Here is a 72,089-nt window from a genome sequence, read left to right on the forward strand (position 1 = left end):
CACAGCACAAACTCGTATCACATGATTATACGCATTTTGATTATTTACAACAATTCAAATAATGTCTTCTAATACAGTCAACAAAATACTGACTTTGACAAGTGATAATGTCATTCATATGAAGACTAAAACAATAAAACTAAATATTTCACTTTCATTGAATTGTAACATCTACAAAACTTCTCAAAAAGTAGAATTAACTAATGATAATAGAGTATGATTAATAACTTGTGCAGGCATGACATAAGGAAATACCATTCAGAACGCAAGTGGCAGACTAGTTTGAACCTGTGAAAAGAGATACAAAGCTGGGTTCATCTACAAACGTAACACATCTTAAAGTTACAATAGAGTGAAACAAGAGTCTACGACACATGACATGGAGAAAATAGCTGCTAAAAGTAGACTAGAACTTATTTCCACAAGTGTTATTTCTCCCAGAGGTACATATATCAGGACAGAAATAGAAGTCATCTCAGTGTTTTGTGCGCAATATTCTGAATAGTATCATAATTCAGGTAACAAGTCTTATGTGTACATGTATGTCTTTTCCTGGTGTACAAAACATAGGTATCCTTGTATATTAAAGGAAAAACAAAATAACACTTGCTGATGAACAGAGTAGGCCCTGTGAAAACAACTTTCTTCTTTGAATCCAAAAACATGAATGACAATTATTTTAAGTCTAAAATTTCCTGGACACTGTTCTATCTTTGTTTTGTTTTTGTTGAATTTGAAGATCACAGATTTTTTAGAGTTACAGTATCTGATGACCACAACAATAAAACTTGGAACTGAAAAAAATGGAGTGTTATGAAGATTAGAGAACCAGTGATAAATCAAAGTGCTGAGTTTTTAAAAAATGAACATAAACCAGAATGGGACAGCCATATGAAAATAAAAGGTGAAATAATGTTTAAAAAGGTGAAAACCGTATACCACAGCTCAGTAAGATCATTTTAAAATATTACAGATCTAATTCAGTGTATGGGTACTTTGTGAAATTATTTTATACAAAACAATTTAGAAAAATCATGACATCATTCATGTGCCTGTAAAACAGGCAATAAAATCAAAAGAAAAATTCATAAAATTAATTCTGAGAAATTTACAAGGTGGAAATAAAAGAAATTACAAGAATACAAGACAAATGATCCATTACGAATACATGTAGTATTGAAATTCAAATACATGTAGTATTGAAATTCAAACCGTCTTAAGAAATATATTGCATCTCAATGTTTGGCTTAAAAACAATAAACATCAAAATAAGACAATTTGTTAAAACTGTTCAACCATTTGAAAAAAAAAAGTTCTTTGATCCACAATATATTAGTAGATATTTTCATTTTCTTGGAAACAGATTAGTTATCATAAAATGTTTTTAAATCTTAATTTAGTACCATAACTAGTAGAATTTATTTCTCAATTTTTTTATTTTACTACCATTTTTTCTTCTTATATTGGTGCATGGAGGTTGGAGGTTGGGGGTGGTGGTGGTGGGGGGGGGGGGGGGTGCTGATTTTAAGGGTAAAACTTATTAAATGCCTAACCACCACATTTTAAGGACTGCAAATATTTTACAAATATCTACCAGATAAAGAATGGTTTCAAGAATGTAATAAAAAGGCTATTTTTGTGTAGAATAATAATGTTGGTTAAAACCCTGCAAAGGAAGAGAGACCACAAAAGTGTTGTACTGTATATGATGAATATCTAATAATTAATTATGGCTTTAAAATCATAAATTAAAGTTTTTAAAAATAAAATTAAAAAAGATGTCAAATATTTACAACGTTAGCCACTTTGGTAGTTGTGCTTCAATTGAATTCTGTTAATCACCATTTCTGAACAAGTCGAAGAACTTGCTGTAAGCATATTTACAGCAATAAAAGCACTGAAATATATAATTTCTTTTTCTATAAAATCTTATAGTCAACTAACAAACTTCATGTTATAAAAAGTTTAAAGTCTGAACTCAAACATCCAAGAGCCTATACTGCAACTTACAATACAAACGAAGACTCATTTTAAGTATCGGCCAAAGATAAAACACTGTTTAAACACTGGGGGAAACAGCAATAATACTGACAATACTTCATCACATAACAATGTTTGTTCAAACCTCAAAGCAACACTGGTCAAATTATTGAAAGACATTTTCTTCAAATAACATTGCAAAGCAACTCGTCTAAAATCACGTAATTCACACATCAAGTTATAAGATTTTACAATTTAATATTGAATATGTTTTGTGAAACATTTCATAAAAAAAAAATAATAATAATTACAATAATTCCATCTATTTTGGGGTAGCACCCCAAACAAAAAAAACAAAAAACAAAATCAAATTTGCAAAATTACAGTAGAACATGTCAATGCAACACCATCATCAAACACTTTATCTCTGACCAACAAACTGGATGCAATATGGAACATTCATTTTGAAAACTTCACAAATTTAAGTTTCCTGTGCCAGCTAAAAAATAAATGCTCACTAACATTGCATTTTATTCATATTTATTTTTATTGCTATATCGACAATTCATGTCATTGGAATCACATTTAAAACTTGAAAATCAAATTATTCAAAAGACATTGTGACATTTTCAGTAAAAATCAAGAACGAAGAGAGGTTTTTTTATATTAACAGGCAATGCAAATATCTTTGCGAAAGTCAATGTTAATTCATACTGAAATTTTTTTCATACAATTTCACAACGAAATGTGTAAAACTATGACCATCTGTCAACAAGCACTAGAGACAAATAAAATGTAGGTGAACCTGCTTACAAAAGGCCATAAGGGGATTGACAAATCACGGCCTTTATAAGCCTGATGCACATTAAACAATCCGACATCTGGCAGGTGCGTACAACTTAAGCATCCCAAAAACTGTCCTAAAGTTTCTGGAAGATAAATCTACCTAACTGACGTGGGTGTTGTTCAACAAAGGGAGCTTTCTAGCCGATTTAGGGCGCCACTTACACACACGCATACCCCCGTAAAACACTCACATCATGGACATATAATATAAAAACACAACACGATAACAAGACAAGGGCCATGGAATTCTCACATCACAAAGATAACTGTAAAATTAATAATCTCATATCTGTGGGGGGTTTTCTCACGCAATAACATTGAAATCATACCAGTAGCACAAAACAAGTTTGTCATTATAACATACATTCTAGAGCAGTCGACGGATAGAAATAATACTTACACTCAAATTGCCAGACTAACTGCACTAAAAACATATGGTTTTTTCGGACATTTGTTTCAATCCAATCAATCCACGTAGCTCGCTAAAGCTCACTCCAGGCACTGATCTTTTGATTTTCTCATGACAGAAAAAAACATCTACAAAACGACTAGTCCAAAAAACTATTATTCCCAACTCCCTATAAATTCATGTAGCATTTCCTAACCAAGTATTTTCCAATACTTTTATTGGTGATGAGTCAGTGTTCTCAATTATCTAATGTCATTCTGTGGGATATATTGCTGAAAAATACTGACAAAAATCACCAAAATATTGCTCAGTGTCAAATAGTTATAACAAGGTAGGACTTGAGCTTCTGTAGACATCAACACAACCCAGAACACAATATCAATGTTGTAAGGAAAAAAACCTAACTTTCAAGCAGAAGTATCCTGCACTGTTGCAAGAAGACCAGGCACCCTTAATGAAATTTAACATGTGCAGTTTCCGACAGATTAACAAATACCACAGACATAAAACACTGGCAATGTTCCAAATCACATATCCAAGTACTAAACAAAGCCAACATTATTTCACTTTAGCACATTGTGACCCTTTCTTTCAACATAAAACAGCAGGAGCTAACAAAAACCACTAAACGTCTTCAACTAGTATTTCAATTTACTATTTCAGGGGTGCAGAAAGTGCTTACCTGCCTACCAAATACGAGTAAACATTACAACGGACAAGTTTAAAATGAAACTACCTGTCTGACCAGCAATCAAGACTTTTTCTGACAGACTGTAATTTCTTGGAATTTTTCTTTCAGACAGTTCAGAATAACGACAAAATATACAATACTTGTACCGAATTGACAATAGATAACTTACAATTCCAAACTGCACAAGGGCACCATTCTGGAAACGGTGTGTCTTGAACAGATTGTTCTGTTAAATACTTGGAGGTCGTCACTTGAATTATGTAAATCTTATTTCAATATTTGAAAGAAATGTGAAAACTGTCTACCAATATTTATTGATTTGTCAATCAAGGTTTGGGGCTTGATTTTTTTTTCATTTGCCATGTGATGTTGATATATATACACTCAGCGTCACTCATATTGTTAGTACTACACATCTTAATGATACCCACCCAACACACTAATTATGAAAGAAGCAATGTATGGCCTTCGTGGATTAGGCCCAGAGTGAGGTTTCCTAAGCAGCATTTGGATTTCAATATGAGTAATGGTACTTCCGGTTAGAGGCCACAACAAAATGGTAAAAGTTATGCAAACACATATACCTACTATCACCCCAACAAATGGGTTGTCTCAACGCACCCATGTCTAAAATTCTGTATGTTGTGCCCGTGCAATGTGTTTTCACCATGGGTATAAACATTTGCACGATAGCCATCCACATGTTCACACATACTTCAGTTGAAAATGTGTCATGTTTTCGCTTTGCTTAATGCTAGCAATGGTCTTTGTGCATAGGAAACGGATCCAGTCATTTCAAGTAGTTGCCTCACCCACCCAATCACACTCTGACTGACATTAAAGTGCCTCGCAGCTTCTCGTTGACTATGTTCAACCTGTATCCGACCTACTCCATTGCCCTTCTCAACATTAGACAAAACATAACTTGAATAACTTTTACCATTTTGTTGTGGCCTATAACTGGAAATACAGGCATCGTTAACATGTGTAGTACTAACAATACGAGTGTCCTTCAATAATGGTGCTGAGTATATATCATTTGAAGTGAAGACAACATATATTATAATATTGTTAAACAATAATATACTGACGGGCTAATAAATATTAGTTGGTTCTGGTCCAGTGAATTATTTCATTTCTGCACCCCTATATTTGTTTTTACTCCATATAGTAATGAGCTAATGTAGTTCATCTACAGACTGGTGATGACATCGAATAAGATGAATGATGAATGTACACCAACTGAGTTATTTTTTGGCTGACCAGAACATTAAACATATTTACACCTTTTTAAATACATTTTAGACACATTGCTCTTTGACTAGTAACAAAATGTCAAATATTAACACAATTGGCAAATATGTCATAAAGTGTAATAAAACTTAGGCCAAAAAAAAAAAAATAGGTGTGTTTATGGTCGACTGACCGTCCCTAGTTTTACCCCCCCCCCCCGACCCTATTTTTCTTCCTCTTAAAATGAAAAAAAAAGAAAAAAAAGAAGTAAAAATAAGAGGACATCATCACCAAACAAGAGTATTTCCTTCCTTGCACATTGTTTACGTACTATTATACGATACATTTTGCACATGTAATTCCCTTCTGAAAAACATCGAGAAATTATGGAAAAGCTTTTGTAATAGAGTTCCTTCCCCTGATTAGCTACCACCGAACAGCTTGGTCGGTCACGGAAGTAACCGAATGTACGAACATAGCCTTGGTACAGGTTATTTCGATTAAATATAATTGTATCAATTCAGCTTAATTCTCATCTTCACTTAAATCAACAGTTCTTATTATTAATGTATCTCAAGTGTTTGCATACAGTATTTAAATTAAGAACAACGAAATTAATACAAATGTCCCATTAATTTAAGGAAATACACAAACAGTGCATACCAATACTACTACTACTACTACTACTACAATAATAATAATGATGATAAATAATAATAATAATAATAATAATAGTTATTATTATGATGATGATGATGATGATAGTATTCAATTTATAAAAAAAAAAAAAAAAAAAAAACCCTACCTACCTACCCTAATTTTTGGGGGGATGCAATCGGAAACACACCTATTTTTTTTTCCGTCCTTACAGTAGATCAGTATAAAGACAACTCTCCATACTCACAGAAAGTCTAAATACAAGGTCTAGGCTCCATATCATAAAGTGTAATAAAACTTACAGTAGATCAGTATAAAGACAACTCTCGGTCCACACAGAAAGTGTTCTCTATGAAATACAAGGTCTAGGCTTCATGACATTGCCAGACTTTTACCAACGAGTACAACAGACAACAACCGATCAATCTGAACAGAATTTAGGATATTAAACAAAGTGCCAGTTCGTCTCAAATTTGTCTTCAATAATGTTCATTTATCAAGAGCTTGATTTATTATACAAGAAAGGCATTTGTACACAGTGAACCCTGGTGAAAGGATCTGGAGGAACAAACACAAACAGCTTACAATGAAATCCAATGACTTCATGGCTCTTTCTGACATCATGAAAACGTTTTAAAAACTTGCATCCCAGTGGTATGTATCACTTTGATATGCACCTAGATATTTTCATTATACACACACGTGTATTACATTACATTCGTACAAAGTTTCATCAACATCAATAAAAATTCAAAGGAGCCTAAAATGAATGAAAACTGCATGGAACATTATTCCAATGGACAAAATGTAACAAGATTGTACCAACAAATCCCCCCCAATGGTAGTTCATCATCCAAGTTAAATCGGCTTATCATTGTTATAACACTGCATTGAATATTTTAGATCACATATGAAAAAACTAAAACATTTTGCAGTTATTATGACTAGGCCCATTGCATGAAGCAATCTTAGTGCTAAGATCACCGTAAGTGCATAAGGTAGAAATGCACTTAATGAGATCTTAGTGGTAAGATCGCTTCGTGGAACTGGTCCCTGGATGGTAAATATTTCATCCAATCAAATGTAAAGAGAGCCTTTTTATTTTGAATTGTCCAAGAACAATCGTTGATCAGTGGGATATTAAGGAGGCCGAACATCCATGGACCATTTGACTGGTATCGTCGTCTTCTATCACATCACATTCATCCAACATTAATTGCAAAATCCAGTGTTGCGAGCGACCATGATCGCTCTCTCTCCTAAAAGGCACCAATAATAATGTTCCTAGCAAACGGTTTCTTTATCAATTTGGGGCTAGCTCTGCCACTCACCAAATTTGCCAAACTGCAACATTTAAGAATTGGCAAATTTTATTTCAATTTGGCAGAATTGTTTTTGTAATAATTGCCATTTTTGTTGGAAAATAATTGTAGGTTGCATTTTTGAGATAATTTGGCGAAAATGTCTGATAACCCAGAACTAGCCCTGAATTTTATACACCAATATTATTTTCAGGGAATACCAACTCTTCTTTGTTTACATTTTTGTGCTATATAGCTTTATATATAAAAAAAAGTTCTTGATTTTCCTGGGAGTGTGTAGATATAGATCTGTAAACAGAAGACCTGTCAATAAAAATTTTATTTTAAAAATAAAATAATAATGTTCCTAGCAGTTCTACTCACTGGAGTTAGTTCCCTTACTTAACTGAACAATCAAATCTTGTGTCATGTCTGTTGGAAGAGTATATGGCATATACTACTTAACTTTCGACAGCAATATTTTTAAAAACATGTCAAATAAAGTACATTTATTGTATTCGATGGATGACACATCTAACTGTAGTCATGAATTACTATAGTGATGGAAGGATGGAACATCCAAACCGCAGTCTCATTCATCACATTATACATATTTAAGATGTGTGCATATTGTTTCATCATGACATATATTTAGTATAGTCGAAGTTAAAGTTGAGTAGTTCATTGCAACAATATTCATACATCTCAATAGTAAATATTTTATGACAAATTATTTCAAGAATCATGATAGAAATACTAATTATTAAATTGTACAACTTGTCACTAATGTTTTTGCAGTCACTGCACCTACAGACCTGTACAACTTGTCACTATTAGTGTTTTCGCTGTCACTGCGCCTACAAACCTGTACAACTTGTCACTATTAGTATTTTTGCAGTCACTGCACCTACAGACCTGTACAACTTGTCACTATTAGTGTTTTCGCCGTCAATGCACCTACAGACCTGTACAACTTGTCACTATTAGTGTTTTCGCCGTCACTGCACCTACAGACCTGTACAACTTGTCACTATTAGTGTTTTTGCAGTCACTGCACCTACAGACCTGTACAACTTGTCACTATTAGTGTTTTCGCCGTCATTGCACCTACAAATCTTTACACCTTGTCACTATTGTTTTTGCAGTCACTGCACCTACAGACCTGTACAACTTGTCACTATTAGTGTTTTCACCATCACTGCACCTACAAATCTAACTTTCTTTTTTTAAATGCTGCATCAGAGTTGTCAGACTTGGAGCGCGTCCACGTACCAGCTGGGACGTGAAGTCGCGCACTGCTCTTCACAGCTTGTGATTCCACGTGTACGGAGACCGGCTTCTGCTTGCATAGAGGCGACACACACTGAACATTTTTTAAAAGAATATCTGCATCCACTCGTGTGTACTGGTCCCCTTTAACAAACACATCATCCACACTGTCCACACTTTCCTTCTCATCCTGGTCTTCTGCCGGCGAGGCAAACTTCAAACTTCTCACCACAGGATATAATGATTTGTCCGAGACTTGTGATTTTGTTTTCTGACAATCGGATTCTAGCACCTCCTTGCCACTGTTTGACCGTGTAGTCATATGCATGCTGGGATCTTTAAATCGGGATGGCTTCAAGGTGGCTGATGTCGAAGACAAGTCTGAAGATGTCGACTGATGTACTGTGTTTGTTGGACTCTTTCTAGTTGATGGCCGTGCCAATATTTTAGAAGGCGAGTCTGATGTAGGCAAATGTCTTGGTGAAGTCAAACTCACTGATGATGAATTTGATCGAAGAGTCTTATTTTTAACACCAATGTCATCGATAAGATCGGGCAACTCTGCAGGTAGAGAAGGCTGCAACACCTCTTCACATGATTCAACAAGACGAGGAGATGAAAGTGTTACCGAAGGTAGTTGATGTTTAGAGCTCTTAAATCTTTTCACACCGTCTTGCTCATTACTCCAGTCCACCAACACTTTACTGGTCAGATTGGAACGCAAGGAATAAATATTGGATGCAGCTGGTGCACTTGTCTGTCTTTTCATAGCTACCGATGAGGAGATCAAACTACTGCTTCTTGTTTGAACCTTGTTTCCAACAGACAAGTGAACACCATTAGGCACAGAGGACTTAGTCTGTTCAGTTTTCTTGGGCAATTCAAGAACGTTTTCACACGGTAAAGTCTTCATACTCTGTAAGTTATTTTTACACGGAGTACCATTTCCAGATTCATTTCCTTTGTCGTCTTTATCACTAACTTGGTTGGTGGTACACCTGCACTGTTTTTTCAACTGACAACCCATGCAGCACTGTTCGTGCAAGGAGCAGTCATCCGAGGACACGGTCATTATAGAAATTCGGTCAGGAGATAAATGTTCTCTCAACTGCTTGTCGTGATCACAGCTTAGCAGGAAGTGTGTTAGCGACGACTCTGGAGATGGAATATCTATGTTTAAAGGGCGATCGAGACACTTTGCGGACTCGGGACTAGAATTGATAGACGATGGACTCAAAGCACAGGAGGATATGGGTTTCTTTTCTAGTAGTTCCGTCAGATGTGGAAAGTTAGATTTCACAGAAACAGTGCCACAGTTCTTCTTTTCTGCAGAGTGTAGACTTTTCTTTGCTTGTAAATACTTATAAGCAATAAGTTGGGAGGCACTATCCCGTTCAACTGTTACAGACTTCTGCTTCATCCGACGTTCAGATTTCTTGGAAAATTGTAACCTTTGTTTAGCTGTGCTCAGAGAAAGATCTGTAAGAAGACTTCTGTAGACCACAACCTTCTGCTTGAGAAGATCAACATTTGTGTTTTCGGAAACCACATTCATCGGTGATAATTTTGCAGCCTCGTTTTTTCTTTTCTTTCTCAAGCCAAGCATTCTATCAATGTTTTCAGAGAGGAGAATTGGTTTCCTTGGGAAAAAGTAACTCTCATTCAGTCTTCTAATCGAAACAATAGGATTCAGAGAATCTACAGATTTGTCAGATTTTTTCTTCGACTTACGTATGTATTTTCTAATTTGCCTTCGTGTGAGCGGAACAAGACGAACGCTGCACTTTGGCAATGAGCTCATCAGTTTTCTACTATTTCTGTCAAGTCCTGTGTTGACAGTTTTCAAAAACTCATCTCTCTGTGCTTTGGAAAACTTGTAAGAATGATGAAACTTGTACCTTTTCCTTGGCTTGTAATTGATTGGAAATGCATTTTCACGCACTCGCAAACGATCTGCAAACTTGCTCTTCTTGGGAGTTTTACAGAATTCCTCGGCATTAGTCAACACTTGCGGCATGGAAGTTTCAGAGACCATGTGCTTCAAGACACGACCTCCCAGCTCGGACGTGACGGGGATAGAGAACAGCGACGTTGACTTTCTGATCCGCCGTTTTCCTTCGTGCTCTTCATTCTCACTCGACGCGGTACTCTCGGTGTCGCTGATGTTCTCTTTGTGCGACTGAAACGACAGCGAGAGACGTCTCTTGCTGAAACTACTGTCTTGAGATATCAACAGTTTGGGCGTCTTTGGCGTGCTGGGAGAGACTGGAATCTGTGGATCACTGAAGTCGATCGTGTTCACCTCAGTACTTTTGCGGCAACTTTCACGCAGCTTCTTAGCTTTCGCCAGTGGCACCAGGTACAATTTCTGCATGAACTGGTGGACCGACACGGTCATCTGTGGTATGAAGATGTGCAGACCGGGAGACTTGACGGGACTTTGTCTAGGTGTTTTTTCCGGACTCTCCACGGACTGGAGATTCTCCGGCTTCAGGGCACACGTCAACTGATGTTTTCTCATGTCGTCCTTATTGACAAACTCTTCAGAGCAGAAAAAACATATGTATATTCCTACAAATGGAATGTGACCGGCGTTATTTTTTCCTGAAAAACAAAAGAACCCAGTGACACATAACAATTCAATTCAATTATATAAATCTACAGTGTACTTTGACCAGTCAACATGTACTACTCAGGGTTCATACACTTAAAGGAAGTCAAAATTCAAGGGTTTTTCAAGCACTTTCCAGGTCAACTTTATCAAAATTCCAGGACCTTACCGAGTTTCCACAGGTCGTTAAACACGCAAGTGCCAACCATCTTTGTGGGTTTACAATAGATTCATTAACTTGACACGCTCACGGGATCAAATTTTCGCGATTTAATGAAAATGTGTCAATTCGCGAACATTTATTTTCGCAAATCTCCCAACCCCCATCAATAAAAAACCCCGAAGTACAGATGTCAATAATTTTGTTTTAAAAACGGAACTTAGTTTTGCCGGTTGTTACGCTAATCTGTAGAACTAATCCTACATGTACACACGAGTGCTATACACATAAAACAATAGTTTTCCTGCTTTAACCAATCAAAACTTTACTGTTTACAAGTTAATAAACTTACAGAAGGTGCTTACCGCGTACAGTTTTTCTTAATCCTTATAATTGTTATAAAAACAAAAACCGAAAACAAACGAAACGAAATTTGAAGGCACAAGCTACTAGTACTCAGTAACTTAAGTTTGACTGAAACAATATTTATTGCCGTCAAAATACTAGTTCAAAACAGTTTGTGATTGGCTAACAGGCCAAAAAAAATTAAAAAATTGTGAAACATCTGAACATAGCCCAGTCCGGATTTTTTCACTTCCACATTTTTAATATACTGTGATAATGTATGTTTACTTCCGTCGTTGAACACGTGTAGACTCTGTCCGATGAACTGATTGCTAGCACATGCGAAGGAAAACAGCATAAAGCTTTTTAGTGTTAGTATTGTTTTATTATCATGTACCGTATTTTCCCCGTGTATTATGCGCACTTTTTTCTCAGAAAATACAGGTTAAAAATGGGGGTGCGCACTATACATAGCAATAGAAAAAATATCTTTTAAAAATGTCCAGCGATCACCCATGAAAAATCGCCGATCGGTAGTTTACGGTACTTTACAGGTTATTGACAGTGTTCATTACAACGAAACGCCAAAACCCTCTTAAAAATCGCTTTTCACTTGTGATGGTTGCAATAAATGCAAAATAAATCTACAAAAGTATCCCATACCTCGCCAAAAAGTACACAAAAATTACAAAACTGGACCGTAAATATTTTTAATTTCCATGAGATTTAATTCGGCCATTTCCGGCAAACCAGAAATATACCACACTATTATAAATTTAGAAATCTAGCGCATTCACGTTAACCACGAGAACGAAATGTAATATGCTACATTTTTGTTTTCATATATTTATTAGTAATTTACAGTGTATGGGGTATATAACTGTTTTGATTTATGCATGTGTGAGTCTGTGACATGTAAGTACGCAAGTACTAGCCTTTGTTTAATGTGACATGTAGGTCTATGTACTCAAATACCTAACTTAAGTTTTGTTTCTTGAATATACCACTTCTTTCGCTTTTTTGTTAATTTTGGTGACAGGGAAAACGGTACATCTTGCATTCACAGTCGATTTTGTGGTTTAAAAAAACGGTGCGCATTATATTGTGGTTTTTGTTTTTTTTCTTGGAATAAACGTTCAAAGTGGGGGGTGCGCATTATACACTGGTGCGCATAATACATGGGAAAATACGGTATGTACTTACAATAGTGTTCTTGATTTAAAGTTTTAAACAGCTTTTGTGTTTTGTGGTTTGTTCCGTGACAGGAGGGAGCACCGCTTTGTTACTACTAGCCTCGTACATCGGAAACTAATGTGGTATAGTTGAACGAGACTACATATTTATTTATTTGTCAGCCTTTATAAAGTTTATTTTCGCGTGGAATATATTTTCACGAATTTCATTCACACGCGAAAATAAAGTATTATACAGTATTATGATTCCAGCAGAAATGTTACAGCAATCAAAATGAGTGGAACATGTATATAATGGTACGGCAGTTATGTAATACTGAACACCAAACGAAACTATACACTAAGCAGTTTCACAGTGATAAAAATAATCATATCAAAGCTGATTTCACAAACAAACAAGGCAGATCACGGAATTTTATTACATAAAACAAGCTACTCATCCTGGGAGCGTGGGGTGGTGGGGGGAGTGGTGGTGGGGGTTGTGGTGGTGGTGCGTGTTTGTGTGTACAATTTGTTTTTTTAATTTAACACGTGACAAATGGAAATCCTCAGTCAGAAACTGGAGGTAAACTTGCAAATGGAGACTCGTAGCTCAGACAGATGCTTCAGTGTGTTAATGTGTTTGTCAGACTTTACCTTAAAAGAAGAGACATTTCAAATGATATCCATAAAATACTGCCCACTGTTGGTTTGAATTTAACTTAAGAAAATTGCATTAAGCAAAATATTATACTTTTATGACTGCACTCCACAACTTGGACCCTCCCATTATTTCTGCCCCCCCCCCCCCCTCCATTAGAATGAAGCTATTTTACATACCACTGTTTCCTGTCCTCGCACCATGTAACTGCTCCACTTGTCTCGACTGCAGTGCCTGAAAACAGGAAGAGATACTTGATGCAAAATAATCAAACCTTAATTGGCAATAAGTGTACTTAAAACACAATGATGGTGTGGTGTGAAGAAAAAATCACTTCACTATTTTAGTATCATGTACATGTATTGTATATATTTAGGGGAAAAATCACTCCACTGCTTTAGTATCATGTACATGTATTGTATATATTTAGGGGACAAATCACTCCAGTTTTAGTATCATGTACATGTATTGTATATATTTAGGGGACAAATCGTATGTCACTTGCTGACAGTTCCTGCATCTAAAAGGAACAACTAAAAGTGGCCGTTATAACAAAATACAGGTTAACCTATGCTGTTGTGTGCAGAAAAACTAAATTACCATTTTTATATATGTGGTTATTATTTAAAGCCCTTACACTTGGAACAGAATAAAACATTTTTAGAAGGATTAAAAGTGTGTTCTTCAATTTTGTGTTATAAACCCTTTAACACCTTATAAACACCTAAGTATATGTTCGCTATTAACAAATCTTATCATAACACTATTTCTTTTAGTAATTTGTACAAATAAGTAGTTTGGAAGTGGGATGCTCTTAATGCTTCTATCTGGCCAATAGTATATAGATCTGGCTTAAACATATACTTAGATGACAATACCCTTTTTTAAAGCAAAAAATAAATTAGTAGCTAACACAAAATGGAAGTGATAAAATTGTCTTTATTTTTGTTTTAGTGACCCTTGAAAAGCACAGTAAACAAATACTTTAAAAAAAAGTTCTTTCTTTCTTTTTTCACATTTTATGACTTCCATTTTGTGTTAGTTACTAATTTATTTTTCGCTTTAAAAAAGGTTAGTGTCATTTAAGTATATTTTTAATATTTAAGCCAAATCTATTAATTTAAAAATTTAAACTAACTTTTATTACCACCAACTTAAAAAAATGTATTTTAGCTGATAAATTTTTAACAAATAAATTTTTTAAAGTTTTAGAACAGTTTTTTTTAGATATCTTTATCAGTCAAGATTTTCAAAGCAAAGAGAAGGAACACACAGAATCATATATTATTATAAGAACCTACTTAGACTGGTTGTAATTCTAATGTTTAAAACATCTAACACATAGCTAACGTAATGGAGTTACACTTGTTATATTAAGCAGTCACGTGGGTCTGGTGGTCACATTCATATTTTTGATAAGAATTCACACCATAAACTGATAACAACAAGCATTCTGAAAAGTAATGCTAAAGCAATACATGTCTCCTACGGACCCAACACATTTTCATATCTCCTAAATTCAAGGGACATAACTCTGTGAAAATAGGTAAATCGCCATGAAAGTTAAACTCGATCTGTAACAGTACATGATAAAGTTATATACAAAATTGAATCTCAATATCGTCAGGCATTGCAAAACAAAAAAACAACAAAAGTCCGGACAAAAAATTTTCATGTCTCCTAAGTCCAAAGGCTTCAACTCTGTCAAAAACAGGATGGAGATAAAATTTATAGTCCCCTCCAGTTGGACTGGTAGGGGGCTAGTAATGTATTAAAGAGCCAAATATCTAAAATAGACTTCTTTTTTATATTTTTAAATCCATTGTGTCTGTTAACCTTCTGATTATTGTAGGCGAGATATCTCATACTGTACATTGTATACAGTGCATTCCCCAATTCGTATTTCCCGCTGTTTTGCACACGACACTCACTGGAAACAAGAAACTGAAGACATCTCTTTAGATTCTTAATTTTCAGTGAAAAATACTTTCACCTGACAACAATGGCAGCAAGTCGCGGTCATTTTCAGGGATCGATAGCGGATTGTGACAGCTATTTTGATAATAAATTTGATTGTTTTATCAACAACGAAAATCACCAAATATTGGGATATGAATTGTAGTTCTTTTTTCTTCTTTTTAAATATTCTGGCCAAAATATCATTAAAATTTGAAAAATACACGAAAATAATACTTACCGATTCAAATATGAACTTTATTTTATGTATTTATAAAACATTCAAGTGAATATATTTGAGTAAAATTACAAAATTGTACCCACTCAACATGGTTTTTGTCAAAAATTAATCCAGTAGTCTAAAGGTTAAACAGGTTTTACAGTGTTGTACATACTTGTAATTTTGCCAGTGACAACCTCCAGTTTGTCACTTTGCCACAAGACAACATGTTTTCCTGGCCGAGATGACGGTAGTAGCTTCTCACAACTGCCTTCATGTTGTCAGTAATGGAGAACTTAAACATTCAACAAAATCATGGCTTAAATATCATCAAAACCAATCATATGATTATTTACAGTGATACCTGCTTTTTTAAATTAAAAAATAAATTTAACAAACAAATACATAATCACAAATGAACACCTCAACACAAACGAAAAACAGACCATTGGGCATCAAATAGCAAAACAACCTATGGAAGGAAATGTTTTATTTAACGACGCACTCAACACATTTTTATTTACGGTTATATGGTGTCAGATATATGGTTAAGGACCACACAGATACTGAGAGAGGAAACCCGCTGTCGCCATTTCATGGACTACTCTTTTCAATTAGCAGCAAGGGATCTTTTATATGCACCATCACACAGACAGTATAGTACATGCCATGGCCTTTGTTACACCAGTTGTGGAGCACTGGCTGGAACGAGAAATAGCCCAATGGGGCTACCGACGGGGATCGACCTTAAACTGACCGCACATCAAGCAAGCGCTTTACCACTGAGATACATCTCACCCCAACAACCTATGGAAAGAAAGAAAGTAATGTCTTATTTGACGACGCACTCAACACATTTTATTGACAGTTATATGGCGTCAGACATATGGTTAAGGACCACACAGATATTGAGGGAGAAAACCCACTGCCGCCACTTCATGGGCTACTCTTTTCGATTAGCAGCAAGGGATCTTTTATATGCACCATCCCAGACAGGGTAGTACATACCACGGCCTTTGATATACCAGTCGTGGTGCACTGGCTGGAATGAGAAATAGCCCAATGGGCCCACCAATGGGGATCGATCCCAGACCGACCGCGCATCAAGCGGGCAACAATCTATGGATATAAAATTAAATAAGTCAGGCTCTATAACAGGGTTCGACAAATCCACTAGTCCTCGGTACTAGCTAGTAAATTTTTGGTCTGGCCTAAAAAAAAAATTATAAAGAAAGAAAGAAGTGTTTTATTTAACGACACACTCAACACATTTTATTTACGGTTATATGGCGTCAGACATATGGTTAAGGACCACACAGATTTTGAGAGGAAACCCGCTGTCGCCACTACATGGACTACTCTTCCGATTGGCAGCAAGGGATCTTTTATTTGCGCTTCCCACAGGCAGGATAGCACAAACCATGGCCTTTGTTGAACCAGTTATGGATCACTGGTCGGTGCAAGTGGTTTACACTTACCCATTGAGCCTTGTGGAGCACTCACTCAGGGTTTGGAGTCGGTATCTGGATTAAAAATCCCATGCCTCGACTGGGATCCGAACCCAGTACCTACCAGCCTGTAGACCGATGGCCTGCCACGACGCCAAATTATAAAGTGAATAGTGAATGACTATAATACACAGGGCACTAGCCAAGGCTTCTGTAAGGGCTGCAGACTTGCTCAAACATTTATCAAACACTGTCTATAGCTTAACAGTTCAAGTGAAATAATGTATAGTTGTGGTAAATTAAAATATCAAATAAACGAATCTTTAAAATTTATCATTAAAACTGAGTAATGTTACATTTTTAAAAACTGAATTACCCCTTTGGCAGTCTGCGATAAAGTTGGCACCCACGGAATGTCGGGTGGCCACCAGCATGGATGTGACGTGGTTGTCCCAATTTCTTTATCCGACACAGCCTTCATAAGCACTAGAATCAACTGTTTCAGCTGAACCTGTTAACAATCAACAGTCTATTATACTATTAATAACTCAATCAGTAACTATATGGCTATTAATTTATTATAGTTAAAAAAAAATTGGGGGTGGATTCTATGCCAATAGCATTACTTTGCAGATGGTACAAGCCAACCATAAATTGGTAAAGATCCAAACTAAATAATCACAGAGGTAAAGGAAATAGAAATGATTACCAAGAGGATATATCAGGATGCCAGGGCTCTCACTGGAACATATTTTGCTTTTGCCCATTTTGAGATATATGAATATAGATTATTTCCTTAACATTAAAGCCGCACACCCTAGTTCCATCCAGCGAAAATAAATTATAATTTGGTTAATCTACAAACCTGTAACACACTTAGATCATGTTTTTATCAAATGGAGTGAAAAAGCAGGTTTTATATCGATAAATACCATGAGAATCCCCATGTCCCAATTGCTTGAAATAATTTTGAAAGTTAGTATTCTGATGTCACCGATAGATGTCGCTCGAAGCACAACAATGCCTACGTCACGACAAATTTCACAGACTTGGGGTGCGTTCTTTTCACCTCTCCTGGACATGTTCCAACTGTTCTGTCCTGGTTGTATCCCCTCTCCAGATATCGTAGGACTTAGCAAAATTATTGGTTTTAAGGATTTGTAACGTTTTGTATTGAGATACTTACTTGTCTTAACTTTATTGTTACTGAAAATGTTCACGAACTGTGAAGAAAAATCTCACAAATGAACAACAACAAATCAGATGTTAATTGCGCGAACCGTGCACAAGAAAACAAACCGAACCAAAATGATAACGGTCACGTGGTATACCAACGTCTGTGACAAATATCCCGTCTAAAAATAGATTAGACCTTGTCTGCTCAACGTTTTTTTCTCAAACGTGCGTCCGTTTTTCAGAAATACGAAAAATGCATTTTGTGTTATTACAAACACCAGGATTACCAAAAAACACTTCAGTTGAATGGAAATGTATATTCTAAATAATAAACGGTAAGTAAAGTGCAATTTTATTTGTGAAAAAATAGGTTTAATAGCAAAAAACAAGGCCGTAATGGTTAACAACTAGCCGTAACTAGGGTGTGTCCCTTTAATATTACAATGTGGTTAATTTAACCTTCTGACTTCTGCAGACGAGATATCTCGCCCGAAGTTTCGCCAGTCGACATACTGTATACAGTGCATTCCTCAATTCATATTTCCCAGTTTTGCACACGACACTCATTGGGAACAATTTATTAAAAGGAAACAGAGACAACTCAGCTTTCTGTCTCTTTAGATTTTGACTTTTCAATGGAAAATACCTTGGAATTTTTAGTTGAAAAAAGTAGTTTTCGGCAAGCATTTTCGCTGGACAACAATGGCAACACATCGTGGTCATTTTCAGGAATCGATAACTGATTGTTACAGCTAATTTGGTAATAAATTAGATAGTTTTACTAACAACAAAAAATCCCCAAATATTGGGATATGAATCGTAGTTCGGGTTTTTGGGGGGGGATGTTTTAAATTCTGGTCAGAAAGCCACTGTTATTGGGAATAATGGACATAAATACTGGACAGCTGGCCACAAATGCCCATAAGTAAACGTAACTTTTTCTCCTTTTTTTGGGGCCTAATTTTAATCAACATTAACCAATCTAAAATATCATAAAAATTATAAAGTTGTAGGTTTTCCCATGTAACAGCTCATATATCAAGGTATAATAGACAAACTTAAACTACGTCACCGAGAACTAGTGAAGAAGGAAAGTGGTACATGAGCGAAGCTGTTGATAAATATATATCATGGTATAATAGACAAACTTAAACTACGTCACCGAGAACTAGCGAAGGAAAATGGTACCTGAGTGAGGCCGTTGATGGATATATATCAAGGTATAATAGACAAACTTAAACTACGTCACCGAGAACTAGTGAAAAAGGAAAGTGGTACCTGAGTGAGGCCGTTGATGGACATATATCAAGGTATAATAGACAAACTTAAACAACTAGTGAAGAAGGAAAGTGGTACCTGAGTGAGGCTGTTGATGGACATATATCAAGGTATAATAGACAAACTTAAACAACTAGTGAAGAAGGAAAGTGGTACCTGAGTGAGGCCGTTGATGGACATATATCAAGGTATAATAGACAAACTTAAACAACTAGTGAAGAAGGAAAGTGGTACCTGAGTGAGGCCGTTGATGGACATATATCAAGGTATAATAGACAAACTTAAACTACGTCACCGAGAACTAGTGAAGAAGGAAAGTGGTACCTGAGTGAGGCCGTTGATGGACATATATCAAGGTATAATAGACAAACTTAAACAACTAGTGAAGAAGGAAAGTGGTACCTGAGTGAGACTGTTGATGGACATATATCAAGGTATAATAGACAAACTTAAACAACTAGTGAAGAAGGAAAGTGGTACCTGAGTGAGGCCGTTGATGGACATATATCAAGGTATAATAGACAAACTTAAACTACGTCACAGAGAACTAGTGAAGAAGGAAAGTGGTACCTGAGTGAGGCTGTTGATGGACATATATCAAGGTATAATAGACAAACTTAAACAACTAGTGAAGAAGGAAAGTGGTACCTGAGTGAGGCTGTTGATGGACATATATCAAGGTATAATAGACAAACTTAAACTACGTCACCAAGAACTAGTGAAGAAGGAAAGTGGTACCTGAGTGAGGCCGTTGATGGACATATATCAAGGTATAATAGACAAACTTAAACTACGTCACCGAGAACTAGTGAAGAAGGAAAGTGGTACCTGAGTGAGGCTGTTGATGGACATATATCAAGGTATAATAGACAAACTTAAACTACGTCACCGAGAACTAGTGAAAAGTGGTACCTGAGTGAGACTGTTGATGGACATATATCAAGGTATAATAGACAAACTGAAACTACGTCACCAAGAACTAGTGAAGAAGGAAAGTGGTACCTGAGTGAGGCCGTTGATGGACATATATCAAGGTATAATAGACAAACTTAAACTACGTCACCAAGAACTAGTGAAGAAGGAAAGTGGTACCTGAGTGAGGCCGTTGATGGACATATATCAAGGTATAATAGACAAACTTAAACTACGTCACCGAGAACTAGTGAAGAAGGAAAGTGGTACCTGAGTGAGGCTGTTGATGGACATATATCAAGGTATAATAGAGAAACTTAAACTACGTCACCGAGAACTAGTGAAAAGTGGTACCTGAGTGAGACTGTTGATGGACATATATCAAGGTATAATAGACAAACTTAAACTACGTCACCAAGAACTAGTGAAGAAGGAAAGTGGTACCTGAGTGAGGCCGTTGATGGACATATATCAAGGTATAATAGACAAACTTAAACTACGTCACCGAGAACTAGTGAAGAAGGAAAGTGGTACCTGAGTGAGGCCGTTTATGGACATATATCAAGGTATAATAGACAAACTTAAACTACGTCACCGAGAACTAGTGAAGAAGGAAAGTGGTACCTGAGTGAGGCCGTTGATGGACATATATCAAGGTATAATAGACAAACTTAAACAACTAGTGAAGAAGGAAAGTGGTACCTGAGTGAGGCCGTTGATGGACATATATCAAGGTATAATAGACAAACTTAAACTACGTCACAGAGAACTAGTGAAGGAAAGTGGTACCTGAGTGAGGCCGTTGATGGACATATATCAAGGTATAATAGACAAACTTAAACTACGTCACAGAGAACTAGTGAAGAAGGAAAGTGGTACCTGAGTGAGGCTGTTGATGGACATATATCAAGGTATAATAGACAAACTTAAACAACTAGTGAAGAAGGAAAGTGGTACCTGAGTGAGGCTGTTGATGGACATATATCAAGGTATAATAGACAAACTTAAACTACGTCACAGAGAACTAGTGAAGAAGGAAAGTGGTACCTGAGTGAGGCCGTTGATGGACATATATCAAGGTATAATAGACAAACTTAAACTACGTCACAGAGAACTAGTGAAGAAGGAAAGTGGTACCTGAGTGAGGCTGTTGATGGACATATATCAAGGTATAGTAGACAAACTTAAACAACTAGTGAAGAAGGAAAGTGGTACCTGAGTGAGGCTGTTGATGGACATATATCAAGGTATAATAGACAAACTTAAACTACGTCACCAAGAACTAGTGAAGAAGGAAAGTGGTACCTGAGTGAGGCCGTTGATGGACATATATCAAGGTATAATAGACAAACTTAAACAACTAGTGAAGAAGGAAAGTGGTACCTGAGTGAGGCTGTTGATGGACATATATCAAGGTATAATAGACAAACTTAAACTACGTCACCGAGAACTAGTGAAAAGTGGTATCTGAGTGAGACTGTTGATGGACATATATCAAGGTATAATAGACAAACTTAAACTACGTCACCGAGAACTAGTGAAGAAGGAAAGTGGTACCTGAGTGAGGCCGTTGATGGACATATATCAAGGTATAATAGACAAACTTAAACTACGTCACCGAGAACTAGTGAAGAAGGAAAGTGGTACCTGAGTGAGGCCGTTGATGGACATATATCAAGGTATAATAGACAAACTTAAACAACTAGTGAAGAAGGAAAGTGGTACCTGAGTGAGGCCGTTGATGGACATATATCAAGGTATAATAGACAAACTTAAACTACGTCACAGAGAACTAGTGAAGGAAAGTGGTACCTGAGTGAGGCCGTTGATGGACATATATCAAGGTATAATAGACAAACTTAAACTACGTCACAGAGAACTAGTGAAGAAGGAAAGTGGTACCTGAGTGAGGCTGTTGATGGACATATATCAAGGTATAATAGACAAACTTAAACAACTAGTGAAGAAGGAAAGTGGTACCTGAGTGAGGCTGTTGATGGACATATATCAAGGTATAATAGACAAACTTAAACTACGTCACAGAGAACTAGTGAAGAAGGAAAGTGGTACCTGAGTGAGGCCGTTGATGGACATATATCAAGGTATAATAGACAAACTTAAACAACTAGTGAAGAAGGAAAGTGGTACCTGAGTGAGGCTGTTGATGGACATATATCAAGGTATAATAGACAAACTTAAACTACGTCACAGAGAACTAGTGAAGAAGGAAAGTGGTACCTGAGTGAGGCCGTTGATGGACATATATCAAGGTATAATAGACAAACTTAAACTATGTCACAGAGAACTAGTGAAGAAGGAAGTGGTACCTGAGTGAGGCTGTTGATGGACATATATCAAGGTATAATAGACAAACTTAAACAACTAGTGAAGAAGGAAAGTGGTACCTGAGTGAGGCCGTTGATGGACATATATCAAGGTATAATAGACAAACTTAAACAACTAGTGAAGAAGGAAAGTGGTACCTGAGTGAGGCCATTGATGGACATATATCAAGGTATAATAGACAAACTTAAACTACGTCACCGAGAACTAGTGAAGAAGGAAAGTGGTACCTGAGTGAGGCCGTTGATGGACATATATCAAGGTATAATAGACAAACTTAAACAACTAGTGAAGAAGGAAAGTGGTACCTGAGTGAGGCCGTTGATGGACATATATCAAGATATAATAGACAAACTTAAACTACGTCACAGAGAACTAGTGAAGAAGGAAAGTGGTACCTGAGTGAGGCTGTTGATGGACATATATCAAGGTATAATAGACAAACTTAAACAACTAGTGAAGAAGGAAAGTGGTACCTGAGTGAGGCTGTTGATGGACATATATCACGGTATAATAGACAAACTTAAACTACGTCACCAAGAACTAGTGAAGAAGGAAAGTGGTACCTGAGTGAGGCCGTTGATGGACATATATCAAGGTGTAATAGACAAACTTAAACTACGTCACCGAAAACTAGTGAAAAGTGGTACCTGAGTGAGACTGTTGATGGACAGAGGTGGAAGTTGAGGGACAGAGGCCTCGGGAAGACCACGTCTACTGGACAGACTTGCAGCTTCTGGCATGTTTGTGATGGATGTGTTCTGAAAAACACACAAACACACATTTTAAAACACTACAAATCAAACCATGTGTATAGCATTACAATTATTGTTTTGAGCACAGCTCCGGTTTCACATCAACACCAGTAACAGCTAGTGAACCTACATGTAGCAGGATGAGGAACACACAGCACAAGGACAGAACAGTCGGATCATCACACAACTTGAAAATGATACGGCAGCTTCATTTATTCACCGGCAACAGAACCAACCATCCTATGGATTAAAACATGTGTCTTGTACAAATGGTTATTACACATATGCATACATAGTTCATTCCTAAATAAAATTTTTATCAAAAGAAATATTGGTGTGGAGGGTGTTGTTTTATTGTTGGTTTTCAGTTTATACAATATATTAACAGTCATAATATGCAGCATTGGGATTGGGTTTGTTTGTGTGTGTTGTGTGTAACCGTGCATGTGTGCATCTGTGTATACACACACACATGCATTAGATTTTAGAGGGGTTGGGGGGCAGTGTTATTATTATTCATGAACCTTTAACAAATGGCTATTTGTAGATTTTAGCAAAGGACACGAGTGGATTTTCTTCTGGAATTTCCATGTACCTGTAAGGTAAGCTACTCAGGTTAACCATATGGATATCACATCCATTTCAATCCTTTAAAAAATAAATAGCTAGGATGATAATCTGGGTTTCTTGGCGTTTCTTCTCAACAAATAATGATGTTAATAAAATCTTGAAAGGAAATCTGCATTGTAAAACTCAAAGTGAACAATGAACTGGGATTCAGAAACCAAGATCTATTGGCAGTTGTGCGTGTATTGGTTTGGAGCTGACCCCAATGTTTACTTTTCTCCAGCTTTCTTCCAGGGTCAGCCATGGTGGATCTGGAAAGGAATTTTCTTGTTTGTCTGGTAAACAGGGAACATGTCAATAATTCAATTTGAGAAAACCGTTGCAGACACTGAATTTCAGTTTTACTCATTGTTTAGTCTAGCAGGTCTAACATAACATCATTGATGGCATAATTAATTAGTTTGCTAGGCAAGAGTTTAGCTGAACAGACCATACAAAGCAGTAAAGTGGCTTTAACTCAGTACATAAATATTTATCTTTGCTCATAATTAAAAGCTACTTCAAATGCTTCACACCTGAAAACAAACAGCATGGTCTCTGGCTGCCCCAAAGCAGTGTGAGACAGTTTGGAAGTATATAAATAAATGAAGCATGACCAGACAATTTCCTGGTGAAGAACCGTTAAAGTATTATATATTTACATACCTTGCATCACCTGCACTTATCTTACCTATGGTACACAGCTTAAATGGATATTCAAATGCCATACACGAACATGTACATGTATCTATATCTTGGTATATACTTCAAGGTATACAATAACACTTGTCTGCCTTATCTATTGAGCCCCTTTTCATAAAAATGTAGTAGGGGAAGTCACAGGAAAAAATAAATTCCATTAGCAGTCAATGACATATGAGGAAGTAGTTTGAAATATAAAACAGAGATAGCCTTGACAATGTAGATATGAGGAAAAGCAAAGCCAGCAGTCTGTGGTGGGCTTTACAAAATCAGTATCAGTTCAACTATTTTAAATATCAATTGATATATGTTTAAACTACATTATTTGTTACACAAAATGTATATACAGTAAACTTTATGTCAAACTGTTTTTTCAAATGTCATGCCATTTCATGAAAATAAGTGGGTCTTAACATTTCATATGTAAAAACTTAAAATGGTTAAGCATTTGTATGTGTATCTTAAACTTTGACATAAAAATATGTTATTTCATATATATAAAGTTATTTCTAGAAAAAATAGAAAAGGCATATTATACTTTAATTATTTTCATCTTTGATCATGATAAACCAATTATCTATAATAAAATAATAATAATAATAATAAAAAGAATTTTTTTTTTTTTTAAAGGATGCAATATTATATCAAGTCCCGCCAGAACGTACACTAGGGTTCAAAAGTGTGAATGGTGACAGTAGTAAAATGTGGAGAATAATTATTAAGCTGTTTCCGTTTACTGTACCAGACTGGAACACATAATTTGGCTTGCTAATTATCAGTCAGCCAACCCATGGTGACCAGACTGCCTGGATGACGTCTGCCATGTTCACTGATTAGTGTTTTTCCCCATGACAACACAAGAACCAACAATAGCCCGAATTGTTGACAACTGTCCTGCCCACACACACATTAAAATTCTGCAATAATATATATTAAACTGATTTTCTTGACACAAAGCACAACTTGATGCAACCAATTGATCTAAAGAATTTGAAATCCCATTAAGTCAAAACACAGTGGGGTTTTTTTTTGGGGGGGGGGGGGGGGGGGGGGTCCCTTCTTCACAAAATATGTATGTTTACTGGTAATTACCTCGACTAACAATATATCAAAATTACTGGCTGGTACCAGCAACTTTACTTAACTGCTATTTTAACTCTCAGATTGATTGTTTTCAAGAATCTCAATGAATACTACTACTTCTAGTGTTAGTAGTAAAAAATTAAGACACACACAAAATGTGTATCTTTAATAAGAGGTCCTGTGGCATTAAAAAAAAAAATTAACCTCCTGTATATGTTAAATCACCAGGTCTACTTACACATCCCCAATGAGCTGTTAAAACTAACATTGGGTGAAAGATGATACCAGGATTTAAACCCAGTACCTACCAGTATTAGTGCCAATGGTTTAACCACTGCACTGCCAAGGCCAGTTGCACAACAATCAGAAATATTTCAGTGTTAAAAACCTGTAGGTTACATTAGACTCAAGCAAAATATCTCAAGCAAAACTACTACGCAGTATAAACTCAATAATTAGACACACCCGGACAAGTTTGACATCAGACATTTTTATCAATCACCAGATGCATGCAGTTGATATTCTAAATCAGGTTCATTTACATGTAATAGAACGTTTCAAAAAAATGCAAAATAAAAAAGTGTTTCCCAGATGAAAGAGATGAGTTGGGATGGGACTAAGAAGTAACAAGCATTAAGTGTTTTTGTTGTTTTCCCCCTCCCCACAAACAATGTATCCATAAAGCCTTTTTTAAATGGCTTTATACCTAAAAATCTAATAATTACATAAATGTCAGATATACGTAAATAATAAATAAACAAAATTATATAATAAATGTGATCTAATAAAATATAACTTCATTTATTATTAAAAGCTTCTTTATTGCAATAAACAAGAAATGATTGCAAGCATTCACATAAATTATACAGGCAAAAAAAGATAATTAAAAAAAAGAAAGAAAAAAGAAAAACGTTCTTAAAATAGATATTTAATAAAACAAAAGTAAATAAATTATATCATTAAAAAACAATAGTAAATTAAATGGGTTTAACTCCCAGCCAAAACCAGATGGAAACTGGAGGGGGGGGGGGGGGGGGGGGGGAGAGAGAAGTGATTATGTCCAGTTGAATTACACAATGTCAATTTCCATGTATTAAAAAAATAATAATAAAATATATATAAATAAATAAACAAACAAAACTTTTAAAAGTGGATGAAAGTCTCAATCTAAAAGATATGAAACAGAAATTAAACTAAACAGTTATTTTTAACACTTCATTATGTACAATTCTTCAAAGACTTTTTTTGTTGGACAACAAAGGAAACAAAGAAGTTGTGCTTCACCTCAGTCAAGCTGGTGAAAAGACGAATGTGAACTGTGCAACACACCAACACACTCCAACAGCACCTGCTGTGTGTTTTTCACCTGCACTAATCTGCACCTCCCCATCGAACTGCGCTAGATCTCTTACACAATAAACGGCCGATTGCACCCCTGCTTCAGCAACATATGACTGCGCACTTTACACAGTTGACACTTGAATTGTAACTGGGTCACCCGTTACAGATCAGTGAGAATTCTCGGTCTATTTTTAGTCTGACCTCACGTCACACTGCTTAGCCCAAGCACCTATTCCCTATTCCTGAGATTAATGTTTGAAAGGTACAATTGGACAGTGGCTTGATGCCATAAAGGCAGCTGGATGAGGGCTTTGTAGTTCAGCTCTACAGCCAAACTAGATTTTAAAGGGAAGGTCGTCATTAGTTGCCATTGTTATACTTTAAAGGAGAGAAGATGATGGTCGGACACAAGGCTGGTTCACAGCCCAGTACCGGCTCCCACCCAGAGTATGTTTTTTAATGACTTAATGGGTAGGTGTAAGACCACAACATCGACTTCTCTCTCACTAACCACTAACCCACTGTCCTAGACAGACAGCACAGATAGCTGAGGTATGCCCAGGACAGCATGCCTGAACCTTAATTGGCTATAAGCATGGAAATAAGTTTAAATGAAAATGAAATGGTCTTATCATTTGCTGTCTGCTAGACAGCAGAAGGGTAATAAATGCAGCTAAGTGACTCCCACTACATAAAAAAATCCCCAAGGCAATTTGTTGTATTCACCAATACCACAAAGCCAAAGGTGTTACCTCTATCTAACCAAATACATGCAATATACAAAATAATGCAAAGACACCTATTAATTTTTATTTATTTTAACAGTTACAATTCAGATTCTACTGTCTTTAGATATTAATCAAGACATCAAATGAAAATAAATTTTTTTTGTCTTAATCATCTCTCTCAGACAAATGCCTCAAACTGCATCTTTCAAACCACAATCAGATGGTGGATCCAAAAACTGGATCCGAGATCTTCATGTGGTGTCAGCCTCGTCATCGTGTCATCATCAAGACGTATCGGTCGACTCCACCACTCAACTGACTCAACTGGTTTACTTTATATTACAACAGTGCTGCATTATAAACTACAAACAAAAACTACAAAAATACAGTCCACACACTGTTATTAACCAAATTCATTAAAGTTTAAAGACGGGTGGAATGCAACTCGGTGTTAAAAGTGCTTGGCTGAATGTGTAGTCGGTCTACGATCAGATCTGTCAGTGGGCCTATTGGGCTATTTCTCATTCTAGCCAGTACACCACAACTGATATATCAACGGTCATGATATGTGCTATTGTTTATTGCCACTAATGGAAAAATGCAGGTTTCCTCTTCGAGACTTATGCCAAAAATCACAAAATGTTTGAAATCAAATAACGATGATTAACAAGCATTCTGAGAGTACTGCTATAGCAATACAAAAGCAATACATGTCCTCTAATGGACATAACAAATATTTGTACATCCTACGTTCAAGGGCCATAACTTTGTAAAAACATGTGTAAGCCATGAAAGTCAAACTTGATATGTAACAGTATTCGATAAAGCTATATATACAAAATTTCTGCTAATATCTCAAGGCATTGTACAAAAAAACATCTGATAAATTAATAAGTGGGATAGACAGACATATGACACACGAAACTTATAATCCTCTAGTGGTGGCATTAAACAAAACAAACTAACTTCAAAGACACTTTTTGAAGGGGTTTTTTCCTGTGATTATCAACATAATATTAGAATCCTTTGATGGTTATTTCTGTGATTATCAACATATTAGAATCCTTTGATGGTTCTTTCTGTGATTATCAACATATTAGAATACTTTGATGGTTTTTTCCTGTGATTATCAACATAATATTAGAATCCTTTTGATGGTTATTTCTGTGATTATCAACATATTAGAATACTTTGATGGTTATTTCTGTGATTATCAACATTAGAATACGTTGATGGTTATTTCTGGGATAATCAACATATTCGAATCCTTTGATGGTTATTTCTGTGATTATCAACATAATATTAGAATCCTTTGATGGTTATTTCTGTGATTATCAACATAATATTATAATACTTTGATGGTTATTTCTGTGATTATCAACATATTAGAATCCTTTGATGGTTATTTCTGTGATTATCAACATAATATAAGAATACTTTGATGGTTATTTCTGTGATTATCAACATATTAGAATCCTTTGATGGTTATTTCTGTGATTATCAACATATTAGAATACTTTGATGGTTATTTCTGTGATAATCAACATATTAGAATCCTTTGATGGTTATTTCTGTGATTATCAACATAATATTAGAATCCTTTGATGGTTATTTCTGTGATTATCAACATAATATTATAATACTTTGATGGTTATTTCTGTGATTATCAACATAATATAAGAATACTTTGATGGTTATTTCTGTGATTATCAACATATTAGAATCCTTTGATGGTTATTTCTGTGATTATCAACATAATATTAGAATACTTTGATGGTTATTTCTGTGATTATCAACATATTAGAATACTTTGATGGTTATTTCTGTGATTATCAACATATTAGAATCCTTTGATTATCAACATAATATTAGAATCCTTTGATGGTTATTTCTGTGATTATCAACATAATATCAGGCTTCGAAATTTGGTGTTAAAAGGGCAGGCTATAATAGCCTTTAAAAATCTAGGAAATGAAGGGCACCAAGGCTAACCTAAAAGGCACAAAGGCTACGTTCATACATTTTCAAAGGGCACCAAGGCAGTCTTTTTAGGAAGTCAATTTAACCAGAAAAAAACTTTTATCTGTAATTCTGTTAAATTGGTCATTCATCAATAAATCAAAGTATTGTTGTGGTGTCATTAAACAAAACAGTATTTTAATTTTTTTTGTGGTGTCCTTAAAGACAACTTTGGTGGAGAGAGATTATGACGTATCTGGTCTCCTTGAACAAACACTGCTGCTGTTCCATCTCATTACAGCAGGTAATGGATCAAAGTCCACTGGTTTCGGACTAGCCCGAGTACTCTGACTCTAAGATAGCTAGACGGACATTTGGACATAAATACGCTGTAATGAGAGCGTATTTATGTCCAAATGTCCGTCTAGATCTCTTACAGTCAGAGTACTCAGGCTAGTTTCGGACCATCTGAGCAGATAGAGTATGACTGAAAGAAAATTATATTTGAATGGCTGGACAGTTATGTTAAAGTCTTAACATTAAAGAAATAAAATAAAATAATGTATAATAAAAGTAGATATGTTAATTTTATCTATTAGTTTGTGTAGGTATCTCCAGAAAATCACTGTAGAATACAGGTACTAACTTTTAGAAATTCGAATCAGAATTAACCAATCAAGATTTCTATTTCAATTTTACAATCTCATTAATTAAAAAAAAAAAAAAAACCCAACGTTTTTACAAGTTTTGACATCTTTATTATTTTGTGGAGACTACTAAGAGAATATGTGTATTACGTTTCAGAACAATACAATCAAAGCTTTAGGAAAAGGGATGAAATGTTCAGTGTTAAATTATTTGAAATACAAATAATTAAATAAATAAATGTTCAAACCAAATCATTTAGGTTTTTAAAAATTTAATCTTTATATTATTTTTGTTGTAAATTCTATATTTAACAATAATAAAAAAAATCCACCCTAATTTAAACTTTTTCTCCAACAAACATAATTGTAATAACAAGATTAACCAAATGACCCATTTAATTATAGAATAAAAAATGTGGAGGGAAATCCCATTCTGTCATGTGACCCTATCCACAAAAACGTAAACATTGTCGAGAAACACCATGACCTATTTTCTTAAGTATGTTTTCAGCATTTATGGATTATTTTTAATGTGTGTGTGTGTGTTAAATGGAGGTTGAGGCGTGGGGAGGGGGACAAGACAAGACAAAGAGATTTACGTGCACATTCAGAGCAAGCTGTTGTAGCACACGCCTCTCCTGGCCACAGGGACTGGCCTTGGCCGGTTCCCTGTCCAGAACAGGAAAGGGTTGGGGGAGGGTTGTAGAGAGGGAACGCCTGCACTGGCAAGTGCAAGGGAGTACCAGCATCCCAATGTTGGTGACAGGCGGGGGGTATTTGGTGCTATGGAATTTTGAAAGTCCCGTAGGATTATGTCAAAGATGAAGAGGTGCGCATTTTACATGAAGGAAATTTGGCGCAATTTTGATGGTCGTTCTAATTGAAATAGTGTGTGTGTGTGTGTGTGGTTGGGGGGGGGGGGGGGGGGGGGGGCGGGCAGCAGCGATGGTTTTATACACCCCCACCACACTTTTTGGCACCTTCTTACGCCGTGCCCTGGACCCAATCACTGGCGTTGTTAGAGACTGGACCCAGACTAGATATGCCTGGACGTTGAATGGATATGAGCATAACTAATTTGTTTGAAATTGGAATCATGAACACGTGCTCTTATTAGGTACCACGGTAATTGGTGACACACGAGATCGCATGACAGTACGGTAACGTGTGTGGCGATTAAACGGCTTTTATTACAAACGGCTAAATACTGTAGGCCTATAGAGGAAAATATATCATATTATCTAACTCCAGTCATCTCATACATTGTAGGTTTATTTTCCAAAAACAACGTGCGATCTCAACAAAACAATCAAGGATTTCTCGATACCACATGCACAGACTATAAGTCATCGCGTTTTTTCCCGCATGCAAAGGTGAAGGTCATTTGAAGAAGACGTGGTACAATTTTCGTTGTTGGCTACTGCTTAGGCCTAGTACCCAGAATTTGTTAATATACACGGGTGTAGCCTGTAGGAAGATACCAAAAAGTGGGGTGGGTGGTCACACAGACACACGTATAAAATTAATATATAAACCATCGATGCTGCTACAAAGTACCCCCTTCCCCGCTTCCTACGCCAGTGATGTATAGGCCTATCATAGTATCAACTGCTGAGCATGGGTAATAATTAAATAAACGGAATATTCAAGAATAACCACAAACATTAAACAGTTTACATTTATTTCAGTGTTTCAGTTAATTAAAACTATAAGTTCGTCCCACAGGGAACGCCTTTTTAATTACTATGAAATTTACTACAAGTTATTCATTTCTAAGCCGATTGATTTGTAAATTGCACACAAAATTAGTATTGTTTTGTTATTTCCAATACACTTTTACTTTTCTTGTTACGTCAAACAAAATTGAAATTAATAGCAAAAAATATTTTTTATAGAATGATGGGACAGACTTTTTTAATATAATTTTAAAATTTGTCATGAAGAATATTGATAACAACAGCCCCAAGTTCAGCCAGCAAACGTTTGTCTAACGTTCGTGAACTATTTGATTGGTTCTCAAAGTGACCATTTGGTTTATTGTGAAGCGCATAAACCAGTCTAGCAGACGTTTTTCTGCTCGGTCTGGTTGAACGCAGCTGACATTTAAATAGCTAATAATAATAATAATTTTTTTTACCTGAAATAATGAAAAAGTTTTGACAATTTTTGTCTTCTTTAGTCTTCTTTTTCTTCAAGGCATGGTTTAGCCTATTTTGAAAAAAAAAATTGCCCCGGGATTCTTTTTCGGCTATTTACGTTTTTTTCGTAAATGTACGACGTTAAAACTTTCGGCAATTTACGGTGGGTTTTTTCCCGTAACGCTGTACGTTTCAACCGTAATTTATCATTTGTTACGTTCGATGTGCAATTATAATACATGACCAAGAAACTGTACACAAACACTACCGAAGAACATCGAATTCGTGCATGTTTAATGTTTTAAAATGAAAGTTAGGGTTATACAAGTTTAAAAAAAAAAAAAAATATACACAAAAGGGGCACCACGGCAGGTAATTAAAAGGGCACAGTTATTCATAGCCGTAAAGTAACTGGTATTTTTGAGGCATCACGGCAAAGGCACAAGGCAGTACGGCAAATGCTGTGGAGCCGTCGTGAATTTCGAAGCCTGTAATATTAGAATACTTTGATGGTTATTTCTGTGATTATCAACATATTAGAATACTTTGATGGTTATTTCTGTGATTATCAACATATTAGAATACTTTTATGGTTATTTCTGTGATAATCAACATATTAGAATCCTTTGATGGTTATTTCTGTGATTATCAACATATTAGAATACTTTGATGGTTATTTCTGTGATTATCAACATAATATTAGAATCCTTTGATGGTTATTTCTGTGATTATCAACATAATATTAGAATACTTTGATGGTTACTTCTGTGATTATCAACATATTAGAATACGTTGATAGAGGTTTTCTTTGATTATCAACATATTAGAAAACTTTTATGTGAATTGCTTCTATTCTTCTGTTATGTTAAACAAAGAACAAGAGTACCAGTGAGGTACATGATACGCCCATCACGAGTTTGATTGAAAACCACAGATATTAAAGAATATGTTACGGGTATGATTCAATTCTAATTATGTGAAATGTTTGCAATGGGATGGATGAACAGTATGTTTTGGACCAACTACTGATGATACTTTCTCCCATCCCTAGCCATGCAAGACAGACCCATTCCATGACATCAGCCCATGCGGAATAAATCGGTCTTGCATGAGCTATGACATCACTATTTAACATGGGGAGTATTACGGCATTGGTAATATATGACGTCATATCAATGAAAGTTTATTAGTTTGAGATCAATATTTTGTTATTAAAACCTTCATTATAAAAGCTATCTTGTTAATTTGTAGCGTTAAATTATATTTAACACAAGAAACACTTAGCAAATATGATAATGTAGTTTATTTATGATAAAACATTCAAATAAAAAAAGTTACTTTTTCAGCCATCTTTATTTATAGAATGGATGGGAGAAAAAGACTTAATAAATTTTTTCAGTGTTTGAGATTAAAAAATTTGAGCAGTATCCCAGTTGGATACTAACATTTTCAAAATCTGCTAATATTTAGCAGTAATCTGTAAATATTTCTGAAATTACTAATGATAAACATACCTGTATAAATTTTCTGCACATTTTGAAGGGAGGAAACATCCAACAAAAATAATAGCAACCTAGCAGTTCCCAGTCTATTGCTATGCCACTATTGCTCCAGGGTAGCATTAGACTGGTACGAGTTGGGGGAGATATTGTTACAGCATAGCATTAGAATGGGTACGAGCTTGAAAATACTGTTACTTAACTTCACCAGTAAATGACTTTCATTGTTTCAGCAAAAAATAAAAACGCAGGATTAAAAAAGCCAACATCATTATACATGGTATCCGGGTGGCATATTGAGTTCTTGAAGTCTGGTATCCAAAATTAAATTCTAGTATCCCCGGGATATCGGAATACCGTTAATCTCAAACACTGTTCATATGTGGTCATGTGGGATAGAAAAAAACACACCCTCACTGGTGGAAATTTCGACCTTGGGACTCGGCAAGCCTCATCCTGGGTCGAAATTTCAACCACCTCAGGTTTACTTTTTCTATCCCACATGTCCACATATGATGGGAGTTTATTAGTATCCATTGAAGAAGGTGCTGTCTGATTAATGAAGTTATTGTTCTTAATTAGAAAGGGAAATTTTGTTTAGCCTTTTCTTCAAAGGCGAAACAAGATTTTCCTATGACATTCAGAATATAGACAAATTATTTGATTTATTTGTATCACAGTGACCTAATAATTGTATGTGACACATCACCATCCCAAGTTGTTCCTACATGTGAGGTTTTATGGTCCTGTATGCATCTGTATGCAAGATATGATCCGGAAAAGGATTGACTGTTATGGGCTGTGACCATGAAAAATAGATCACAGTGACCTAGTAATAATATGTGACACACAGCCATCCCAAGTTATTCCTACATGTGAGGTTTGATGGTCCTGTTTGCACACAGACGGACAACGCCATACCATAATACGACCCATCATAGATGGGCATATAAAAATTATCAATTTTCATATTGAACCAATTTGAAACAACTGATCAAAACTGCCTGTTTTTGTTTTGTTTAAAACCTTTTCCAGACACAGATCCTAATCTAGAATTAAAAAAGTAGTTGAAGTGACTTCTCCCTTCCCAGAAAAAAGAGGCGAAGTTTGATTAAAAAAATAGGCGAAGTGAACATTTATCGGTACATTTCTGGCGAAATGTTACGAAATGTACTGATAAACTTGGATTAGGTCCCATTTTTAAATGAATAACTCCCAAAATAAAACCCTATGACTCCTGATGAATCCCATTTTCCAGATGCTAGGTTAAACCCTGTTAAATATCTCTCAGACAAATGCCTCAAACTGCATCTTTCAAACCACAATCAGATGGTGGATCCAAAAACTGGATCCGAGATCTTCATGTGGTGTCAGCCTCGTCATCGTGTCATCATCAAGATGTATTGGTCGACTCCACCACTCAACTGGTTTACTTTATATTACAACAATGTTAAGAATTAAAGGAGAACTCAAGTCAAACATAAGCCTTATGTGTTGGAAAGATGCATACCCGTACCACCAACACATACTGACATTTTGAGAAATGAAAAACATGTAATTTTAGAGTTAATAAAAAAAAAAACGTGATTATTTCTGCTAACTGCCATTTCGTTTCCTTTTTGTCACGTCCTGTATTATAGTTTGGAAGGAAGTGAAGTCAGCTCCTACCATCTCCTGTATATACAGTGTAAACAAATGCAGTACTTTACAAGGCGAATCCCTTTGATCAAATGGACTTGTAAAATAACATAAATGACTTGATAATATAAAACACTATTTAACTAAATATATTTCAATGAACATTAACAGAACGAAATGGGTTTATATTGTTCTCTCTTAAAAAATCCAAAGAAAAAATGCATACTAATAGGCTGATGCCCAAGTGATAATTTTCTTTTCTTTGCAATTGGTCAGTGCTGTGATTTTAGATGGGAAAAGTCTACTGAAAGGGAGAGTAAACTCAAACATGATGCATACCCGGACACCAACACATACTTACACTTTAACAAATGAAAAATGTGTAATTGTTGTGTGATTTTAGATAGGAACGTCTACTTAATCGAGGGTTTTACAGAATGATTTACAGTAATAAAGCAGGACGGCTGATAATATCCATTACCATTTTAGGGTTGGTAGGTTATCCTACAATACTCTGTGAACTTAAAACTTTGTCAGTAAATGACGATTTTATTGTTTCAACGAAAAATAAAAATTATAAAACAGCATTATATGGTATCCCGAAATGTCTGAGAAGTTCAGAGTAGAAACAATTTGTTTTCTCAGAGTTTTACAATGCCACTGCAAATCAATTTTACAATATAGCATTGGGGGTGATATTGATGACTGCGGCTATTTCTCATTCCAGCCAGTGCACCACGACTGGTATATCAAAGGCAGTGGTATGTACTACCCTGTCTGTGGGATGGTGCATATAAAAGATCCCTTGCTGCTAATTGAAAAGAGTAGCCCGTGAAGTGGGGACAGCACATTTCCTCTCTCAATATCTGTGTGGTCTGTTATCATATATCTGACACCACATAACCATAAATAAAATGTGTTGTGTGTCGTTAAATAAAACATTTCTAATTGACGACTGCCGCAATTCTCAATCAACTTAAAAGTTTATATAAAGCTTATAACTTTTAATTACACACATCGATACTTGTAACCTTTGCAAATATTAAATTCCCACTTGTAACTTGAACCTATCAAGAGTAATGTCAGTACAACATAAACAGAATCAACATCATCGCCAATACATTGTGCAATCTTTGTCACTAATTTGGGCACAGCTTGTGGGTGGTATTGTGGTCTCTTTTTTTTAGTACTCACTAGTAGTGTTCTTATTAGATGGTAAAAACTTTAGATATTCAAAAATGCATTTCAGCTAAAGTCTTTTGAATCTAATTGCATTTTAATCATTTCAGTGGTTTTGAGGTGAAATGTTTTGAGGTCAGCATTCTTAAAAGTACTTAAATTTGATGTTCCTTATTTTGGCCATACTTATTTTGTGGACAACATTTATCACCTTGACTTTGGTGCAATCTAAAGACCTGAATCTGTAAATGAAAATAAATGACAAGTTTTCATACAGATTAATTTTTGCTTCTCAGTTCTGACCATTCAGTCTTCGTCAGGAAAGGCGAGTGATCACTCATGCTCCCTTCCACACTCATCGGAAAAGTTTGTGGAGAGTGGCAGATTGATCGCCTTGCAATACAAAATTTAATAAATTTCATTTAAAACTTCATGATTGCTTGCCTAGAACCATTTCAGAAGTTTTCTTAGCTGACGTTGATCTTTCTCATGGCGAAGACTGATAATCTGACACTATTCAATAGCCAGTCCTTACAATTGGCAAACCATCACTTACAAATCCTATTGCACTACCGAATGTATGGAAGGTCAAGGTCACAGAATGAATTTTGTTTACAAATACACACAAGTTGAAAAGAAAGAAAAACAAAATAAAAGAAAAACATGTATTCTGCATTCCAATGATTTCAAACAAAAAATAATAACTAATTATAAAACTATTAAAAGCAAATAAATACTGTCAATTTTATTTCATTTTCAAGAACAATGTCAGATCTAACTAATAATACTTCATTTAATATTTTTATTTTCCAAGTTGGCAAAATATGCTTTCATGAATATTTGCTAGAGGCCAACAGAGCTCATGCATATAATTTGGTACAAATATTGACTTACATTTTAATATATCAGATGATTCCAAATTTTAACAGCACACAATTGTATCAAAAAGTAGGTCAAAGGTAAAACTTTTTGACAAGTTTTATTAACAACAATCTTGTAAAAAAAATAGGCGTTTTTTAAAATCTAAATTAATCTTAATTCTATTTCTAAGTCATAAATGAGTTTTTGAAAAATCTATTTAATTTATAACATTATTTTCAAAACGGGCCATGATGATGATGATCGTGGCCAGAAGAAAACGTTTTCAGTTCTAAATATAACAAAAACCAACAAACAGCAATAATTCTTGAAACAATTTTTGAATAAATCAATGTAAGATGTATAAACACTATAAATCTCCAAAGGACAACTTACAATCAGCGAGTTTGGGGTCCATCAACCGTGATCGCAATTTCTGGCCAGCATGGTACGCAACTCGGGCTGTCAAAACACCGTTTAAGATACATCGCGAGCGTTATGTAGGTCATTTGGAGTATATCGAATGAAACCGGCTTACCGAATCACACATGGTGCCTCAGAATACTGCAATCATTTCTGACGCATGTCCACAGTTTGGTCATTGAAGTCGTAGGTCATCACAGCCAAAGACTCTTCTAAGTTGTTCAACATGGCGGACACACCATACAAAGCTGAACGACACATCCGGGCAACTGTTGATTTGGCGCACCTTGCTTGGATGTGATGAGCCGCCAGAGTTGGTGGGCCAATGGCCATGGGGACGAACTCGGCAATGCTTTGCAGCTAAAGTATACCACTTAGAAATGTTCGTCAGACGGGTTAGCAGTTAATAATCCCACATATTTTTAACATGAGTAAATTAATCACTGTTATAAAAGAAAATAATTATTAAAAACTTGTGAAATAATCCATAAATACAAGCAAATCGATGTTTTAATAATAGTCGTAGGCCTACACTACTTTCATTTCCGTTTAGATAAGATATGAAAAGTTATTTTGAATTGTTTGCATGCGCAGATTTGAGAGTAAAAGATTATCTGATTTATTCTCCTCTGTAATACATTTAGAACTGATATTTTTTAATGCTTTGGCTGTTGTTTTCAGCAATAAAACTAAGTAATTCCTGTACAGTGTGAAACCAAACAAAACACCAAATATATGTAGCGTACCGTAGCTGTAAGTTAATATTTATGTAATAAACCGTGAACGTTGAAGAATATGCACCTTTCCCAAGGGCGAACCCTGGAAATATTTTAGGGAGGGGACTTAGAACAAAAGTGGACATGGATTAACTTTTGAAAAGGGCATCCTAATTAAGGTTTGGCATCCGTGAAACGAACAATGTAAAAATAAAAAATAAAAATAATAATAATATATATATATATATATATATATATATATATATATATATACACACGCGCGTGTGTTAGTTAATGTCATTTGCGCGCCTCTCACGTGTCAGTTACATTGTTTATTTGTAATAATTATCCATGGTACAATATTTATTTGTGTCTCCATAGTTCTATAGCTACATATATTGTTTATTTGTAATAATTATCCATATTACAATGTTTATTTGTTTGTGTCTCCATAGTTCTATATAGCTACATATACGTACATGAATGTATAAATACTGTAATAAAACTAAACTATGTATGCCTTCTGATGACACAAACTACTGTAGAAATGGTATACCATCATGGCGAATAAATTAAAGGAGCATTGCAAAAAAGTGATATAATTATTACAAATAACTGATAAGTGAGAGGCGCGCAAATGACATTAACCTATCGATACATATATATATATATATATATATATGTGTGTGTGTGTGTGTGGTTGGAACGGTACAGCAATGTGTTTGTCGATAGGTCGCTATGTCGCTGCATGTGCTTAACGCGTAGCTAATAGGTATTGTCTGTGGCTATTGTCATTATACAATAAATTAAAGTAATCACATTAATTAATTTAATCTACCTCAATACGGGAGTGTGCAGCAACAAGTTCCCGCCATCAACAACGTCGACCGGCGCCGTCAGTTACAATGGATCGATAACCATAAGCACTCTACCCTTTGTGCGCTGCATGGAATACCCAGCAGTTTGTTGATTGCAAATAACTTAATTAACCTCCACGCATTCAAACAGCCGGTAGAATGTCTTTGTGGGAACGCTTTCGAGTGTCTTAGATGATCAAGTTCAAGTTCTTTATTGCTTTAAGTTATAATACTTATAAGCTTTATAATAACAACAGCAAATTATAATAAATGCATATTTACAATATTTGATAATGGCGGGTAGCGCTTTAGCATTATCCAAAAACACATTCATGGCTAAAATAAACGAAATAATCCATCCATACATACATACATACATACATACATGCATGACAAATAATTACGTGGGTAGTAATAAAAAAGATAAACACATCACGTGCATAAGGAAACTAAAGACACATACATACAACTAAACACAAATAAATAGGTAAAATAAAATTTTAAAAACTAACAATAACAAAATAATAATAAATAAATAAATGCATGCATATAACATAGATGATAGTTCTTTCGCTACGGTAATGCAAAATAAAATTTGTAAAAATTAATCAAAATCAGTAATAAATTAAAATCAGATGAAATCATTATAGTTGTTCAGTATTAAATATAACTAAAAAAACGTGTATATGAATCAAACATTATGATCTGTATAAATATGGCGATATTATATAATATTTATACCTACATGTAAAAAATTCTGCTTGTTAACGTTTTTCAATTATATTATAAGATTGGGTTTTTAACTATTAATATTATATTAATTATGAAAAAAAAAATCTGGTGTTTATATAAGAGTAATATCACACTGAAAAGAAAACATGTTTTGTGTCTTATTTTAAAAAGTTAATCCAGACGCTACACGTCTTTCATAACGCACACCTGCTAATACAGTCTTATATAACTTTTCGTAATAAGTGTGACAAAAATATCTTCACAGAATGCCATAGATCTATGTAATGGTTTTTCAGAATAATTAAAATGCAGGCTAACAATCCATACATTGTTAGTTTTTAATCAAAGAATACATAGGCTGATTGCAAAGCACAATGTCATCAATATTGGTGAAAATACGGAGCATGGTTGCTTAATTATATTTTTAGAAAGAAAAAAATGGCGCATATTAAGTTTATGATTAATCAATAATTAACAGCTTAAAAACGATTAAATGTATATATATTTGGAAAACAACTGAACATAGTCTCTTGTTCGTGTCAATGGACTTCCTCTGAAGATTCAATCTTAAAGAATTCCTTTACCATGCGCTCGTTAGCCGCCAATCCCGAGATACCGGCATGCCATCTTTTACATTCTTTGTCTAAAGTTTGTTGATAACACAGTGAGTTCTGTGGTCCAGTGGCTAGACCACCAGACTGTCAAACTGAAAACAGTGGTACAAATCCCATCAAGGATTAGTCAGCCCAGTTTGGAGAGTGACCGGTATTCATGTATGTATGTGTGTATGTATGTATGTATGTATGTATGTATGTATGTATGTGTGTGTGTGTGTATATATATATATATATATATATATATATATATATATATATATATATATATATATATATATATATATATATTAAAGATGCCATTGGCTTTTTGAGTAGATAGGTAGATAAGTAGGACGTGGTTTAACGTGATCATATCCAGTGAGGTTCAAACACGGTCGTTCTGGGTACACACTCTCATATAGCCAGAATTTAGAAATAAAAGGAGGTAGGCAACCTCTTAGGCCCATTCATGAACGTTCTTTCAAAATCTCATGCATACTTTCATGTGGTGACATAAGTTTTCTCCAAATCAAATAAGACTGATACCAAATGCTAGTTTTGGATGGAAGCTTCCCTGTAAAAAGTATCAAATGTGACAACATGATGAGGCGTGTTTCGTCTAGATATGAATCCATACTACACGTTCCGTCATGCTGCAAACCCGTTACCGCCTAGCATAACGCTGCAAGGAGTCTATGTGCACCAGATGGGGCAAACCGGAGTCCATCGAAGGCGATTGTTAAATTATACGCACACACACGCACACAAGCAACTGAACATCAACGATTTATACAACCTGCCACCCCCACCCCTACCCCTCCCCCCCATTTTTTTTTTAAAAGAAGGAAAACAAAACAAAAACAAACATGAATATACTAGTAATCTCTGCAAAGTGTTTGTATATACATGCATTTCAGATAGAATAACGGACAATCGTACTTGCAACTACATACAAATACATACACAAAAGTTAGATGCATCACGTTTATATAGAGTTATAAAATCTAATGCAGATTCAGCATAGCTTATTCCTTACAAGCCAATCTGTTTAGCCCACACAATACAATCGACGCATTTGTCACATTTCCGGTAAAAGTAGGTCGGTGACCTGATTGTACTGAACTGACGGTGCAGTGACCTGTAGTAAGGAAGACGCAGTTCAGAACTGTAGGTAAAGGTCAAACAGGTTTAATGTTTAGTTAACCTTTGGTTAACGTATTTTGTAGGCAGGTCAAATAAGCAGGGTTCACGTTAAAGACTAGTAATATGTATCTGATCATATTATCAACCGTTATATGTCACGTATTATAATTATATGGGGTGATGATGATTCATTAAACAAAATAATAATAACAAAATTAAACCCACATATATACACAAAACATCCCACTTTTTAAAGTTACATGTTTTGGAGTTCTACATATATGGGCAATGATAAAACAAAAATTAATGTGAAAAAAAATGCTTTATCATCCATTAAAGGCTTTTATAGGAGATATCGCTGGTACTATAATTTGCTTCAAACGAAGATTGCCAATAGAACGGGTTCTCATTGACACTAACAACATACACCATTGCGAATATACATTATGTAAGCATTTATTTTCACTCCAGAATTGAGAACATTTCCGTCTCAGTTTTTTGCTATACGACCGCATCTGGTTGTAGTACCGGTCCGAAGAGGTGGTTCATTAACCGATTCATTCCGGCTGTCTCTTGCGCTATACACCCATGTCCCAAAAGGTCAATCAATGCACGATATTACAAAATAACATGGGCAAAATACAGCCAGAAGGCTTTCCATTAAACATACGAGTCTACCGCTGCCAAATATAGTGACATTCAACCCACATTACTGACATTGTTTACAATTGTCGCAAATGAAAAGAATGATAATGGATGATAAAAAGAATACCCCTCGGCAAGCCTCGGAAAAGAAAGAAAGAAATGTTTTATTTAACGACGCACTCAACACATTTTATTTACGGTTATATGGCGTCAGACATATGGTTAAGGACCACAGATTTTGAGAGGAAATCCGCTGTCGCCACTTCATGGGCTACTCTTTCCGATTAGCAGCAAGGGATCTTTTATTTGCGCTTCCCACAGGCAGGATAGCACAAACCATGGCCTTTGTTGAACCAGTTATGGATCACTGGTCGGTGCAAGTGGTTTACACCTACCCACCGAGCCTTGCGGAGCACTCACTCAGGGTTTGGAGTCGGTATCTGGATTGAAAATCCCATGCCTCGACTGGGATCCGAACCCAGTACCTACCAGCCTGTTTACCGATGACCTAACCACGACGCCACCGAGGCTGGTCGGGCAAGCCTCGGATTTTATACTTTTATCAACTCACGAGTGCTGATAAATTATGATATCACAAGACACTCAGGGAGTATCCTCTATATACCATTAAAAAGCTTAGGTGTGGATCTATGGTGTGTGTGTGTGGGGGGGGGGGGGGGTGAGTCACAGGGGTCCCATGACCCCGCCTTTGGAGAAAGGGGTCACATGCCTGGAATTTCATCATCGATTAAAATAGGTTTGCACCAACCTATCAACTCTCGATTACGCAGTCGGTTAGAATTATCCTAAATTAATTTAAGAAGTTAAAGTTTGTTTTATTTAACGACACCACTAGAGCACATTGATAAGCATCGGCTATTGGGAGATTTGAATTATTGGGATTATGTAGCTGTTGTTGTGTTCACTGCGAAAGATCTTATAAATCAATAATTTTACATTTAATATCATCTGTTTTGATCTATACGTAAAACAAAACAAACTCAAGTTTAATTACATCAATTCTATCATTAGTTGAATTTGAAACAGCAAGGACAATTAGGACCACATCATTTTAACCTTTTTCCGCGCCAATCGCTTGTGGATGTTTATAATCGATCATCACATGGGTGGAGTCCAACTGATCAGATTTCGATTATAATCGATCAATGGAACATCGCTACTAAAAGCGACAACCGACTGGCACAGAATCACCTTCTATCACAACCGCCTTTAGTATTAGTATATATTTTTTTCTGGATGAATGCACTTTCTTACTTCTTTTCAGTCTTTTTTTCACACAACAATTTCAACATTCTGAATTTGACAGAGAACTGACTGTTGTTTTAGTGCACGAATATTTGTCATGTAAGCCTACTTAATATTTTGTGCATTTTCATTTCTGCTGGTGACGGACAGTGAATTATTACCGTACATAGTTCTGAGCTACTTTTATTCCCTGTCAGGCGCGGATCCAGTGCGAGGGTGCTGGATGTAAGCATTTTAATGGTATCGCGATATTTTCTGTGAAGTTACAAAATATTGCCCAAGCCGTTGCCATAATTTAAAAACATCAAAATTCGTTTGACGTGACGTCGACAATGCTTTGACGTTTTCATTAACTTATTCATATCAAAGCGATACTAGGCACATTCGTCTGAAAATAGTTTAACTTCAGAAATGTGCGAAAATATCGCTGCTTGACATTTATAATCATATTTATTATAAATGTGTATAACTATAAAGTATCCAATAATTCCTGCAAATGTTGGATAAATGTATCAACAGAGGTAAGTGATTCTTTCTTCACCAGGACCAATCAAGTAGCGTTTGGGGTGCGTAGACATTGGCGTAGCCAGTATTTTATACTGTGGGAGACCCACATTGGGAGGAGGAACCCACATTGTCAATGAGTTGTGTTAGGGGGCGACAGATACATATAAAATATGTTGAAGAAAAAAAAGCGGCGTGCTTGGCGGATATATTAGTGACGGATCCAGAAAATCCATTTGGGGAGGGGGGGGGGGGTGGGACAGTGACATGAGGCGGAATGCCAAGGGAACTTTTTGGGAGGTTTGGAGGGGGATCGTAATTTTTTTTAATTAAAATTAATATATAATAAAATTATAACTGTTGCAAAATTTTAATCCGCCTCTGTATATATCCTCCACACACACACACACACACACACACACACACACACACCGGCTACGCCAATACATATTAATGAGGAATACAAGAAATGTTCGCTAGGTTAATTAAGTTTGTTGCATCAGTGTAAGCAAAAGCATAGGCTTATGGGCTCCCATTGGTCTTGTGTAGCAGGCTGTTTTTTGCCCCGAGTTTTAAATACGAAATTACCCGAATCTAATTAATTTTTTTTTTATATTAACATTACTGCCAAACATATATAGGGTTGCAAAAGAATCAATACGCAGTTTTACATGGATTACAACTAATGTTGGAGGTAGAATGATGGAAATGCATGGTAAAAAGGCCTCAGGTTAGCACATTTCCCCCGAATGTTTCTATCGTTTTTGCCTCTGAATTTGAGCATTTGCTTCAGCACCTGTTTCATACGCGTATGGACATAATAACTGCTCCCTAAAGACTGCAAGCGTGGATCCAAGAGCACAGTGTTGGAGAGGCAACCCCTACCTCAAAATTCGAAGTGTCCCCAAATATCCAGTGTTTAGCAGATGAAAACAATGCATTTATTCTCTTCTTTTTAGCGGGGAATATGTTTAAAATGTTCAGCTTAATATTTCGGTGCATGATTACTATACAGATAATATATATATTAGGTTTTTTTTGAATACTGTAGATTCCCCGTTTAAGCTTTGCACCTACTACCTTGAAAAATCCTGCAATGCAAGAAACACACCTCAGCTATCTGGGCTGTCTGTTCAGGACAGTGGGATAGTGGTTATATGTCAGTGGTTAGTGAGAGAGGGGTCGGTATGGCCTTACCCATTGAGTCGTTAAACTCGCTCTGGGTGGGAGCCGGTACAGAGCTGCGAACCCAGTACCTACCAGCCTTTTGTCCGACAGCTAAACCACGGCACCACCGTGGACGGTAAATCCTGCATCCGTCCCTGTCAATTAACTTATGACTTTAATAATAATAATAATAATAATAAATGCAAAATTAACACACAACCCAACCCCCTTCTTCATCGCAAGCTTAGCAGCCTCGCTGTGATCCCTGCTCGAGTTCACGCTGGATCCACTGAAGCTACTCAAAATCTAGTGTACATTATAGAACATACGTAACATTTGTGTTGGGAATCGGTTTGAAATTTAATCATTGATCATCGGTTAAAATCGCTTTGCACCAATCTATCAAATTTCGATTTCGCAGTCGGTTAGAATGAGCCTAAATGAATTTAAGAAATATTTGAATTAATGGGACTCCGCACCTGCTGTGTTCACCTCGCGAGGTCCAATAAATCACTTATTTTACAGTTAATAATTATGATCTGTTTTGATCAATACGTTAAAACAAACCCAAACTCAAATTTAATTACATCAGAAGTGTTTCTTTTGTTTAACGACACCACTGGAGCACATTGATTAATTAATCATCGGCTATTGGATGTCAAACATTTGATAATTCCGACTCGTAGTCATTAGAGAAAACCCGCTACATTTTTCCTAATGCAGCAAGGGATCTTTTATATGCACTTTCTCACAGACAAGAAAGCACATACCACGGTCTTTGTCCAGTTGTGGTACACTGGTTGGAACGAGAAAAAAACCCAGTCATCTGAATGGATCCACCAAGGTGGTTCGATCCTGCGACGCAAGCACGTCAAGCAAACACTCAACAGACTAAGCTAAATCCCGCCCCATAATTACATCAATTTAGACCGTGGGTCCACTATAACCCCCCCTCCCCCCCTAGGGATTTTTCAGGATGAGTATATCTTTGAAGCCTATCCATAGACATATTCAAATCAGCTTGTCAGCAGGCAATCTGTTGGTGGGTGTGCCTGTAGGGCATGTTTGAGTGTAGGCACCCTATTTATTTTTAACAGGGCAAATTTCTGATCAAGGTGAATGTTCCACATAATTTTCAAAAATATTTGAAAATAATTCTGGACTATATCACTGCTTTTACTTTAAAGCTGGGTTACTGGTGAATGTATTCCACCAAAGAATAATACATTTTTGGCATCTGACTAAGCATAGTGAGTCAATGAATTTGAAATCTCCTGAGTATTACAAACCATAACAACCATAATCATAACAACAAACCACAAAGCAATGCAATATATGTGGTATGGATATAGTACCGGGGGTATACTCACCAGCAAAAGTTACACAGTTTCCGATATACATAATTCTCTATGTACATGTGTATATATATACATACATACCGTACCTAAAATATTCTGATCCTTTTATTATTGTATTGTATTTAATATCTGAAGGCAGCATTACTTAAATATGGTGCAGTACATGCTGACTAAACCATTTACATGGATATTTTGAATATTTTTATATTACACACAAGTCTTACAAACATAAAAAGTGAATTTACATACCATTCTAGGCAAGTCTGCATTACATATACAATTTATCTGTCTCACAACAGTTCAGCTTACAATAGCTAGGTTTTTTGTTGCTTTTTGTAATATTTTAGAATTGCAGTTCTATTTATATTATGCTTAACTTATGTTTTGGTGTATATAATTGATATCTACATAGAATATTGTCATCAGGCAAATATCTAGCACTATAAAAATCTAACTTTCATTCCCAATTCTCAATCATTTTATGTGACCCAAATATGATATATGTGAAGTTTACAATTTTCTATTTCTACATCCTTCCTTTTATTCTATTAAATAGATGTTAATAACAATTACAAAACAATATAATATGAGGTATGAATAATTATATACTTCTCAAAATAAGTTACTAGTAAGCAATGCCAGAAATGTATTAATTTCTATGTATACACATACTTAGGATTGCCTGAAGCTTCTATTATTAAAAATAAAATTGACCTGGCTTTTTTCTATAACATATTGAGGCTTCATTATTCAAATATGGTTAAGTATATGTAGTTTATATACTATGTTCACAAATTTATGAAGATGTCCCTCTGTTCTTAGTACCAACCAATTATAAGTACCTTACCTCGGCATGTGTGTTAAAACATTTACAATTCATCTATCTCACAGAAGCTTGTACTATTTCTAAAAACATATTTGTATTTAAATTGTGCTTAATTTATGCTTAGGTTTATATAATTGACATCAGATATAGTCATCAGGCATATCTAGTACTTGACTTTCTTTCCTATTTCAGTCTTATCATCTGACTCAAATATAATGTCTATTATGTTCACAATATCTGTAATTTCTTATTTTGTCCTCTGCGCCTTTGCTCTTGTTCCTCCCTCAGTATGTCAACAGCTCTTGTATCATCCAATTCAGCTTCAGTATTTCTTTGGACATTTCTCAGCCATTTCTATATGGTTGAGGAATACCCTGGACTTTGTGATATGACTAATACCATATGAGACCATGGCAATTTGCTCTATTGGTACAGCATATTTTCAGGGAATATCTACTGGATGGAAGGTTTGCAACTAATCCACAGTAGCATAATAACAGCATTCGTGGTTTGGCACTAAATTTCTCATGTGAAAGGGGTTCTTCCAAGCCACACTTGATCTAAGGAATCCCTACAAAGGTCTTAAGAGACTGGAAGACCTTTTAAATGAAAAAAAGAAAACTCTGCCCTCAGCTTCTTGGGAAGAGGGTTCTATTTGTGAGACAAAGTACACGTTTCAAATGCAAACCATGTCTGAGGGTGTTGTAAAGTGCACAAGAAGATGCAGAAACAAAGATTATACTTCAATGTCTGTACATTGCTGCCAGTTCACCATCCCAGATATGGACATTTGTATACACTCAATTTGGCAACAAGAGACATCTTATAGATGTGCACAGCATCATTAAGGATGCAGGGAAGACACCAACTAGCAATTCCAGCTGTGCTTGCCATTACTGGCTATGATACCAACAGTGCTTTTATGCAGAATGGAAAACTGGAGGTTTTGAATATTCTCAAGCAACACCAAGACTTCCTTGAAATGTTGTTAGCTCATGGAAGTTCAGCAAAAACCGATGTTCATATATTTAAGAAGCAGATAATTTCATATACCTTCTCTATGAGAGTGCAGGTGCGAATAACATACAAAAAGATCATGACTTGAGAAATATCTGGAAATGTTTGTTGCCAAACCAAGGATGATAATACTGAACTACAGTAGAGTATAAATCAGCCTTCTCCACTCTACATGTATGCATTCACTGAGAATGCACATAAAGAGAACAAATTGCCAAGTTGTCATTTGGTATCAGTCATGCCAGGCATACCAGGCTATTCTCCAACCAAATTGTCATATGGCTGAGAAAGTTTAGAAGGCACACTAGAGATGAAATAGTGATATGATACCATGAGAGCTGATGGACATACTGATGGAGGAACCAGAGCAGAGTCTGGAGAAGGAGAATACCAGAAATTGTGAACAGGACAGACATATTTTAATTACATGAAAATGCAAAGGAATATGAAAGGAAGTCAAAACTTTCCTAGACAATATTTGATGTAGAAACTAATTATATACACTTGAGCATAAGTTAAGCACAATGTAAATATAAAGGCAAATCTAAAAATATTACAAACACAGACTAGTATAAGATGAACTTCTGTGAGATAGATGACATGTACATGTAATGCAAAAGAAATTATGGTAGGTACACAAAACTGATGCTTTAAATTTTTAACACTGGTGTTTAGTAATGAGGGACATATTCATAATATTGATGCACATACATGTATACTCAACAAAATTAATTAAGGGCTAGTAAACTTTCTTATATTATAATATAATTCTTTGTTACTGTCATATTATTTTAGCATGTTTTGGTCATATATATGGCTTCTATACATTGTTTCAGTAAACTTTTACTGGTTATACATGCAAAAAACACTGGGTATTTCGCATACTTATGAAAAATATTGAAATGAGCATTAGGCAAGTATTTGTTACACATTTGTTCAGAATGTTTTTTGTCATTGTGTTCCCTCAAAATTGTTATTTAAGTCATTAAGTTTAAGAACATGCCACAATGCTGACAACTTTCAACGGAAGAAGTTGTATTTTCCCCCATATTTAAAGGAAAATGCTAAAATATCTATTAGACCTTAATTTTGTTGAGTATAGTATAGGCAGATATACTGAACCATATTTGAATAATGCTGCCTCAATATATTAAATACAGTGCAATTTTTAATAGTAAAAGGTTCAAGCAGCCCAAAATATGTGTAAATATAGAAAATAATGCATTTCAGGCATTGCTTAACTTTTGCCGATGAGTATATCATTATTCATACCACATATTGCATTGTTATTTGGTTTGTTACTATTAACATCTAGTATAGGATGAATATCATTCATTTTGGCCTTATATCTGTTAAAAATGTATATGGATGACAAATTTATCACTATATTTAATTTTTCAATATAGTGTTTTTGGAACACAAAATGTGCAACAGTACCCCCATTCAAATGGCGATATTTTTTTAATCCACCAACATTTTTGCTGCAGACAAGCAGATATTAAATTCATATATAATGAGGTATCTAAAAATACTTGTCTCCAAAAATCCCTGGAGGGGTGGGGTGGGGGGAGGGTTCGGTATCTGGCCCATGGACTAATTCTATCATTCACTGAATTTCAAACAGCAGGGACAATTACAGAACTTTAATTTTACCGGGGGCGAGACGTAGCCCAGTGGTAAAGCACTCGCTTGATGCGCGGTCGGTTAGGGGTCGATCTCCGTCGGTGGGCCCATTGGGCTATTTCTCGCTGCAGCCAGTGCACTACGACTGGTACATCAAAGGCTGTGGTATGTGCTATCCTGTCTATGGGATAGTCCATATAAAAGATCCCTTGCTGCTAATCGAAAAGAGTAGCCCATGAAGTGGCAACAGCGGGTTTCCTCCCTCAATATCTGTGTGGTCCTTAACCATATGTCCAACGCCATATAACCGTAAATAAAATGTGTTGAGTTCGTCGTTAAATAAAACATTTCCTTCCTTCCTTTAATTTTTCCGCAGCAATCGCTTGTGGATGTTTATAACTGATCATCACATGGGTGGAGTCCAACTGATCAATTATAATCGATCAATGGAACATCGCTACTAAAAGCGACAACCGACTGGCACAGAATCACCTTCTATACCAACCGCCTTTAGTATTAGTATATATTTTTTCTGGATAAATGCACTTTCTTACTTCTTTTCAGTCTTTTTTTTCTCAACATTTTGAGTCAACCCCCATCCTCACCCTACCACAACCCAATTAACCATTTAATATGGGACTACAATTTGGTTTGCTTTACGATACAACTAGAGCAGGTGCTTTTCTCGTGAATGTCGAAATGTTGGGAATGGCAATCGAAGAAGTATAAAAATGTATTTTATCGGGGGGAGGGGGAAGGAGAAAAAGCTTATGGGCTATGGTATAACACAATGATGTCCCAATCACCGGTCAGTTAGGATTAATCCTAAAGTGCGAACCACTGGACCACCACAATGTGCAACAAATGTTGTTTTCAGAAGTCCTTTGACAATTTCGAGTACGGAAGCGAATAACATCAGTGGCGTAGCCAGCATGAGGCAGACGAGGCGCTTGTCTCGTCTGGAATTTCTCCAGATTTATTTTATTTTTCCGATGACGCTGATATTTATTTTATAGGTCTGGGTTTGCCTCAGCGTTTTTTTCCTCTCTGGCTACACCCCAGAACATTCTTATCATTTATAACTATCGGGATAATTTTAGCATAAAGTGAAATGAATGAACAGTTGTTGAGTTCTCGAAGTGTGGCACTCACAAGCCTGGTTTTATTAGTCTGTGGCACAGCTTGCTGACGACCAGTCACCGCTTGTGTCAGTGACACGTACCAGCCCCAAGTTCAGACAGCAAACGTTTCGCTAACGTTCGCGAACTATTTGATTGGTTCACAACGCAGCCATTTGGTTTACCGTGAAGCGCATAAAACAGTCTAGCGGACATTTTCCCGTTCAGTCTGGTTGAACGCAGCCAAGTATATTGACGTCAAAGAGATAGCTATTTCTGGCGATGACCTCGATTGACCGAAACAGGCTGATCTCAACCTGTCTTTTGAACTACATAAATGTAGCACCTTTAAATGTTAACTCACGAATTTTAAAATATCACGTTTGTTCACATTTTATAAATATCTACATGTATTAGCTATAACCACCGGTCTCGGTGGTGTTGTGGTTGAGCCATCGGACATAAGGCTGGTAGGTACAGGGTTCACAGCCCAGTACCAGTGTCCCAGTTTCAAATTCCTCCCGTATTCAAATTACTCCCCGGTAATTTGAACCTAGTTTCAGAATACTGGGGGTTGTTTGAACCTAGGTTCAGATTACCCCCGGGGTAGTTTGAACCTTGTGTCAAGCTACCCCCCTTAGTTTCAAACGACCCCCTCCCCCCCCCCCCCCGGGGTAGCCTGAAACTGGGGGGTAACTTGCACATATATGGTAGTTTCATATTACCCCAAGTTTCGGATTAACCCATTTAATATCTCAAACTACACGGCGATTCATGAACGTGTTGTGAATTAGTCTAATTTTACATAGTGATATTTCCTGGGGAGAAAAATGGTGAGTGACGTGTATATACACAGACGACGTGATATCGACGCAGGAAGGGGCTATACGTAAAATATAATAGGACAGACATATTATGTGTTCTATTATTTACGTATTGACTATTAACAGGGTTTGTATTCTCGAAATATATACTACTCAAAAGAATTTAAGGGTCAAAAATTTATAACCAAATAAGTTTCAGAGTGTATTAGATTGATGATGTAAACTACACCAAAAATTTAATTTATTGTTCCATATTTACAAAAAAACACAAATAAACGTCACTGTATACAAGAAAGTCACATGAGATGCTGTCAAAGTTGAAGGTTGTCAAACATGGATTTTACACATTAGAACATTCGTTTAATAGTGTGTGAATCCACCCCTGGCGCGAATACACTCGACACATCGTTGCCTCATGCTGTTGATCAGACGTCTGAAGAACTCTTGGGGAATGCTTGCCACTCTGCCATAAGAAGTTGACCCAGATCATGAAGGTTGGCCGGAGGGGCATGGTTATCCCGAACTCTCCTGCCTAATTTGTCCCAGGCGTTATCTATTGGGGCCAAGTCAGGCGAATATGCTGGCCAATCCATCCTGGCGATACCTTGCTGTCTGAGAAAGTCCGTTACCACCCTGGCGCGGTGGGGTCTGGCATTGTCATCCTGCAGAACTGCCCCGCCGCCAATCTGCTGAAGGCCTGGGAGAACCAACGGCCGGATAATCTCATTCAGATAGCGGATTCCATTCAGATTGCCATCCACCACATAGAGGGGGGTCCTGTGGTGGATAGAGATGCCGCCCCACACCATGACGCTGCCACCACCGAACCGGTGACGTTGTCTAACGTTAACGTCAGCGAAGCGCTCCCCAGGACGTCTGTAGACACGAACCCGACCGTCGTTGAACTGGAGACTAAACCTGGACTCATCAGTGAACATCACTCGACCCCACTGAACACGTTGCCACCGCAGATGCAGTGTGCACCAGTGATGTCTGGCCGTTCTGTGACGTGGTAGGAGTGGTGGTCGAACAGCCTGGCGACGGCAGCGTAGATTATTGGCTCTCAGACGATTGCGTATGGTTTGATCAGACACTCGAGTTCCAGTCGCAGTCCGCAGATTGTCACGTAATCGGCGTGCAGTGGTTGTGCGTTGACGTAGAGCCATATTGGTGATGTAGCGGTCCTCTCTATTTGTAGTGCTTCGGGGTTTTCCCGAACGTGGACGATTCCGAACAGAATTCGTTGCTTGGTACCGTTGCCACAGTCGGCCAACGACACTCTGACTGACACCAAGTCTCAGAGCAACATTTCTTTGCGTATTGCCATCCTGAAGCCAAGCAATAGCCCTTTCTCGATCTTCGATAGTCAGTTGACGTCGTACCATTGTCGAATTTGGAGTGTGCACCATACACGAACGCAAGCTCCAATTATACGGAAATTCAGCATTGGGAACATGGAATACACATGCAAACGTGCAAATGAAGCGCTTTGTGAAAAAGCAAGTTATGGGCACTTAGCAGACCTTTCGCTTTCGCCCTAATTTACGTGCAAATGTAAGCATGTTTTCGCCATTAGAACTAGTCGACAGTGTCAATGACAGTGGATTTTAATTCATTTATGGGTTGCATAGACCCACTTTCGTCAAAATGGAACAATACCATGCGTGACATTATGGTCTAGCTAATATAATTGACATTCAGAAAATAATGTCGAAAATATCATCTGACCCTTAAATTCTTTTGAGTAGTATATATTTGCTTAAACATAAATTCTGATATCCACTCTATCTAGGTTTCCATACCTTTTACGCAAAATATGTGTTCGTGTAATATGAATTTTCATATTTTATAGGAATACTTAATATATATATCAACGTTTCGATGTAAAAAATATACCCTATTTGTGAAAATTTACTGGTTGTTGGGTGGGGGTAATTTGAAACTACGGGGGGTACTTTGAAATTAGGTTCAAATTACCCGGGGGGGGGGGGGGGGTAACCTGAACCGTGGGGGTAATTTGAACTTATTACAGTCTCCCGCAAGAGCGAGTTTTAACGACTCAATGGGTAGGTATAAGACCACTACACCCTCGTCTCTCTCCCTAACCACTAGCAACTAACCCACTGTCCTGGATAACTGAGGTGTGTACCCAGGACAATGTGCTTGAACCGTAACTGGATATAAGCACGAAAATAAGTTGAATTGAAATGAGTTGTGAAATAACTCGGCCGGTGCCTTTATCAAGTTTACAATATTAATCAATCCGTGACACCCGTTTAAACACGGACATACAAAGTAATCAATTCGTGACACCCGTTTAAACACGGACATACAATATTAATCAATCCGTGACACCCGTTTAAACATGGACATACAATTTTTTTTTTTTATTGATAAAACATGGTAATTTTTCAGGGGTGCCTGTGTGTGTGTGTCTCTGTGCGCGCACACGTGTGTGTGTGAGAGAGAGAGAGAGAGAGAGCAAGCGTCAGAGAGACACCGGGACAGACTATGAAAACAGCTGGTGGTAACTACAAATTTGATAATTAATCACCGGCTATGGAATGTCAGTCATTTGGTAACTGTTACACGTAGTTTAAGTGGAAACCCGCATTTAATAATGATGTCATTACTGTGTATATGTATGCGTAGAATGGTTACTATAATTTATAAAGTATTATTTAAAGGGACATTCCTGACTGCAGTCATTGAAACGTGGTGGGGGGGGGGGGGGGGGGGGGGGGGGGGAAGCGGGATCTACATATTAATTTTTTTTTGGTTAACATACGCGGACGCTAATGTGTGTTTGTGTGTGTGTGTGTGTCTGTTTGTATGTGTGTGTGTGATAGTGTGTGTGTGTGGGGGGGGGGGTGCCTGTGTGTGTGTGTGTGTGTGTCTCTGTGCGCGCACACGTGTGTGTGTGAGAGAAAGAGAGAGAGCAAGCATCAGAGAGACACCGGGACAGACAAACAAAGACAGACACAGACGGACAGAGAGAGAGAGAGAGAGAGAGAGAGACTTTTATTTTAACTACGTTTAATGTTTTGTTGTTTTTCTTACCTGTGAGTTCTGTTTGACTATTATCAGGTGATGTGCGTGACAAACTATCCGTATATTTGAAGAGATTAACTATACTTTCTAAAAAAGGATCACATGTCATGCGTTGCACAACACGTTTTAAGTTGTTTGCAGTGTGTTGTCTCTGCACCATTTTGAATTGGTTAATGTATGTCGGTGTTTGTCTATGTTGTTTATTTGACTCTATATACCGGTACGTTGAATTATCCATATAAACGTAGACGTCTATATTACATCAGATCTAAATATACACGCTTACTCATAACTGTTGGGCGCGGCCTCGCCACCTACCTATGTTACATGATAATGCAACATTGCGTCATACATGGCGGCCATCTTGGATTGCGTCATACGGCAAAATCAAAGGTCAAATAGTCAGCTATCTGTTTTACTACTTGCAGTAATAAAGCTATGTTTCCGGGTGCGTCCAATTGCGGTACGGGTGCTTGTGTTTGTTGTGTTTCCATTAATGCGGCTACTGACTGCGATTACTCCAGTAATGGCATTCAAGATGCAAACACTGGAAAATCACTTGTTATTTAAAAAAGAGCTTATTATGATAGTCGTAACGTACAATTTGATACAGAATAATATTTTTAAAAACAAAATAACAAACAACATACAAACAAACAAACAAAAGGAAGCGCCATTGTTAAAAATTAGAACAAACAAGGAGTATACCAGAACCATACAGGTCTATGCATTTTCACATGCTCATATATCAATAATATTTGTTATCGACTTCGGTAAATATTTTGGTACTTAGGAAATACAAATATTTATTAGATCGACAAACATTGTTGAAAATATATGTAACTTTTATCCGCCCGGTATTAGAATATGCATCGGAAGTATGGGATGGCTGTTCTTTAGTCGAGAAAGATATTATTGAAAAAGTATAATTAGAAGCCGCTAGATTAATCACGGGTTAGCCTAAATTTGCATCCATAAAGTCTTTGTACTACAAAACTGGATTAGCAACACTTACGTCCAGGCGTAAATTCAAAAAGCTGTGCACAATGTTTAAAATAAAGAAAGGTATGGCTCCTGATTTTATGATACACAGTATCCCACAAACTGTTGAAGAATGAATGAATGAATGAATGAATGAATGAATGAATGTTTAACCACACCCCAGCACAAAAATACACATCGGCTATTGGGTGTCACAAATGGTAAGTATATGAAAATATTATTTATATATATTTATGTAAAACCACAGTGTAAGGAGCTGTGGGTGAAAAGTATAATACAATACATAAAATCAAGGAAAGGATATTTTAAAACTTTGTATAGAAGTAAAAGTGTTTTAAAAACTTTACAATTAATTCTGGATGGAATTTAAAAGATTCCAAAACATTTCTGTGGCCAAATATATCATTTCTCGCCGGCTTGAGATGATCACACTCCACCAAAATGTGGTCCACAGTCGGTGTACATTGGGAATGTTCACACTGAGGAGGAGGGCCCTTCTTTAAAATAAATGATTGCGTCAAATATGTATGGCCGATGCGGGCACGGCACAAGAGTCCCTTACATGCTGAGAAATCGAAATGATATTTCTTTACCCCTTTCTAGAACTAATTTACTTCAATCGTCATTTATCAAAATATAATTTCATTTAATAAATAAATAAAACCCGATATCTCATGCGTTGCATTATACTATTCATTAAATTTTGGTAATAGAATAGAGAATGTACTGCATACCAAGTTAAAACACGAGTGTCGTTATTTAAAGTTGGCCGTATCACCGATTCTTCGTGTAGTTGTGGATATAATTTCAAGAACAGTTTTAATATTTATATTAATATATATGTGAATACAAGAATAAAATAAGAATAATTTATTTGCATAACACCCGTATATGGGCAGAGCAAAACTAACAATATAATATACATTTATCTGCAGTAACAATAACATAAATATACATTAATTGCATGAACAGACATCTGCATCAACAAATACATATGTAATTTAAGCCTTATTACTAGTGATAATAATATTTAGGTAAAGCAAAGATTGTCAGAAGTGTAGAGCTATGAAAAACATGAATTTGCCCCTATGGGGTTCGTGAATAATTTTTCACGAATCTATACACCCTTGTAAATTCTCCATTAGTTTGTACAGACGTGAAATGCAAGCAATTTGAAATTACTTCCAATTCATATGCTTTCACGCAATTTAAAGCATCTCTTTACAAAATTGCAAATGATAGGGCATAATTCCGGAATATTGTTGCGTGTAAGAATTTTTCATTATTAGTCAAAAAAGAAAAATGTGATTCTTGTTTTATTATTTTCTGATGTAAATCATTTCTAAAAGCATTATACATAGGGCACTTGATAATGAAATGATATTTGTCTTCAACTTCTAGGGGACAGTTGGGACAATATCTTACAGGAACAGGTGGTTTCTTATGTCTTCCCTTTTCAATCATAAGTGAATGTGAACTTAAACGAAGCATACTAAAAGCTTTTCTGCTTTCATAGTCTTTGGTATGTAATAAATAGGACTCAACTGAACTGGAAATTTGTTTGAATGACATATATGTGCGCATTTTATTACCATATTTGTTAGAATTTTTGTTTGATGTTAGCTGTGTCGTAATATACTGCAAAAAGTACTGCTCGCATTTAATTACGATTTCACCTAAAGTACATGCAGTCGGTAACTCTGGAGTTGAAGATAGATGCGTAGGAAATCCAATTAGGTTTGTAGCATTAATAAGTTTAGCTACCCACGACGGTTTGTTGTTCTGAGCTGACTTTGAACTATCAATAAACGCAGCAGTTAACAGTGGTTTGTTTGAAGTCTGGATATGTAATACATGTTTAAAGGCATTAATCATACGTCAGTGGCACTCTTCCTAATTCTGCTAATGCTGCAGCATTACTTGTATATTTAATGACCCCCAAAATCCATTTACAGAATTTTATGTGTACTTTTTTTGCATCAAAGGTAAAATAATTTGTGTTACAAACTTATGGTCCCCAAATTTCACTCCCATATAACAACATTGGTTTAATTAATGTATTGAATAGTTTAATGCAAATATTGATAGGTGGATTGTGTTTGAGTTTGGATTGTAATAAGTGATTTAAAGATTTAAGTCCTTTGTTTTTTAATCACTTTTACCATGGCTGTCTATAGTGATACCCAAATATGTGTAGTCATTAGAGATGTTAATTTTGGAGGACCCTATGGTAAATTTAAGGTGATCTGTGTTCATTTTACGCTTATTGAAGACAATAATGTCTGATTTTTCAACATTAATGGGAAGATCATTACATATAGCATGTTGATTGACAGCATTCAGCGTACTTTGGAGCCCTGACGCTGAAGGGGACAGAAGCACCAAATCATCTGCGAAAAAGAGATGGTTGGTTTTCAAATTATTCACATCAATAGGTTCACATTGTGCATCAAAATACTTAACAATATCATCTATAAAGATATTAAAAAGCGATATTTGAGGCACCCCTACCCGCACCGCAGCCGCATTATTGGAAATTTAGCTTAGTATTTTTTCCGCATACAAAGAAAGAAAGAAATGTTTTATTTAAAGCCGCACGCCCTAGTTCCATCCAACGAAAATAAATTATAATTTGGTTAATCTACAAACCTGTAACACACTAAGATCACGTTTTTATCAAATGGAGTGAAAAAGCAGGTTTTATATCGATAAATACCATGGGAATCCCCATGTCCCAATTGCTTGAAATAATTTTGAAAGTTAGTATTCTGATGTCACCGGTAGATGTCGCTCGAAGCACAACAATGCCTACGTCACGACAAATTTCACAGAGTGCGTACAGACTTGGGGTGCGTTCCTTTCACCTCTCCTGGACATGTTCCATCTGTTCTGTCCTGGTTGTATCCCCTCTCCAGATATCGTAAGACTTAGCAAAATTATTGGTTTTAAGGGTTTGTAACGTTTTGTATTGAGACACTTACTTGTCTGAACTTTATTGTTACTGAAAATGTTCACGAACTGTGAAGAAAAATCTCACAAATGAACAACAAGCAAACGACAACAAATCGTATGTTGATTGCGCGAACCGTGCACGAGAAAACAAACCGAACCAAAATGATAACGGTCACGTGGTATACCAACGTCTGTGACATTGAAATGGAAATATCCCCTCTAAAAATAGATTAGACCTTGTCTGCTCAACGGTTTTTTCTCAGAGGCCCGTGGCATTTTATGAAATACGAAAAATGCATTTTGTGGTATTACAAACACCAGGATTACCAGGATTACCAAAAAACACTTCAGGTGAATATAAATGTATATTCTAAATAATAAACGGTAAGTAAAGTGTAATTTTATTTGTGAAAAAATGGGTTTAATAGCGAAAAACAACGGCGTAATGGTTAACAACTAGGGCGTGTCCCTTTAACGACGTACTCAACACATTTTATTTACGGTTATATGGCGTCAGACATATGGTTAAGCACCACACATATATTAAGAGAGGAAACCCGTTGTCGCCATTTCATGGGCTACTCTTTTTCGATTAGCGGCAAGGGATCTTTCATATGCACCATCCCACAAACAGGGTAGTACATACAACGGCCTTTGATATACCAGTCGTGGTGCACTGGCTGGTACAAGAAATAGCCCAATGGGCCCACCGACGGGGATCGATCCCAGATCTACCGGGCTACGTCCCGCCCCTTCCGCATACAATAATGAATCGTAAATTATATCTGAAGAAACAAAACGAAACCAAAATCTATATAAAAATACATCGTACAGATCAAACAAAACGAAACCAAAAGCTATATAAATACATCATCCCCATCAATCCTATATAGTTGTTTGGTAGTAATGCTAATATGAATATATTTTGTTATCCAGATTCGGGCTTTTCGTTTAATTCGGGCAAAAGCCAGCCTGACCCCGTACAGAAATGGGAGCCCGTACGCTTATACGATCAAACAAAACGAAACCAAAAGCTATATAAATACATAATCCCCACCACACGGTACGGTATTTTCTTTCGACATGAGCAAAAATAGTAGCCATCCCCATATATTTATGTACCACAGATACTATAAATAATTCAGGATCCCTCTGAGGGGGGATGAGGAGGGGGGTCTGTACCCCCAACTCGAAGACAAAATGTACGTCTTTTTTTTCTTGTCTTTTTTACAACTATATAAATAAAGGTAAACTGTGGCTTGTGCTCTCACCCCTACTATATAAACTGTTCCCCTTCACTGGTGGTTGTGCCCCCACCCCCACCATCACCACTCCAAATATCGTTCGTGCAGTGGTACAACGCTAATTCCATTTCTGTTTCTTACTTGACTAATTTTGTTTTCACGGTTGATCCTGCAGGAACTCAGTTTGTATAGTATATTTTCCCCATCCGCTACTGGTTATTGTATAGCTCGCTCGCCAGACAATATCTTTATGTTTAAGACTCATATTAAATACTGAATTGATTCATCGCCTTTATGGTTGAGAATGTCAACGTAAACTGCTGCTCTACACCACAACTCCAGACCATTAAAACATTAAACCTACATGCACCGGTCCTACAATCTGGGCGAAAGATGTTAACACCCTATTGTAGACAACCCCCCAACCCCCCCCCCAAAAAAAAAACACCCCACACACACACACAAAAAACACACAAAAACAACTACCCGACAAAATTGTCTCATTTATTAGTTATAAACTATGAAACACATAAACTATGAAACACATACATTATCACAACGAAACATATGTCAAGCATAATACACTGAAAAAAGAAAATATTGAAGTAAACGAATGATAATTATATACGTATGTATGTCCAGAAATTTACATCTGCATTTATTAGCCACTTACTAACGTCAAGAAGATGGACCACGCCTAACTCAATTTTATTAGAAGACACAATGTACTATATATGTAATTACATAGAGAATGAATATCATTTTGTACTTACCCGACCAATATATGATACAATAAGAAAAATGCATATTCCACAATATTTAGAAAATACACTAGTATGTTGAAAAGAATCCAGTACATAACCCCATTCGAAAAAACCCAGTGGATAAAACCCCGCTGGATTAAACCTCACTTTGACAAAACCCAATCACAAATAAGAAATATTAATAAGAAATGTTAAGTATGGAAGAACTAAATGGCTACTGGATTGATTTTCAATTGTGTGAGCTCGGTCTCTCTCGGTAACTGTTAGGTTATGTATTAGTTTACCCCACCCCCACCTCCACCCCTACCCCTCGGTTGATTTGAGCTTGTATTGTATTAGCATACATGTCACGGGGATTCTATAATTCCCGTAACTGAATAAAACACGATTATCAAAATATCTCTCCTAACTGTATATCTATTAGATCTCTCTGTAACAGGCGGTTAAACCCTAGTATGGCTCGTCTCTAGGTATGATCAGAGATACGATCTTATATAAAGTATATATTATTATAGCACGTTTAGCTCACTAGAAACACAACAAAACACAATACACTTTGGAATCTGTATTATCTACGCAGACAAATGTACAGCCGTAGTAGTTAATTAATAACAGCAATAATAACAACCCAGAACTGATCACTTAATTAGTTAATCTCTAGGTGTCTAGTTACACAATATGCGAATCACTTCACCGTTACACCACACCCACACGTGTGATAATTGAGAAACGCTTCCAGGAGAAGTTAATTAATAAAGGAATTACAACACCATTCCTAACTGGTTAATTTTTAATTAACCCTTACTACTCGTTCAGTAACGTGTGATAATTTAGGAACGCTTCCAGGGGAACTTAATTAATAAAGGAATTACAGCTCTATTCCTAACGGGTTAATTTTTAATTAACCCTAACTACTCATTCAGTAACCTTGTAACACAGAATTAATACTGGTACCGATCACAATAAAGACAATAACCTACAGTGTACCTAGGTCGTCTAGGATGATTGGCTAAGCTTTATATTACCAAATACTCATATAATGTTAGAACAAGAAGTCTACGATTTACTTCGTCAGATGACCGAAGACACGGTCTAAAGAATATTGGCATAATACAGTATCAAATATTTAAAGTCACATCAATCACATCAAGGTTATACACAGAGCAGAAATGATATTTACCAAAGTCCAAACGGACTAACGTTCCCGCGAAGCTTCCTTTTCGTTCCCCTCGATATCTCTAAAACACTAGCTATTTATTATAAATCAGGATTTTGCCTGGGGGTACAAGGCCGTACCTCACGTATCATCTCATATTCTAAATCTACTAGAGTCGGTATATTTCTCTCTGATCGTCAGTATGGCTGTCGCCAACCGCGAGCAATCTCCTGGCCATAAACAGCACTACCGGAGATATTACGTAACTACTAGCCCAATTGCCCCCTGCACCTGGCTGGGTGTGTATTAGGCGTACCGATCGAGGACTGTCGCGCAGAAGTATTACGTAAAAAGTTGCCCATCTGGGCTTAAGTGCAATGAAACTGCACACGGCCCTCTAACACAAGTAAAATCGCCACAGGCGAAAACAAATTAAGAGCATGTACCGTCACAATACACCAGAAATGACTTGTCATACCGGCCTCGATGGTGTCATGGTGAAGTCATTGGACATAAGGCTGGTAGGTACTGGGTTCGTACCCCGGTACCGGCTCCCACCCAGAGCGAGTTTCAACGACTCAGTGGGTAGATGTAAGACCACTACACTCTCCTATCTCTCACTAACCACTAACAACTAACCCACTGCCCTAAACAGACAGCACTGATAGCTGAGGTATATGTGCCCAGGATATAAGCACAAAATAATTTGAAATGAAATGAAATGACTTGTTATTCGTTTGTTATAATCCTGGACACAGTATTCATTGAGATGAAGGGATGGGGGAGCTCCTGAATGGTTTTGCTTGTATAAAAGTGTGTTCATGATGCCTTTGACTGGGGCTAATAGAGCAAGCGGACCTTGATGAATGCTTCTACCATCTGACTCAGAGTGCGATGATGATGATAGTAATCTCAACCTTGTTCCACGGTGGACGCTATCGGGAAGAGGAGGTGTCAAGATTTTCTGTGATGTCAAGATCTTCTGTGGTGTCATTGATGGACTGACATTACTACCAGTGGACCATTCTCGTCCCAGTCAGTGCACTACGACTGGTATATCAAATGTATGTGGTATGTGCTATTCTGTCTGTGGGATGGTGCATATAAAAGGTCCCTTGCTACTAATAAAAAATATAGCTGGTTTCCTCTCTATGTCGAAATTACCAAATGTTTGACATCCAATAGCCAATGATTAATACATTAATGGGCTCTAGTGGTGTCGTTAAACAAAACAACCTTTAACATAAGAAACTGACTTCATTGTTCCATTTCTTACCCGATCGATAGACGCTGGTGCATGTATTGTGCAATATGACCAGCTACCTGCACAACATCATCATGTTTATTTAGTTTAGATGAAGATGTTGGCATTTTACAGAAGATTGTATTGATTTTTACCTTAAGATTGTTAAAGTAGAACAAATTTTTAAATGTTAAACCATCTTATGGAATGAAATACGTGAAAGATGCCTCTTTATCTTACGACTGGGTAAGGTGTGGACAGCAAATCTGATGTTATGCCAGTCAAAATGACAAACCCTTGTTTATAAACACTAAAGCATATTTTTCACTATTAGAGCCGTTTTTTGTTAACTGAATCATACTTTAATTAAATGTTATTGTTTAGATTATCCATTTCCATATATTCGAAGTATTTTTGGTCATCCTAGTGGTTTTAATATCACAAAATGCATTTTTTGTATATTTTTAAAAACACACTTCTGAAAAGTAACAGTAATGGAGTCGAGTTTTAGTTTATTTTAGACTGTATTTCCCTATTTAAGCATCAGAGAATTTAGCATCTCTCTGTTATAACCGTATCTAATTGTGTTGCAGTTTTGTAGATTAACTAAACTTAGTGTCCATTTTCACGGGTTGAAACTAGGATGAGCGCCTTTTAATGTGTCTGCAAATAAAGATGTCGAGAAACTATACGTCTGCTACAGGCTTCACAACCCTAATATCGACTTTTTGGTGTAGTTGTTTCAAATGGCCAGTTGACGGTTAATTCTTCAGTCGTAATAACTGATCACTTTTTGAAGGTTTGCTATTTATTATATTTGGAAATTAATTAGAACATTGAAAGGAAATGTTGTTGTTTTATTTAACGACGCACTTAACACATTTTATTTACGGTTATATGGCGTCAGACATATAGTTAAGGACCACACAGATATTGAGAGAGGAAACCCGCTGTCGCCACTCCATGGGCTACTCTTTTCGATTAGCAGCAAGGGATCTTTTATATGCACCATCCCACAGACAAGATAGTACATACCACGGCCTTTGTTACACCAGTTGTGGAGCACTGGTTGGAACAAGAAATAGCCCAATGGGTCCACCGACGGGAATCGATCCGAGATGGATCACGCATAAGGCGAGCACTGTACCACTGAGCTACGTCTCGTACGCTAATTAGAACATTAATGCTGAAATGTAAACCATGCGTTAGTTTTAATAATACATGCTTGTTAACAATTTCAAGATATACCTTGTTTAGTCGAAAAAGATGTTAAAATTTGCTTAAAACCTGGTTTTTGAGGATATATAAAAAATAGAATATCTTCGTGTCCGTTAGATGCCATCTATCTCACTCGTTAGATACATTTTAAAACAACTCGTTGTGAGATATATGGTAACTACCGGCCACTCATGTAGTATTCTCTATTTATTTAGACCTTTTTGGTAACTCGTTGCTAGTGTCATAGGCATCTTACCTAGTCGGTAGAGCGATCATAATATCGTACCCCATAGAGGATTCTTTATGGGAATGCTGCACCCGTCCCAAACAGTGCCCCACGACTGTTATATCAGGGCCGTAGCTAGGATTTTGTGTTTCGGGGAGGTGGGGGGAGAGGGGGGGGGGGGGGCAACTGAGTAGTTAATAGTCTAAAACTCCTTAAACGGTTAAGAAGAGAATTTTCTTTAAGTTTCTGCAATTTTTTTCCGGATTTTTGTGTGGGGGGCAACTTCCCCCTGCCCCCCCTAGCTACGGCCCTGTATATTAAAGGTCGTGGTACGTGCATATTAAAGATACCTTAATTACTACAAATAGAAAATTAATAATAAAATGTAATAGTTGTCCTCTAAGTCTACGTGCAAATTATCAAATGTTCTACATCCAATACCCGATGATTAATAAATGAATGTGCTCTAATAGTGTTGTTAAACAAAACCAACTTTTAACTGTTTAACTGACTGAAGCGTGGCATTGTTTCACGTTTTTATTCACAAACACAGGCCTATTGCAATTGTAATAGTGTTGTTAAACAAAACCAACTTTTAACTGTTTAACTGACTGAAGCGTGGCATTGTTTCACGTTTTTATTCACAAACACAGGCCTATTGCAATTGTAATAGTGTTGTTAAACAAAACCAACTTTTAACTGTTTAACTGACTGAAGCGTGGCATTGTTTCACGTTTTTATTCACAAACACAGGCCTATTGCAATTGTAATAGTGTTGTTAAACAAAACCAACTTTTAACTGTTTAACTGACTGAAGCGTGGCATTGTTTCACGTTTTTATTCACAAACACAGGCCTATTGCAATTGTAATAGTGTTGTTAAACAAAACCAACTTTTAACTGTTTAACTGACTGAAGCGTGGCATTGTTTCACGTTTTTATTCACAAACACAGGCCTATTGCAATTGTAATAGTGTTGTTAAACAAAACCAACTTTTAACTGTTTAACTGACTGAAGCGTGGCATTGTTTCACGTTTTTATTCACAAACACAGGCCTATTGCAATTGTAATAGTGTTGTTAAACAAAACCAACTTTTAACTGTTTAACTGACTGAAGCGTGGCATTGTTTCACGTTTTTATTCACAAACACAGGCCTATTGCAATTGTAATAGTGTTGTTAAACAAAACCAACTTTTAACTGTTTAACTGACTGAAGCGTGGCATTGTTTCACGTTTTTATTCACAAACACAGGCCTATTGCAATTGTAATAGTGTTGTTAAACAAAACCAACTTTTAACTGTTTAACTGACTGAAGCGTGGCATTGTTTCACGTTTTTATTCACAAACACAGGCCTATTGCAATTGTAATAGTGTTGTTAAACAAAACCAACTTTTAACTGTTTAACTGACTGAAGCGTGGCATTGTTTCACGTTTTTATTCACAAACACAGGCCTATTGCAATTGTAATAGTGTTGTTAAACAAAACCAACTTTTAACTGTTTAACTGACTGAAGCGTGGCATTGTTTCACGTTTTTATTCACAAACACAGGCCTATTGCAATTGTAATAGTGTTGTTAAACAAAACCAACTTTTAACTGTTTAACTGACTGAAGCGTGGCATTGTTTCACGTTTTTATTCACAAACACAGGCCTATTGCAATTGTAAGTTGACAGACAGACAGACAGAGGAAGGACGGAAGGAACTGTTTTATCTAACGATGCACTCAACACATTTTATTTACGGTTTTACGGCGTCGGAAATATGGTTAAGGATCACACAGATATTGAGAGAGGAAACCCATTGCCGTCACTTCATGGGCTACTCTTTTCGATTAGCAGCAAGGGATCTTTTATATACACCATCCCACAGACAGGGTAGTACATATCACGGCCTTCGATATGCCAGTCATGGTGCACTGGCTGGAACGAGAAATAGCCCAATGCGCCTACCGACGGGGATCGATTCAAGACCGACCGCGCATCGAGCGAGCGTTTTACCACTGGGCCATCTCCCGCCCCCAAGACAGACAGAGAGAGAGAGAGAGAGAGAGAGAGAGAGAGAGAGAGAGAGAGAGAGAATGTGTGTACGTGTGTATACGTGTGTGTGTACGTGTATACGTATGTGTACGTGTATGCGTGTGTGTAGATGTGTGTGGGGGTATACGCGTGTATGTGTACGTCTCTCTCTCTCTCTCTCTCTCTCTCTCTCTCTCTCTCTCTCTCTCTCTCTCTCTCTCTCTCTCTGTGTGTGTACGTGTGTGTGTGTGCCGGTAACAGTATTTTACTAAGCAGTCACTCCACGAGTCTTGTGAGAGAAGGAAAATACGATCAACATGACCTAAACGGAGATGGACCAAATCGATGGAGAGAGCTGGTTTTTCACGTGGACAAAGGGAAATGCGACTTGGAACCTTTCCCGAATGTTTACACGCTGTCAAAGATAGCGCCGAATCCGATTCACATATTTACATTCTATTATTCTGTTCAATTATTTAGACCCAAAGTTTTTTGCAAATGTTACGTTTATTTCCTATTCGGTATTTGTTTTCTTTGCATTTACATGAAAACAAACCCAAACCCCGACAGGTTTTATATACAAATCATCATATAAAATGCACGAAGTTGACTTAATTCCACTTTTTAAAAATCTCTGTGTGTTCGGAATGCACGTTATTTCTCCTATAAATAACTAAGGTCATTTGCATGTCAAAAACCTCATTCTATAGTGCGTTTCAAACTAATGTTCGGTTCTATCGTCCTATCCGCACAAATCGTAGTATGACCTATATTTAAGAAAATATCTGTAAACATGAGGTGGGGAGTTCAAGTGACAAAACCTCAGTTTGAAAAAAATATATGTATCAAATATTATAATTATATTGTGGAATACACAAGCGCGCGCACTGAAGGGAGAGACATACAAACAGACAGAGAGAGAGAGAGAGAGAGAGAGAGAGAGAGAGAGAGAGAGAGAGAGAGAGAGAGAGAGAGAGAGAGAGAGAGAGACGTGATTTATGTAATGACGCACTCAACATATTTTAATCTATGGTTATATGGTTATAGGGAGAGAGAGAGAAGAATATGGTATGCATGCGATTGGTGGAGGTGTGACTCTCTGCACAACCCCAACCCCACTTAAGGCTTCTTTTGTATATGGAGCGGGACGTAGCTCAGAGGTAAAGCGTTCGCTCATGGTAGGTCGACTGATCGATCCCACATGGTGGTCCCATTGGGTTGTGTCTAGTTCCAGCCTGTGCACCACAACTGATGTATAAAGGCTGTGGTATGTGCTATCCTGTCTATGGGATGGTGCATATAAAACGTCCCTTATTGCTTATCAAAATTGCTTATCGGAAACAGTGGGCCATGTGGCGGTAGCGAGTTTCTTTCTCACTGTCATAATGGTCCTTAACCGTTTTGTCTGACGCCACATAAACGTATATCAAATGCGTTGAGTGTGTCGTTAAATAAACATTTCTCTCGTATGTATGTGTAGTCTATATGCATTTCTAGTCGATTAGTTTATAGGTTGTTAGGTTGTTTGATAGTGACTGATATGGAAATAAATTGTTTTTGGTGTTAAATAGTTCATGCATACATTAAAGTAATACTCCTGATGGGTATGGAGAAATAACTTAAATCAGGCGACGAACTCATTTCTTCATCACTATCTTCGTTAAGGGGGACTATCACAGAGGGTATTTTATTTCTTATAAAACTATTTTGTTTTCTAAAATCTTCTTCGATCTTTATTACATGTTTAACTGCGTCAGAGAAGTGTGTAGGTGTGACAGAGTTCAATGCATGTGCAAGTTCTCTCCGCACCGTGGTCATTTTACCATCATTATGACGAGCTATGTGCCCTTTGACTTGACTCCAGATCAGTTCTATCGGATTGAGTTCAGAATGTCTTGGCGGCAGTCTTAGACACAAGTGCTCATGGCGTTCAGTAATATCATCATTAACAAATTGCTTTGCACATTTGTTACTTTTCACAAGTTCATAAAGAACTGGCTTTGTCATGTTACTCTCAAAAGGTATATTTTTGTTTCGTAGCCACGACTGAATTTCTTCCTTTTTAGCGTTTAGTGCAGAACATCGTGTAATCTCAGTTAATTTGTTGTGGTAGCTTGCGTTATCCATGACGATAACAGAAGATTCTGGTAGAGAAGGCATAAGTTGTTCTTCAAACCATTTGATGAAATTGTCATGATTCATCTCACCATGATAGTCTCCGTCTGTTTTTTTAGCCTCAGAGATCAATTCACAGCCATCTATCAATCCATATTTATCACAGCCAACATGACAAATAATAAGTCTGTGGCGATATTAATTGTTTTAGAGGGCCGTGTGCAGTTCCAATATGCACTTAAGACCAGATGGGCAACTTGTTACGTGATACCTTTGCGCGACGGTCGTCGAGCTTTTCTAATACACACATAGCGCAGGTGTGGAGGCCATGTGGCCAGTAGTTACGTAATAACTCCGGTAGTGCTGTTTATGACCAGGGGATTGCTCGCAGAATGGCGACAGCCAGTCTGGGCGATCTAAGAAAAATACGCCGGCGTGGTGGCTGGAAAATTCACATGATACGTGAGGTGCCGCGATGTACCCCCAGGCGATATTCGGATTTTTTATAATAAATAGCTAGGGTTTAGATATATCGGGGAGAAACATAGGAAGGCTTCCAGGGATCGCTGTCCGTCCGGACTGGTAATTGTATATTTTCTGCTCTGTGTATAACCTTGATGTGACTTATACCAATATTATTTAGACGGTGCTGCCGGTCATCTGACGCAGTAAACTGTAGGCTCACTGTCTAAATATATATAAAGATTATCCAGTCATCCTAGAGGACCTAGGTATTCCTCCCTTAAAGCCACGTTAATCTTATGTAATGTAGGTAATTCGCCCTCTATAAAATCTGTATACTCGTCGTCTAATAACATCTTTATCAAATAAATCGATAAGTTTTCGGTCGTGTTTTTTAACAGTGATTTCTGTGCTCGGATTCGTAGAACTTAGATTTTTCGCAGTTCTTTTTACTGTTGAAACCGAAACTTTACGTGCAGCGGCAACTCGATCGACAATTCGATAAGAAGCATACCTAGGTCTACCGCGCTGATATTCATCTTCAAAATAATCGAAAACGTTCTTAATACACGATTTTACATCAACTGAAGTGTTTTTCGATTTACCCATATTTTTCCTCAAATAACAATAACAAGAATGTCGACTAATACATTTTCAATGAATTTATATACCCTACCTAACTTGTATTTTACGTGGTTTACACATTGCTACAATAGCACGTGCAGTCATAGATCGAAATAATGATGTTATTGACCAAGCAATGCTATCGTATTTTGGACATTCAGGGCTGTGTATGCGGGATGAAAAAGTGGTTGAACCATACGAGTCCGAAAAAATAGCCCTTTGGTTTTTTCGCATTACAAATGTAACACCCCACCCCCAAAACCCCAGCCCATAGCACCACCATAAATACTATATATATATATATATATATATATATATATATATATATATATATATATATATATATATATTTATATACGTATGAGTTCCCAATTTAGAGGCAAATTAAATAACATTTTTATTATTATTTGATGTTGGTGGCCTTTGACATTTTACCCCTCCAACCCGGTCTTCTGGGTCCGACCCTGCATTAAATTTATTTTTAAATTTGGAAAGCACATTCCTGCGGTGTGTGAGGAGATTTGTGTTTATTACTGTGCTACACCTCAGTTGTGTTAGGTTAGGTATGGTATGCTAATATAGAATTGATATAATAAAATAAAAATACATAATACATTAGCTAAATTTATTAAATATAATGCACCTACAAGAAAGGGTTACATGTTCTGTTTGTTTACATCTATGTTTAACGGAAAGATTAGACAATGCTGTTACACACTGCAAAACAATAATAACCTTGATTTAGTGAAACAAGCTATAATGGCCTTCACGTAGCCTCAGATCCCAATCTTTTGATATGCAAATGACCTTAGTTATTTATAGGAGAAATAACGTGCATTCCGAGCACACAGAGATTTTTAAAAAGTGGAATTAAGTCAACTTCGTGCATTTTATATGATGATTTGTATATAAAACCTGTCGGGGTTTGGGTTTGTTTTCATGTAAATGCAAAAAAACAAATATCGAATAGGAAATAAACGTAACATTTTCAAAAAACTTTGGGTCTAAATAATTGAACAGGATAATAGTATGTGCAATGTTACACTTGCTCCGACTGGTATCCATTGTGATCAAATCAACAAAACATCCTACTTCCCAGTTACAAATCACCATGTCATATAGGCGAGCATAACTCCGAGACGCCACTGTTGTAAAGGCGATTTAAAATAGTGAAAATAAACTGAAACTGAAAGTAATTTATCCAATTAACAGTTACGAATCACTGGGGCCTAATTCACAAAGGTCTCTTAGACAACAAAGCATCCTCTTTGTAAGTCTTTTAGCACTGCACTACGAGATCGCTAAGTTGCGAGACTTTAGTCAATTAGGCCCCTGGGTAAATTTATTTACGTGCCTGTATCCAAACAACATTCAGACACTCTGGTATTCAATTGCA

General features: G+C 36.5%; 1 protein-coding gene across 2 annotated transcripts; it reads right to left on the bottom strand.

Annotated features, from left to right (window-relative positions):
• Positions 1-7,339: 7,339 nt before the first annotated feature.
• LOC121367428 lies at positions 7,340-38,477 on the bottom strand. Of its 2 annotated transcripts, XM_041491592.1 has the most exons (6): positions 38,340-38,477; positions 23,319-23,429; positions 17,336-17,470; positions 15,687-15,806; positions 13,515-13,569; positions 7,340-10,990 (listed from the first exon to the last, which is right to left on the bottom strand). In XM_041491592.1, exons 1-6 carry the CDS (start codon positions 38,349-38,351, stop codon positions 8,322-8,324), a joined length of 3,102 nt encoding a protein of 1,033 aa, XP_041347526.1. In that variant the 5' UTR covers positions 38,352-38,477; the 3' UTR covers positions 7,340-8,321. The 2 variants fall into 2 exon arrangements, with proteins under 2 accessions (XP_041347526.1, XP_041347527.1); XM_041491593.1 differs by lacking the exon at positions 23,319-23,429 and having other exon boundaries at positions 38,340-38,457.
• Positions 38,478-72,089: the final 33,612 nt, after the last annotated feature.

This window comes from Gigantopelta aegis, chromosome 3 (genome assembly GCF_016097555.1).
Source record: "Gigantopelta aegis isolate Gae_Host chromosome 3, Gae_host_genome, whole genome shotgun sequence".
Classification (NCBI taxonomy): Eukaryota; Metazoa; Mollusca; class Gastropoda; order Neomphalida; family Peltospiridae; genus Gigantopelta; species Gigantopelta aegis.

What these genes read in the sequence shown, in the direction of transcription:
- LOC121367428 (XM_041491592.1), bottom strand. An exon ending in CCATCAACAGTCTCACTCAG is followed by an intron (nt 17,471 to 23,318) that starts GTACCACTTTTC and finishes GATTGTTAACAG; the next exon opens with GTTCAGCTGAAACAGTTGAT. An exon ending in TGTCACTGGCAAAATTACAA is followed by an intron (nt 13,570 to 15,686) that starts GTATGTACAACA and finishes TCCTGTTTTCAG; the next exon opens with GCACTGCAGTCGAGACAAGT.